Below are 72089 nucleotides of genomic sequence, written 5' to 3' on the forward strand. Positions count from 1 at the left end.
TGTTGCAATTTCAATTATAATATAAATATTTATTTTTTACCTGAGACTAGCACTCATCTCTCTTAAGAGAGTTGTGTGTTACAGTTTCAATTTGTATAAAAATGTTTATTTGTAGGAACTCTTGGGCTGGCACTCATTTCTCTTAAGAGAGTTGTGTGTTGCAGTCCAAGCTTAGTGATGTTTTCATAGATGATTATTCTGACACTCATCTCTCCCTTGAGAGTTGTGTGTTACAGTCTAAGTCTAGAGATGTTTTCAAGCATTTAGTCTGACACTCAAATGTCCCTTGATAGTTGTGTGTTGCAGTCTAAGTTAGATATCATGCGACGTGCTCTTAGACACTTAGTCTGGCACTCAACTGTCCCTCGATAGTTGTGTGTTGCAGTCTAAGATATCATGCGATGTGCTCTTAGACACTTAGTCTGACACTCAACTGTCCCTTAATAGTTGTGTGTTACAGTCTAAGTTAGATATCATGCAATGTGCTCTTAGACACTTAGTCTTGCATTCAATTGTCCCTTGATAGTTATGTGTTTCAATTAAAGCCTAGTGTTAGATGATGAAGTCCACGATTATGTTATACCTATGTCATTTTTTGTACAAGTTACACGCTTATTTTTTGTGTTTTGATTTTCTGTAATCTGTTACATGATGTGAGCTTGAGTTAAGAGATTATATCTAGGTAATTTCTTAGACTGCTTGCATTGTTAATTGTTATGGCTTAATGAGTTTCTTATTGCACCTAGCATTGAATTCTTTTTTGAATTCTGTGTTGCAGCTTACTGCATATGAGATGACTCACATAAGTGAGAAGAGGAAGTATCAGCAACCTAATCTCATTAAGATTCAAAGGAAGATGCTGAAAAATGAGAATGTACACTTCTTAATAAATGTTGATCAGGACATCATTGAGATAACTTTCCAAAATGGTTAAAGCGATGTACATGATTTGGTGTAGAGCATGGAGGGAGGACCTTGCGTGACCGATTTCTAAATATTTTCACAGTAGAGTCTATAGACCAATATTTACACCACTTAGCGATGGAGGGTCGATGATTTCTCGATTAAATAGATCAAGACATAAACTCATGTGACACAAAGTGAGTCCTATAGATGCCAGGTCACGTACATCAAGAATGCGTAGCAAGGCTACAAAGGCAAAGGAGCTGCCTCGACCTCCCTTCCATCAATGCACCCACATCCCCAAGCACAACCATAACCACAAGCACCAATGCACCCACGCTCCCAATCACATGCCGCATTGCATCCACTGCAACCACAAGCACCAATGCACCCATGTCTCGAGCCACACATGGCCGCATTCCACTCAATGCTACCAGGAGTTTACTTTACAACAAGTTTTTTTGTAGCGAGTTTATGAGGGCAACCTCATCATCTCTGGTCGGTGCAATGAAATAAGCTCTCACCAATATATGCATGCCCTTGACAGACAAAAAATTCTCATCAAACTCTTTTTTCCAACCCACCACTCTATGGTTTCCATCCCAACAGATAAACATTTTTCCAATCATGTCATTCCACTCCTCACTGTTCTCTATATCATTCTCAAATTCATCATTTATTTCCATCCAAATGGAATCCCATGAAGCCTTCTCCTCATCTATCACTAATAATGAGCTACCCTCCATAGTATTCAAAGCCACAATGAAACTCCCTTTCTCCTCAATATATCCATCTCTCCGCAAAGTGAATCCTAGCTCCCTTGATTGCTTTCCAATTGTTCTGATACGTAGATTTGTAATGATTCTGCATAGAGGAACCTTAGGAGGACTATTTCTTACCACTCGAATCTTCTCCAACGTGCTCTGTAAAATCTCTTGTGAAAACTCTATTGGAAGTGCTACATCATCATCATCTTTATTCTCTAAAGTCAAGCCAGGCTTTGTAGTTTCAACACCTTTTGTAGTTTCTGACGAAGTTGAGACAACCTCATCATGCTCGCCCTCTAAGGCACGCTCCTCAACATCCATTTCAAAGTCAACCACCCCACAATGATAATTGATGTTTGTCCTTCGAGAGAGAGGTGTGTAAGGGCCAGACAACCCAGCTGATGATTTTGTTATCAAGGACCTCGTCAATGCCATTATCTGTGTTCATAATAAAAGACAACAAAAGTTGAAACTTTAGAGAGATTCAAATCCAATAAAAAGAAGATTGAAACCCCATTCCTTTGCTTGCATTTCTACAATAGTAGCTTGTCGCATTCCCCTTTATGCACCTGGTTTTCAGCCCGAGCTATGCTTCGAAAATCTCCCTTTCTTTCAAGAGAGTCCTTCCAAAGTGGCACTGGATTGCAAGCAGATGATCTCCATCTGCCAAAAAAATCCATGAGTTAGGAATAAAATAAAAGACTTGTTTGCCGAAAGGGGGGAACGGGTTGACACAATCAGTGCACCTGATGCTTCAAATCTTGTAGCTCTACAGAGAAACATCATATGATTGTGGATATAATTTGGATGTGGAATTGCTTCACTTCATCAGAGCCAGCAGGTTAAAATCGTTAAAGGACTTGAAGGTCTCTTAGTTAACCTTTTGTATTGGAGTGGAGGCGAATATTGCTGAATGAAGTTGCAAACAAAAATTCCCACCATTTTGGAAGAGATTACAAGAATGCTAGATGCTTGTGTAATAGAAGGTAAAGGGTCTCATATGAAATTGGCGTTCAATTGAAACACCGACTAGAATTGCGAATCACTCCCTTGAGACGATCAAACGGAATGGATGTACCAGCAAGGAACTTTTTAGACCAAATTGGACTCCAAGCGATGCAATGAAACACCTGTGAATTCCAAGCAAGTGAATGAAACGACAGAACTGTGAAACGCCCGTGGACTCCAAGCGAGAAGCAAACCAAGCAACGAACCTTTCTTTCGAGAGCAGCTCCTTTAAAGTAGCAAGCGCCCTAAAGTGTGATGGGAGATTGAAAGAGGCAAGGAGAAAAGACTTCTTGCATATTCGGAACGGCCAATGTGCGTTGTCCATCTCATACCTCAACGTCCTTCCATCCTTTGATCAAATGCATTAGCTTTACGCAGTTCTACAGCTTATACACCACAAGAAGCATTTCTGTAATTTTTCAAGGCAATAGTGGAGATTCCTAACATGAGCAGTGGCAGAGGGGCTGTAATTGAGCGAGATTGGAAGCAGAATAGCAAGCTTCCTACGGAATGCAAGCTTTCTACGACTCTTTCTACGGAATAGCAAGCTTTCTACAAACCAGACATTTTTTTAACATGTTCGGAATGCAAGCTTTCTACGACTCTGTCTAGCAGTAAAAATGATAGCTGCTGTGATTCCCTTTGTGTGAAGTGAATAGCAAATCAAAGGAGCGGTGAAGAATGGAAGGAGTGATAGAGATTCAAAACTGTTTGAAGGAAAAGCGACGAATGGAGAGAACTTGTTAGAAGAACCGAGAGGTTTCAATTCCTTCTTGCCTGGACTAACAACGTGTTAAGTGGAATGATAGTGCTTCTCAAAACTCACCACACAACAGTCCGTAAGAAACGAGCACCTTCAGAGCAAGCCTGTGCAACACCTTCAAAACAAGCAAGCACTCACGCCTTCAAAACAAACAAGCTTTAGAACTGTGTACGGCGCCGCACACACTTAAAAGGCACAGAAGCATCCTTAGATCAAGCGACCCTTAGGCTGTGTGCGGCGCCACACACAGTTCTAAAGGGATATAAAAAATACTTTTTTTTGCAGATTTTTCAAACTCTCCTTCGCCAAGGACTCTTTCCTCCTTAACTTTATCTCTCGTGCATACTGTGCGGGGCGCCGCACACAGTTAGAACGAACACATACAAAGTAATTTTCTTCATAGATTTTCCCAACCATGCGCTGCCAATACTCTTTCCTCTTGAACACTCTCCTGCAAACTGAATGCGGCGCCGCTCACAGTTGAAAAGCACACAAAGAAAGTATTCTCGAACCTCAATAAAGCCAGGCGTGTACCTATCTGCAGGAAGAATCCAATTGCCGTCGTGGTAGAGCTGAAAGAGGAAATGAGATTGTGCCTTAATGGGAGGTTGCAGGCAAAAGGGGACGAGCTGAAGGCTGGAAGGAGCAAACCAAAAGGGGTTGCGGGCAAAATTAGTGTGGCATTGATACTATGCAAACTCGACATTACCTCCAAATAATGCAAACTCGACGTCTTTACTCGCCTTTACTCGTGAGAATGCAAAATCGGTTCCTTTACTCACGAATCCAGACTCGGCGTTACCTCCGAATTATGGCCCCTCCATGTCACCCAAACTCGGTGTTGGTATTTACACGGAGTGGCGCCACGCACAGTTTAACTTCCTACTATTCACTCAGACATGGACTCCATTCTACTCACGAAATGTATACTTTCGGCATTTTGACACGCAAACTCTTCTTGGAGAATCGGCGTTCTTATCTTTAACGATTGAGAGACACTCCAAGGGAGCCTCCTCTATTCCAAGCAGTGCCACACACAGTTTAATAGGTTGCTATTTGTGCTCAATATGGCCTTTAGTTCACCTATGTCTTCGAGCTTCATCACATTCTTTGGTAAAAGCTTCGAGAAGAGATTGCAACTACAAGTTCATGACGGACATTGCATTGTCCCAGAGGCAAAATTGTGTCGTCACTTTGGCCTTTCTCATGGTGGATTTGAGATTTTCCAAATGATTATTGAAGGCCAAACGTGCATAGAGATAGAAAAGTGCAGATGGCAGTGACAATTGATGGTGAGTGGATTTTCAATCTTGATGCAAACTATGGCTCCTTTGTACAAATTGTCTAGTTCAATGAAAAGGGAAATAGAAGCATGTTTAGAGCTAATCAAATGCAAAAGGAAAAGAAGCAAAAGAACATGGAAAGGGACCAAAACCTTCCTACGAAAGTTGAGGAGAGTTAGAAACAAAGGTTTACAGACAACAAGGAGAATAGTTTAAGGGAGGAAGTTCTAAAACTTGCACTTGTTTCTATTATTGCCAAGTACATTGCTAAAGCAGAAGAACATCATTGTGTAGATGAGTTGCCTAATTATTATAATGGAAATATTGTATTTGAATTGCCACCAGTCGATGTTAACATGAGTGGGATGGATGGTATGCAACAAATGTATGATCCCCATACATGGTCTAGAACAAATCCTACTTCAATTGCGGCACTGAAGAGAATTGCAAGGGTTGGATTAAGTCACTGTGGTGGATACTTTGTATGCACAAATCCACTATGTGGCTACTATTTGAGACATGATACAACAAATGATAAAGCATGGAGAGGTAGAATTCTAAACGTTCCAAAAATTGGTGAGCTTCAAGCTCAAGATGGGAGCTTGGAATGCTTGCATTGCAGAGAACAGCCTTCTTGTGTAGGTCGATGTTAACAAAGATATATTATTGTGAGCCAACAGATATTGGATTCACAAGGTTGGCCATTCATGTTGGCTACCATGAACATCCAATTGGTATTGTGGAGAGTAGACAAGAATTGGCAAATGCAAGAAAATTGGTAAATGAAAAGGTGTTGGAAATGCCTACTCTTGGAGCAAGAAAATTAGAGAAGGAGTTGGCCAAGGAAATTACTACACACGGATCCATTGCGACGTTTACGTACCGACGTTTAGCGCTCGCTTAGCGCTAATCGTCGGTATAAAAAGCGGGTATCGTAAATCGTCGCTAAGGTCGCTATATAGCGACTTTTTAAGGTCGCTATATAGAGACTCTGAGACAAAATACTATAGCGACGTGTTTACAGAAAGGTTTTTTTTTTTTTATAGGGCTTAAAAGTAAGTTTTTTCCAATGAATTTTTTTTTTAATTTTTCATACATGTTTGAACTCATAGAGAATAAAAAAATGAGAGCATGTATATCAAGCCTTTGAAGCTCGTATATTCATGTCCAAATTTGAGATGAGAAAAATCAAATAAGAGCATTTACATCAACTGTTTCATCTTGAGCCAAGTCTAAGGCGCCAAGCAAGTCTATCTCCAACTCTATACTGAGTTGATCTCCTATATCATCATCGTACTCTAGCATCGTACGTTCACCTAAAGGTATTTGATCATCTTCTTCAATAAAGCTGAAGTGTGGTGATTGATCTTGATGATTGTTGTCTTCTTCGTCAATATCGTGATCTCTATCCTCCTCCCGTGCGATGTTATTATGCGCATCTTCCTCTTGGCTCATATGGTGATCTACATCTTCTTCGCTAGATTCATTAATTGGATCCGGCATTGGTAGTGGCATCTCCATATCCACATCTCGATCTTCAAAAATTTGCTTACTTCGTGGTGTAACTTGGATCACGTACCACCATCTTGGATCAGAACGATCCGGATGAAAAACCACCTATATTGAAGATGGGTGCCAAATGTCGTCAATTATATATATATCAATGGACTTTAAAAACGATAGCTTCGAATAATTAAATCATTAGTATGTACCTGCTCACAGTGCTCGGGAAGAACAAAAGTATCACTTTCATTGGTCCAATGTTTGGTGGAGTCTATTGCAAAGAGACCGCTACTATCTTTTCTCACTGTCGCATGGGGACCGTTGTAAGTAGTTCTAGACCATTTTACATCAAGAATGAAAATAGTAAATCGTCTGAAATCAATTTCATAGATGTCGCGTATGGTTCCACAATAATCCAACTGTGAGGAGAAAAGATTGGTATCCGAAGCACTTGCTCGGCTATCTTGTGTGAAGTTAGCCATGACTCCACAATCATACGTGACTCTCTTTGAATCGATGCATTCCACGTAAAAATGTCGTCCATATGACCATAATGCACTATACTTTTTGTACTGTAAAAGAGCATCATTAAAACAATGAAGATGCGCACCTATTTTATAGCATATATTGCCACAAATAATTACTTAATTACGTCAAGAGATAAGAAACTTACATGCACCATACATCCAGATGATAACTCTCGCTCGCGCTCGCTTATTGTCTCTCCATCACGTTCGACTTTACGTAGAGCCAGTTGTATCCAATCAAGTGACATGTGAGTAGAGAGAAGAGCCAAATCTCGTGGATATGGTTGTGATCGCCTGTATATTACTTTGAATCTCGTCCTTGCATTTATTCTTTCTGCTTTGGCCACTTCATATCTCTCAATCCACTTCTGCATCTCAGGGCTATTGAGGATACAAAACTTATTGAATTTCTCCATTTGCTCTTCGCTCATCTTTCTTTCAATCCCTTTTCCTTGGGGAACCTCGCCAACGATGCGATCATCATCCTTGTTGTGCCAAGCTTGCGGCATATCAGGATCCGTGGATGCAAGAAACTCTGTGATATATACTAATGACTCTTGCACAATCCATCCCTCTGCCATGCTGGCTTTCGGTCTTGCTCTTTGTCTTACAAACCCCTTTAAAGTTTTCATAAACCGCTCGAGAAAAAACATCCATCGACTATGAACGGTACCTGCTATAGCCACCTCATCAACTATGTGCACAAGCAAGTGGACTTGAGTTGTCATAATGCTCGAGGGAAAGTGCTTCTCAAGCAAGCATACGGCTTCGATGGATTCCACCCTAGCCTTCTCGATGCTCGATATAGAGATCTCTTTTTGAGATATCCACCTATTTCACATGTCCATGCATATGTAAGATATTTGAGATATCCACCTATTTCACATGTCCATGAAGAAAATACATAATGCGATTTGATAGTAATCATACCTCACAATACCACAGATCTTGAATATAGCATTTCTAACATCTTCTTGTAAGCACCCTTTTATTGTAATTGGGAGGATGAACTATCAAAGCAACAATGAAGTCATGTCAACAATATAACATAATAATAATTACGCTAACGCATCACTATTATCGGTACACTAATTCTACTTAGAATACCTGTAAGACCTTGTGCCAATCATGGGACTTGAGGCCACTAAGCTTATTGTCCTTTGAAAATGCTCCTTTCAAGCAACGCATGTACCCTGTCGGTGTTTGAAAAGAGGCAATGTTTGCCTTGACCGCTGCCTCCTCCCTCATAGAGAGGATCCACGTTGCTTTCGGGAGGACAAATTTTTCCGAAGCATGCACTTGGGGCCACAAATGAGACATCCTATTCATAGCACGCAAGTCTTCTCGCACTCCTCTCGAGTCCTTGGAACCAACCAAGTGTGCCCAAATAGTAGCCCCCACATTCTTGAAGATATGCATGGGATCCAAGAGATGATTGATTTGTAACTGACCCCAATAAGGAAGCTCGTGAAAGATCGATAGCCTCTTCATACTAGGAGAAGGTTCCTCTCCATTCACCCTCCAAGCTTGAATCCAATCACTTGCCTTCAAATATGATGGTGGTGGATCAAGCTGACCTCCACGTGCGAGATGGTCGAGCGGAAGGTATCGAGCATGACCTTCATAAACATTTTTCTTCATATGTTTGGAGTAGCGTGCAAGCGATTTCAGAGCCGGTCCACAAAAGCATGGTACCCACTTGTAACAAGTCCTGCACGCGTGCGTGAATGTGTTAGTACAAGACATGCGTGCAAAAGAGAGTAAAAAAAGCATAATCCCTCATTGTACATGTAAAGACACAACCACATACCTGTGCACTCTCCATATCCTGGGTAGTCATGCATGGTCCACATCAAGATACCCCTGACCAAAATATCATTGGTATGTCTAGGAGCTCTGGAAATATCAAAGACCTGCACTCCTCTCCATAATATCTGTAACTCCTCTATCAAAGGTGCCATGTACACATCCATGTTTTTTGCCTTGTACTTTCTTGGCACAAGTAGTGCAAGCATGAGGTGTCCCTTTTTTATTGTTAGCCATGGTGGGATATTGTAATTCACCACGACTATGGGCCATGTCGACCAAGATGTCGAGCGTAACCCGAAAGGATTCACGCCGTCCATGGCTAGCCCAAGATGTAAGTTGCGTGGCTCCCTCGCAAAGTCCGGCCACTGATTATCTATGTGCTTCGAAGCTGCACAATCTGCGGGAATCCTCAATGTGTCATCAGTGGACCGATGAGATGCATGCCATGTCATCAACTCCGCTATGGATTTGCATCGAAACATGTGTTGTATTCTTGCAATGATGGGAAAGTGTCTCAAGACCTTTACCGGTATCCGCTCACCCTGCAAGTCATCTCTATATCGTTGTTCCCCACACTTTGGACAACTAGCCAAATCTCCATGCTCACGACGAAAGAGAATACAATCATTACGGCAAGCATGGATGGTATCATAATCCATACCCACCATTGTTAGCATCTTTTTCGCTTCATCTCTTGATGCGGGCATGGTATTTGGTGCAGGCAACATCTTCTGGAGCAACCTATGACAAAGACAATATCCAAATGATGATTCTCAAAACAAACAATATACAAATAATGAGTCAAATTAATGCAAGGGCTAACCTCATTAAGGGCGAGACACTTGTATTCGACCACCCATACTGTACTTGTAGATTCAAGATTGAGAGACAAGCACGTAGTTTAGACATCCTAGCACCCTCGTACAATTGTGTTGATTGCAACTCTCGCATTTTGACCTTAGACTCTGACATCACGTGTACGTGGGATGTAGTGCCCCTAAAAATGGAATCCATCATGTCGACCATACCCTCGTCGTCATCTGAGAGACTATGGTCTTGCTGAAAGTGAGAAGGTATATGTGTACCCTCGTCACCCTCCTCATTCTGTTTTAAGATTTCGTGTAAATATAAGATCTTCCATTTCTTGGTATACAATAAGATTGCGAACTTAAATAGCTTTGACTTACCGATGAGCCATCAACATGTGCAACACCAACGGGGGGTACTGGTTCCGGTTCCTCCGCATGATGATACGACGTTGATGTCGTACTTCTCGCTTGCAATGAGTGCAATGATAGTATAACCTTTCCGTAAGCCACTTCGTGCTCCCGGGCGTTGGCGCATCATCGGACAAGCTTCCACTCATCCCTTCCATCTACACTTATAAAATCACAACATAAGCATGAGGAGGACATATTGACAATTATAAAAAAGCATGTTTGAGCTTCTCTTGATGCCATATAAATCCCTTCCATCTACACTTATAAAATCACCACATAAGCATGAGGAGGACATATTGACAATTACAAAAAAGCATGTTAGAGCTTCTCTTGATGCCATATAAAAAAAATGACAGTAAGCGTCACTATATAGCGACGCTTTCCTCTATTCCATCGCTATATAGCGACGCTGTGGGTTAAAACCCGAAACGCCGAAACGTGCGGCGTTTTGCTCAATCCATTCCCTAATCTCTCAAATAAGCAACCCAAAATCTCCTCCCACCTATTTTTGACGACCTCCCATCTATTCCAAGCAACCTCCCACTCTATTTTCCACTCCTCACCCTTCTCCTACCTCTTGTACTCCCTCTCTATCCTTTTTCCCTGTTTGGTTTCTTCAACGAAAGCTCTTCAAGAGGTGAGTTTGTTTCAACAATGTAGGTTGTTTGTTTGTTAGCTTTAGTTTTGTGAGTGTTTCTTCTTGTATTGCTAAACCTGTAAACTAGTTTTCATGCTTATTTTGAAAGGATTGAAACAAAAAACGAGATTTCAAGAAAGAAAGAAAACTCACCTCTTTTTTCTGTATTTCTCTTCCTTCTCTTTCTCCTTGTCTCCTCAATCTTCTCCTTTCCTTGTCTCCTTAATCTCCTCCCTTCAAGAAGTTGCTTTTGTAATCTCCTCCTTCCACTAACATCTTGTTTGAAAAAATGGGTTGTTTTCTCTCTTTTGTAGGTCCAGTCCACTACACCGAGCGGGACATACTATTTCAGGTAAGTGCTTCCTCTTTTTTCCATTTATTATTTTTGTTATTCTCTCTTTCCCCCTTCTCTATTTCCCCCTCATCTCTTTTCCCTTCTCTCTTTCCTTTCCCTCTTATTCTCTATTTCCTTTCCCTCTTATTCTCTTATGCTTATGCTTCTCTCATTCCCCCTTCTCTCTTTCCCCCTTCTCTATTTTCCCCTTCTCTCATTCGCATAAGCTCATGCTCACGCATAAGCTCCTTCTCTACTTCCGCATGAGCATAAGCATGAGCTTATGCTTATGCTTATGCTTTCCCCCTTCTCTATTTTCCCCTTCTCTCATTCGCATAAGCTCATGCTCACGCATAAGCTCCTTCTCTACTTCCGCATGAGCATAAGCATGAGCTTATGCTTATGCTCATGCATGTTTATGCATAAGCATAAGCATAAGCTCCTTCTCTACTTCCGCATGAGCATAAGCATGAGCTTATGCTCATGCATGCGCATGAGCTTATGCTTAAGTTTTCGCATAAGCTCTTTCTCTATTTCCGCATGAGCATAAGCATGAGCTTATGCGGAAACTCATTCTCTATTTTTGCACAAGCTCCTTCTCTATTTCCGCATGCGCATGAGCTTATGCTTAAGTTTCCGCATAAGCTCCTTCTGTACTTCCGGAAATAGAGAACAAGAGAAGCTTATGCGGAAACTCATTCTCTATTTCCGCACAAGCTCCTTTTCTATTTCTGCATGAGCATAAGCATGAGCTTATGCGGAAACTCCTTCTCTATTTCCGCTATTTCCGCATGAGCATAAGCATGAGCTTGTGCGGAAACTCATTCTCTATTTCTGCACAAGCTCCTTCTCTACTTCCGCATGAGCATAAACATGAGCTTATGCGGAAACTCATTCTCTATTTCCGCACAAGCTCCTTCTCTATTTCCGCATGAGCATAAGCATGAGCTTATGCGGAAACTCCTTCTCTATTTCCGCACAAGCTCCTTCTCTATTTCCGCATGAGCATAAGCATGAGCTTATGCGGAAACTCATTCTCTATTTCCGCATAAGCTCCTTCTCTACTTCCGCATGAGCATAAGCATGAGCTTATGTGGAAACTCATTCTCTATTTCCGCACAAGCTCCTTCTCTATTTCCGCACAAGCTCCTTCTCTATTTCCGCATGAGCATAAGCATGAGCTTATGCGGAAACTCCTTCTCTATTTCCACACAAGCTCCTTCTCTATTTCCGCATGAGCATAAGCATGAGCTTATGCGGAAACTCATTCTCTATTTCCGCACAAGCTCCTTCTCTATTTCCGCATGCGCATGAGCTTATGCTTAAGTTTCCGCATAAGCTCATGCTTTTGCATGAGCTTATGCAGAAATAGAGAATGAGAGAAGCTTATGCGGAAACTCATTCTCTATTTCCGCATAAGCTCCTTCTCTATTTCCGCATGAGCATAAGCATGAGGTTAAGTTTCCGCATAAGCTCCTTCTCTATTTCCGCATGAGCATGAGCTTATGCTTAAGTTTTCGTATAAGCTCATGCTTATGCATGAGCTTATGCGAAAATAGAGAATGAGAGAAGCTTATGCGGAAACTCATTCTCTATTTCCGCATAAGCTCCTTCTCTTATGCATGAGCTTATGCGGAAATAGAGAATGAGAGAAGCTTATGCGGAAACTCATTCTATTTCCGCATAAGCTCCTTCTCTTATGCTCATCCATGGGCATGAGCTTATGCTTAAGTTTCTGCATAAGCTTATGCTTATGCATGAGCTTATGCGGAAATAAAGAATGAGAGAAGCTTATGTGGATCTCATTCTCTATTTCCGCATAAGCTCATGCGGAAATAGAGAATGAGAGAAGCTTATGCGGATCTCATTCTTTATTTCTCTATTTCCGCACAAGCTTTCTCTTATGCATGAGCTTATGCTTAAGTTTCCGCATAAGCCTTTCCCGCTTATCATTCCCCCTCATCTCTTTCCCCCTTCTTTCCCTCATTCGCATAAGCTTTCCCCCTTCTCTCTATTTCCGTATAAGCTCATTCTCTATTTTCGCATAAGCTTATGGTTATGCTTCTCTCATTCCCCCTCATCTCTTTTCCCTTCTCTATTTCCCCCTTCTCTCATTCTCTATTTAAGCTCATGCATAAGCATGAGCTTATTCTCTCTATCTCTTATTCTCTATTTCCCTTTTCTTCCTCTTCTCTTTCCTTTCCCTCTTTCCTTTTTTGCCTATGCTTATGTTTGTTTTTTTGTTTTCTGTTTTTGTGTTTGTGTATATGTTAGACATGGGATCACGCCGCTCATCCGACGAGTACGGACAGCCTCGCAGGAGGAGAGCTCATGAGCTATATGCTCCAGAGGACTTTGATTCCTCTCATGCGGCTACCCCGAGGACTACCCCGGGTCCAACTCCTCTCGGACCTAGCACTACGACTACCCCTGGTCCGACTCCTCTTCCACGTAGCACTGCGACTACCCCTTGGGGAACTCCTTTGCTAGCCGCGCATGGCTTTGTCGGGAGTCCCGACGAGTTTGTAGCGCAGATGAGCGATGAGGAGGCAGCGAGATTCTTCTCTCTGCTCTCTCAGAGGACCTCAGCAATTCCTTCCCCTACACCGACGGGTGGACGTACTGCCCAGCCATCCCCTCGCGCCCCTTCGACCGCGGGATCATCACCTGCGCATGCCTCTCGCAAGGGAAGGAAGAGTAGGATGGGCGGCTCATGTTGTGCTGACTCCAGAGATGTAGACGAGTCAGCACACTCACGCTCCTTTAGGTCTCCACTTGGTCCGGAGACACAGTATCAGTCAGGTCCCTTTCCCTCTCCTAGTCCCACTGCTACTCCTCGCTCTGGAAGCGCTCCCGCATGTTCCACTCCTTCAGACTCTGCTACCGTCAGTGCCCCTTACTCATCAGGGGATCTCTTCTATCAAATCACATCTGCCGGAGAGATAATAGAAGATAAAAAGGGCAAAGAAGTGATGGCTGCCATGAGGAGGTTGATGAGTCATCACTTCAAGAGTGGCATAAATACCGATTGGCGGTATCAAGATGCCCAAAAGAAGCAGGCGGTGATCGATGAGTTGAAACAAAGATACCCTAATCTGCCAAATGTGGAGTTTAATGACAATTATATGCGAGAGCGCATGGGTTTGGTCCTGAAGCATCGTAGATCAACCTTGCATACTTCCATCACAAAGGGGTTGGCTAAACCCAGTTGGGCAGACAAAGCTGATTGGAAGTACTTCAAGAAGCAACATAGGGACCATCCCGAAATGTTCGAGGGTCAGAGGAGGGCTGCGAAGAGACGGCTGGATGTCATAGGTACTTCGCACTTTGGAGCAGGCGGACATTATGCATTCGAGGCAATCGTGGTAAGTCTACTTCTTCTCATTTAATGTATTGTTCTATTTGTTTTACTTACATATTACATGCACTTTAGCTAACTCTAACTCTCGTAAATTGGATCCACAGCAAGCTACGATGGGCCGTATTCCTACAGATGCAGAGACGCGACGCGCATTTCGGATAGGAACAAAGCCGTGGTTCATTGAGCAAGAGGCAATGGGAGCCACGGTCGATTGGGCTGAGGTGGCTGCTCACACGGTATAAGTTTACTCCTACTTGTAATCTCACTTTTTAATTTAAGTTCCAATCTAATTTTTGATTTATATGGTTCACTCTTAGGGTCAAAGCTCAAGCGTCCCATCATCGGAGGCGAGCGATCAACAGGGCCAAGGATCAGACGCAGGTGCCGACGACGAGGGAGAAGACGCAGGTGTCGAGGACCAAGGAACAGGCCAACAAGCTCAAGATGATTCGGATTCGGATTCGGATGAGTAGTAGTGGTAGTAGCATCTTATATATCCGCTCGTTTGAGCAATTTTGTATCGCCCTTTCGAAAGGGTAATTTTGTTACAAATTGTATATGTCCGACTTGTATATGCATTTGTTACTCATCATTTCACAAGAACAATTTTGTATCACCCTGCAAGCAAGGGAAATTTTGTTATAAAAAACTTTCTTTTGTAACTACAAAAAAAAAAAAGGATTAGTGGGGCTAAAGAGGGCCAAAAGGAAGCCCTGTTTAGCCCCACTAATCCTTTTTTTTTGCTTCTGTTAATCGTCGCTATATAGCAACGTTTACCAGTGTCGCTATATAGCGACGATCAACAATGTCACTATATAGCGACGTTTTTAGTGTCGCTATATAGCGACGTTTTTATCGTCGCTATATAGCGACGATTGCCAATGTCGCTATATAGCGACGATTTATAGCGACGATCCTTTTCCGATGCTTTTAGCGACTTTTATAGCGACGTTTGCGCCCGTGAAAATTTTTTTAAAAAATGTAAAAAGCGTCGGTATTTTCGTCGAAAAATGACTTGTGCCTTGTAGTGAAATAATCTCCAAAAATTTATTGTCTAATTTGAGGATTGATGAAACATCTGATCCAATGTCTACAAAAATATGGGAGGATGTTTTGTGTCAACTTCAAGCATCAACTAATATTAGAAGGTACGTTTGCACCATGTGATTCTATGTTATATTAATGTTGTGCTAGTGAACAATGTTTATTGACTGGGTAAGACAATATTGTCAGGTTTAGGCGATGGATTCGTAAGGCATTAGAGTCATTACATTCAAGAAGGGAATCATTGGATGCCATAATTTACTTGAAAGAATATTTGCGCTATGATTTCTTCCAAGGGTGTTTATTCCCTGGTCAAGCACTTGATGACTCTAGACCATGTTATGAAAATGTCAACCAAGGGAAGGGGATCCAGCCTCGATCTTGTGAATAGAATGCATCTATGAAATGACTTGGAAAAGGCATGGGTACACTTTGACCATGTTCGAAGAGTGCGTGGATGGACTACAGTGGTAGCCCTTGTTTATGACCCAAGGTATGAGGCTGGACTATTAGAGAGTGTTGATATCTCTTGCCATGGCATTGGAAGTTTTTCTAATAATGTACATTTTGTTTGCAGTATGTCGAGAGTTACTAACAATTGCCACATGTGAGTTCAAGAAAGAGGACACAGAATCGCAGGTGTTTTTTTGGCATACCATCAATGATGTTGTTCAAAACCTTGGATGCAATCAGCCACAATTTTATGGGTTTATGGCAGATGAGGCCCAAGCAAATTGGCGGGCAGTACGTAGTGTGTATAATGGAGGGCCAAAAATAATCATTGAAGGAAAAGAGCAATCATGTGTTTTCCATTGGGAGCAAGGATCGCAAAGAGTGACAAGCAAATACATATACAAACGACATCGACAAACACACTTAGAACACTGCAGAGCTTGGAGGAATGCAAAAACAAGGGAAGAGGCAATGGAACATCACAAATTGTGAGAGCATGGTGGAGAAACAATCATGCCCAATCAAGTGACATTCCATTATTGGACCAGTGGATGTCTTGGTGGGAGGACAGGATAGCTCATTGGGGTAACTTCATGGTCCAGGCAAGTAACACATATTTGGATGTAAGATTTGTCTTCTTTTGGTATGCAATGCATTTAAGGTTCGCTTCTTTGTAGGTGATGGACTTCGAGGAACTTGCCAACACTCAAAAGACAAACTTGTCAGAGTCTAAACATGGAAGCTAGCTGGCATTAGAGGGTTACATAAGACAAATATCATTGTATGATGCTTGTGTAGGGGACTTGACTACTGCATTCTTGCAAATTGCACGGTGTGAGCAACATGAAAAAGGAATTCATATTGGATTGGGTCCCTCTTTGGAAAATCTTTTGCATCGGATTGGTCAAGTTGGCAATGACCCTACATATCTCCTTGGGGACCTTGAAAGTGTAGGAAAGAAAAAAAGAGTGGTTGAAGGATCTGGGATTAATGATAGCCATCGACATGACTATTAGTATGTGGTGCGTCCTAGAACACGAACTGTAGCATTTGCTACTAGAGTAGAATCATTTGGCACTAGAGAGAGGCCTCCATCTCCCTCTACCATTCAAGGTGAGCAAGATGCAACTACTATTGGAAATATGGTGCATGAATAGGATATAGGCGATGTCTTTTGGGCCATACGAAGGGCTGAGAGGGGACGCAAGGTGCGTTGTCAAGCATGGCTCTCACATATCGGTCACAAGTGTGGAAAGCTAATTAATGAGAATCAACATGTGCAAAATGTGGCACCATGCTTTAAAGTAAGAATGGAGCACAATTAGGGTCAAAAGGTGTAATTCTTTTGGTTTTGTGGAGATGATGTCTCCCATGCATGGTCACCAAGCAATAGAATCATTGGCGCACCATCTGCACCTCTGACATGGCCAGTGCAAAAGGGAGTAAACTTGACATCTTTGGAAGCAACAGCATGCATCGGGTTTCATTCTTCATGTCCATGATATTTCAAACATCAATAGAGGTAATGAGTCCACAACAAGTAGGGCAGGTACAACAAATGTACCTGAAACAAGTGCACCCTCTTCTGCTCGTTGCAAAATGAAGCAACACTCTTTCATTTCGAAGGCTTGTGTAGAACGCATCGATCGCTCATTCAAGTTGCCAGCTTCAGTGACTCCGGGATTGGTGCATCAACTGGATGTTGATGAAGAGTTCTTGGTCACAAGTTTTGCTTCCAACCCTGTAGGAGAAACATATACTCTGCGAATTTGTAGTGAACCAGCATGGCACAATTGTGAAGACTTCACACATCATATGTCACAAGGCTCATTTGTGCCTTGCAAGCATATGTACCTTGTCTACATTCGTGTGTTGGGACAAAATATGGACTACATGATGATACACCAACCAGAGCTCACACCAACAGAGGTCTTTCAGCTCTTGACCTCTTCAAGGGTGTATGTGAAATCCACAGTGGCTTAGCTTGATATCGTGGAGGTTTTTTGGTTATGCTTGCTATACCTTAGAAGTGATAGCTCACATATTTTGGAATATTTTTGACCCTTGACAGTAAATGCTATGTGGCTATGGTTTTTGGATTGTATCTTTCAGCTCACACCAACAGAGGTCTTTTATCTCTTGACCTCTTCAAGGGTGTATGTGACTTCCACAGTAGCTTAGCTTGATATTGTGGAGGTTTTTTGGTTATGCTAGCTATACCTTAAACGTGACAACTCACATATTTTGGAATCTTTTTTACCCTTGACGGTAAATGCTATGTGACTATGGTTTTTGGATTGTATCTTTCAAAAATTTTTGTTCCATGAAATTGTTATGCTTATGGATCAAAGAAATAGATGACAGGGTATGAAAAAGCATGGAATTTGTTTGAACATTTCATCCTAAACTTTGCTTGAACATTCCATTGCAATAGACTAAATGAATTGTAAGTTTGAAGGTTGTAATTGCTGCCACGAATGATGTTTGGACTCTTGAAATGCAAAAAAACTCTCAAAGTACTCGCTACATTAGGGAAAAAGGGAACTCATTTTGGGGCCCTGTAAGAAATTCACTATTTTTTGATTTATTTCTCTCCTAAAAGACCTAAAAAATAATAAAATATGGAAACGTGGCTCAGAACTGTCAGTAAGGACTACAGAACTGTCAATTCAGAAAGGAATAAGATAATCTTTTGTCTGACTAACACGATTTTGCATTAAATATCTCCTTAGATTTTTTTTTGTTTACCAAAGATTGCGCATCTCTTTTGCCGACATGTGTAGGCCTTTCATAAAGAATCCATCACTGAACTTGGTGATTGCAAGTTTTCAAAATATTCACATGGATACCACCACACTTCCACGATTCATGTTACAAAACGACTATGAGATTGATAAGCAAACTTCGCAACCTCAGAAGCACAAAAAATGGCCGATACTAGTGAGTCACTATCTCAGAAGAAGCGATTACACCATCTTCACATCGACTTAGAAGAACAATATGCTCTAGCACAAAAAAGACGAAAGGATACGGTGCTGAATGCTCAACAGTGGGCTCGGGGGGGTCACTCATCATATGTAACCCTATCACGTGAGTTCAACAGAAGGATTTTTTTTATTTTTAAAATTTACAGAAATAAATATACATAAGGGACTATTTAAAATATTTTTGGAAAAAATTTACAGATTTGTATAGAAAAGGGGTATATTTTATTAATAAAATTTTTTACAGATAAGGGACTTTAAATATAGGCCTTGAACGCACGTGATATAGAGGGTTTATACATAGTGACCCCCCCGAGACAGTGGGAAAATATGAGAAGAGAAGGGCTTCAACATATTGACTTATGGTGCGATGGAAGCATATATCCAAAATGTCAAGTAAAAAACTCTACACCTCCATTTGTCAATCCCACCACATTACTGAGGTTTGCCGGCGATGGACAAAATGGACTTCTTGGTTATATTTCAGCGTAGTCTGCATTTGCGGAAATGTATAAAATAATGTACCTACAAGAAAAGGGGCCCAAGATGCAGGAGATAGCCATTCATGCAAAATTGGAGTAGCAGTTGCAGAATGAAATTGAGGAGCATTCAAAGAGTAAAAAAGAGTTGACAAGAGCAAGAAAGAAGAGAACCATGCTTGGAGATAGACTATGTAGCAGGGAGATTAAAAACATTGCAAATTTGAAGGCTGGGACTGGTGGATGCAAGCGACAAATTCAGGAAACAAGGTTAGATTGAAATTTATCATTTTGTATACTCAAAAAGGCTCTCAAATGACTATATCTATTTCGTCCCTTACCACAAAACAAGAATGCAGGTGCTGAATGATATAGGCATATTGTGTTGTTACTATAGGAAATTATTGGAGCCTGCAAAAGAAAATATGGATCTGAACCTTCTTCCTATTAAACAAATGAAAGGATTGCTTTCTTGTGGTGTAGCAAAAGGTTTGATTGAGGAAAAAAAATACAAAACAGTCAAACGCAATGTTGTAGAGGACTTTGTATCCAATAATCAAGTTGATGGCACTACAATCCAAGAGGCTCTTGATGTTAGTGGAGTTAGCAGGAAGGGATATAGTTCGATTTTCCATGCGATACCCTCAACTTTGAAAGATCAAAGGATTAAACAAGTTTTACTGCCAAATCCAGCAACCGTGTGGAGGATAAGAGGTCATTTGAATGAAAGTATAGATGAATTTATTGGGCAATATATCCATATTGAAGAAATATTTCATGGTGGTAAAGGAACCACTGTGTATGATCCTTGGAACAATATATTTGTAGATCTACAACAACTTCGAAGAAGAATGGTCGAGTTTTATGGAATAACATTTGAGGAGTGCAAAGGCATTTTGAAATTTGTTATCAAACTGGATGAGTGTGAGGTTGTATAGGAAAAGAAAATGGAAAGAGTTACTATTACATTGATGAATGGAGCAATTGATACATCATTGACTGAAGCGAGTTCGAGTATTTTAGTGTGCAGTCAGAGAAACACATATGGTGGTTAGGCTCGTTCCAGGTATGATCATTTTTTGTTTTGTTCTTGATTTTGGTCATTGTTTTCAAATCTGTTATAGTAAGACTTTTGTTTTCCTATAATCTGGCAGGTGAAGACAGAAGACCATGAAACACTAGATTGGGTGTTTCACCACACGAAAATACCAAGAATAATCAAAAGACAAGTGCAAGGTGAGAATCTCCATGTTGCAGGAAAAGGTGATTTTCAAGTAGAGTGGCACATGGCCGGGGATCTTAAAACACTTAAGTGCATGTATAACGTTAGTAAAGGAGGCAACTCAAAGTCTCCTTGTCTTTACTGCAAAGAATCAGCTCAAGTAATGGATTCAAAATGGTGGAAGAGAGCACCTAATAGAGATAAAGTTGACCCTAACTTCAAGGCCATTCTGGACATTCCACTATGTAATGTTCACATCTGCACATTGCATGGTCTATGTCGAATTATTGAGAAATTGGTATTTTTATATATTGGATTTGCTTGGAAACTCCGTCCCGAAAAAAATAGAAAGGATGCTCTTCAAGCATTGGAAAAAGTGTTATTCGATATAGGTCTGCATGGAGGAGATGTTCCAATCACAAAGGATTTTAAAAAGTCTACCAATGGCAAGGAGGTACCAATCAAGCCCTCTATTGGTGGTGTTAAGGCAAGAAGATTCTTGTCTCGACCCAAACAACAAAAAGCAAGTAAGGCAAGGTAGAACAGTTTCAAAGATTAATTATGGATTGTGGAAGCAAGTCCATAATGCTGTGAAAGATCATGAGGCAGATGGGGAAGCACGAAATAGGAAGGCAGAGGTGTGGAGGTCTCTTGATCAACTCTTCATGTTCTGTGACAAAGTAACATGGACAAAGAGTGATTACAAGAACTTTGAGGAGGCAATTAAACATTTTGGGAAGTCAATGAAAGACGTGTGGATAGCCTGCAATATAACTCACTACATGGTAAGGTTCTGTCTTCTTCTTTTACTTAAGTGTGATCCTCTTTTTTTTATTACTTACTATGCATTCTTATGTTTTACAGCATATCATCTACAACCACCTTCCCTATTTTATCAAAAAGTATGGATGCCCAGCAATTTGGTCTACCCAAGGCATGGAGAAGTCTCACTACATGGCACGTAATCCATTTTTTAGACACACACAACACTATGGAGGGAGTCAGAAGGCAAATAGTCTGAAGGAAGTCTTCCAATGGTTTTACTGAGGCATACTACAGAGGCTGCATGCTAAAAGAAAAGTTGCTAGCTCCAAAATCAAGCTTGCTTTTCTTCTAGCCCAAAAGCAAAGATGAAGACAAACTCTAGACAATTCAATGGCAGCAGAGAGACATAGACAATGGAGGGAATCAAAGATATTTAGAAACCATAAATGGACAAGTAAACATGAATAGGACTCATTTGTAACTTATTGGTGTTATGTCCACATGTTTTCAAACTCAATCAATAGAATTTTTTTTTGTGGAACAAGTGATCGACTCTCGGTGTTATGCATCAACAGTATTTCTTTTGTGAAACATATGATCTAAACGTAATACAATTTGTTCGTAATTTCAATATATTGTTTGTTTAATATTTAACGACACCACTCTATCTAAATGTACAAATCATTTCATCTTCAACTTATTGTTCATTTATACAAGATCATATCAGACATCAAAGACTTTGTACAAATCAGTTCAACTTCAATATAATGTTTGTGCTATATTTGATGACTAAATCCTATTTCTCCCAGGGCCTGTCGATCGGAACTCTCTTTTTGATCTTGATTGGTGGAGTCTTTTTCTTCTTTATTGGCTTGATGCCGACTGTCTGTTTATCAATGCTTGCCTCTGTTGCTTGTCTGGGAGGGGTATTCTTCTCTTCAGCTATCTCCACCATTCTTCTTCTTGGATTGTGTGGCCTAATGCAATCATGGGTGGCTCTCGAAACCTTATGAGCTTGTGTTTTCCATAGCCCTCCAGACATTTGGGCTCCTTAACACCACATGCTAATGCATAAGAAGTGTAAGACAAAAAGTAAGCGGCCCTAGAGGCCTGCTTATTCACATAATCTCCAACTATATCTATGGCAGAAAACCTCTCTATCAAAATGATCTTTTCCTTTTGCCATGAAAGATCATGTCCACCTAAAACCCTGGACAAACATTTTAAGAAGTAAACAATGGCTTCTCCATTGTTGCTCAACTGCCTATGGTAAATCAAGATCTTAGCACTACCTAGATCATGAATATAATGAGCTAGGCCTGACATTTTGTGAAACCCAACCGAGCTGCTTCCACTTGATCTCTACTCATACATAAGCATAAGCATAAGCATGAGCATGAGCATAAACATGAGCATATGTCTCCTTCTCTTATGCTTATGCTTATGCATATGCATAAGAGGAGTCTTATGCATATGCATAAGCATAAGCATAAGAGAAGGAGACATATGCTCATGCTTATGCTTATGCATGAGCATAAGAGAAGTAGACATATGCTCATGCATAAGCATGAGCATATGTCTCTTTTTCCCTCTTTACTTTCCCTCTTCTTCTCTCTTTCTTTCCCTCTTTCCCCCTTTCCAGTCTCTCTTTCCATTCCCTCTTCTTCTCTTCTCTTATGCATAAGCATAAGCATAAGCATAAGAGAAGGAGACATATGCCAATGCTTATGCTTATGCATGAGCATAAGAGAAGGAGACATATGCTCATGCATAAGCATGAGCATATGTCTCTTTTTCCCTCTTTACTTTTTGTAATAACAAACTTTCTTTTGTAATTAAAAAAAAAAAGCATTAGTGGGGCAAAACAGGGCTTGATATGGCCCTGTTAGGCCCCACTAATGCTTTTTTTTTTACTTCTGTTAATCGTTGCTATATAGCGACGTTTACCAGTGTCGCTATATAGCGACGATTAGTAGTGTCGCTATATAGCGACGTTTAACAACATCGCTATATAGCGACAGTTCTTTTCCGACACTTTTAGCGACTTTTATAACGATGTTTGCGCCCGTGAAAAAAAATTTTAATGTAAAAAGCGTCGGTATTTTCGTCGAAAAAGGGCCTATGCCTTGTAGTGCTTCTTCTTCAACCATCTCATCAACCTTAGTGCTCACATCTTGTTGATTTGAACAATTTCTTATTAGGGTCGGATTAACCACTTTCTTCACTTTCTCTAAATACGATTTGCATAACAGAAGAACATAAGATGGAGTGCATGTGAAAGCTCCAATGTCATTGCCTATTTTGAGAAAATGTTGCTTGATGCGAGTAGAACCGCCTGTGAGCTTGTATCCACAATATTTACACTGCAAGAAAGAAACCAAGGAATGTACTTTTCATATCTCCGTCACGTATGACCAAATCTTGCCGCGCACCATGCTTTTGAAGTTGCCAAAAATAAAATGCAAAAAAACTAATTTGAGTACACAAGACAAATCACCCATAGATGTGCACACAGATGCGTTTACTGAACTAAATAAAAAACTTACGGGCACGTCTATTTTTGTGTCTAGAGACCCACATCTACTAGTGCGTCTATATAGTAGATACATGCGCGTATAGATGCACATTTAGATGCTTAAATAGATGCTTTTATAAATGTGTTTATAGATGCAAAAATAAACGCTTGTCAAACAGACAAACATGTATATAGACGCATTTATAGACGCATTGATAGATGCGCTTTATTATTATTTCTTTTAAATTTACAGAATGCATTTTAATTACAATTCCAAATAAAACATTACAACTCCAAAACGCAATAAAATTAAAAGCTCAAAAAGTGCTTGTATATACATATAGCACGAAGCTAAGCCACATCATGTGGCTTCAAGTACAAAAAATAAGAGGAGTGTATATACCAGAGGCATGAAGCCAAGCCAGTGGCTTTAAGTACAAAAAAGAGTAGCTAGCACTACTTCTACGACTAATCTATGTTCTCCAGGTCCTCGCTCCCTTCCACGCTCCCTTCTGCACTCCCTTCTGTGCCTCCTTCCTCGTCTTCCTCGTCGTCTTGTGCACGGGCTTGTAAACAAGGGACAACATATATCAATGTATGAAAAATCAAATCTTTACTTATAATTTTAGCATTATTTAATTACTTTCAAATACCTCGGGGGTCGCTCCAGTAGCTCGGGTATACTGCTCCTCAGTAATCAACCCGTCATCATAGAAGTGCCTCCATGTATCTCCTCTGCGATGGTGACGGTGGTAGGCTGTCTCCACAGGAGTAGGGTATCTGCCCATGATCTCAAGCTGCAAGATGCCTTTTCTGCTGTCCATTATGGCCGTGGTATATTGCTTAATTTCTGATTTTTCATTTCCAGCAGTAGGCTTAGTTGAAGGGAGCCTTTACAAAGAGCAAGAAAAGAGGTGTAGAGCAACTATATGGCTTGAAATCTCATGATTGGCACAAGATGCTCCAAGTAAGTATTTTATGTGCATAATATTTTTTTCCTTCCAAATGTGTGAGTGAATACTTATCAGCAACTAATCAACCACCTCCTCGTGGGTTTAGTTCATACTACCTACTAGCATTTCACGTAGTGCATCGAAGGACATGAAAGATTGTATTTACAAGATGGGCGAGCTTCTGAGGTACTTTACATGATAAAAAATATGATGCGTATCAATGCTCCATGCAAGTTTGAATGCATATTAATGCTAATATGGTGTACTTTTTTATTTCTAGGTATGTGAGCTCAAAGGAAATAGATCCCACCACGCTTGAGAATGCTTGAGTTATGTCAGTGGAGGTGGTTTGTTTAGTGGAGGAGACATTTCCACGTTCTATTCTCACAAGCCAACTACATCTTATAGTGCATTTGGTGGATCATGAGATTGCTATATGCGGTACTATACATGCACAATGGTTGTTCTTCCTCGAGCGCTTCATGAAGACCTTGAAGGGCTTCGTGAGACAAAATGCAAGACCCGAAGGTAGCATGGCCGAGGGTTGGTTGGGACAAGAGTCACTTGTATATATTTCTGAGTTTCTTGTTGATGTGGATAGCTCTCTCCCACGACTATGGAGAGATGATGAAGACCTAAGGATGACCTCTATTGTGCCTCAAGGGAAAGGACACAACAAAGTAATAGACACGGAGTTGCATAATAGTATCAACCTCTTTTGCATGCTTAATAGTGATGTGATGAAAAGATGGGTGACAAGATACGAGGATGCAAAGGCAAGAAGACAAAAAGAAAGGGCCCTCTTTCGTACACAACACAGATCTCATGTGCCATACCCTCAGTATCTAAGAGCACTTCCAAAGGATATTCATGTGGATTGGCTACTTGATGAAATGGAGAAAGCAGAGAAAGACGAGAGGATGCATATCACAATGGAATAATGGGAGTATGCTAGGGGATGCATGAGCAAGGTCGGTATATAGAATGTTATGCATAAGTTAGGAGTTTTCAATAATTTAGATTGCTTATTTAATTCATTTTTTCTTGGTGTAGTGCACTATGTTCAATGCTATATGGTGTGAGGGCAAGCATTTTCGAACACAAGGGATTGATGATAAGAGAAACACACAAGATTGCGGCGTCATTGCTAGCTTTGAGGGAGCCAATGGAGCCATGGATGATTATTGTGGCATAATCCAAGATATTATTAAGCTTGACTTTCGATGCTTCTTTGTGTGTGTTTTGGATGTAAAGTGGTTTAAGGATGTGGTGGAAAGAGGCCCTAATGCAACAATCAAACGCCATGCAAGTGGCTTTGTAACTATTGACTCCACAAAGTTTTGGAAAAGTAGGAAGGACACACTAGTACTACCACAACAATGTGAACAGGTACTGTGCACACATATAAAAATACTTGCTTTTAAATATTTGATGAAAGAAAAATAACATGATTGTATTTGTGTTTGAATTAGGTTGTCTATCAACCAATGGTGGATAATAATAGATGGTGGCATGTCATACCTATTATGCCATGTTCCAAAGTGATGTATAGTACATTTACTAATATGAAGCGTATGGAGGATGATCATGGCCATGGACGTGATGATGACCGTGATATGAGAGAGGAGGATGATCATGAGATAGGAGATACAGATATTGAGGCCATTACCCGTGAGGACAAGCCTACCATTGGTGATGCTGATTTCGATGAGCACATGAGTAGCACAAGTAGTAGTGGGTTGAATGTATTTGTAGATCTAAACACTTGTTTGGATTTTGAAGTAGATAGTTTGGCAAGAGTTGATCTCATTGAGGATGAGATTGAACCGTAGCCCCATCATTGATATTGGCAAAACTATTTTACATATTGTCTCATTCTCCTCACCTCACTTAATTCTTGTATATGTGGGCTTGCAAAAAAGCATTGTTATTCTGTTAAAATTATGTGCTTTGGTAATCATGGGCAATGTTTGGAAAGTAATGATGTACACCAAAATCTCACTTTCTGTATTCTTTGGTTTGTGTCTATCTATGCGTCTAAATGCACGTCTAATTCTCGGTGTAAACGTGCAAATAAACGCGTTAATACATGCGCAAATAGATGCACGGGTAAATGCGATGTTAGACGGGTCCGTATTTTCTCAGATTTGGTGCACAATTAAACGTGTTAATAGACGCGCATATAGACGCGCTTGTAGATGCGCTTGTAATTTCTCTACTAAAGCAACGCCTATAGACGCACCCGCTATTTTGCACGTCTACCAAGCGCGTCTATAGTTGCTTTGTGTTGTTGTGGTATACAATAGAAACATACTGCAATACACATTTTATAAAACACAACACATATCCTTTAAAAAACATGTTCAAGCATGCAATATATTAATTGTCATTCAATCATGCTCTATTAAAACAATATAAAATATTCATTTAAAAGAAACTGTAAGAATAAGTAATAAAAATTAAGACATTGATTCATTTCTATTGAAAGAATATACTCAAATTGAAATCATTTATTCACATTCTATTGAAAGAATATTATATATTCAAACAAAAGAAAGTGAAAGAATTGAGTAATAAAAAGAGATATGGATTCATTTTTTTAAGAAGAATACACTTAAATTGAAAAATAGAAACATACTGCAATACACATTTTATAAAACACAACACATATCCTTTAAAAAACACGTTCAAGCATGCAATACATTAATTGTCATTCAATCACGCTCTATTAAAAGAATATAAAATATTCATTTAAAAGAAACTAAGAATAAGTAATAAAAGTTAAGACATTGATTCATTTCTATTGAAAGAATATACTCAAATTGAAATCATTTATTCACATTCTATTGAAAGAATATTATATATTCATTCAAAAGAAAGTGAAAGAATTGAGTAATAAAAAGAGATATGGATTCATTTTTTTAAAAAGAATACACTCAAATTGAAAGTCATTCATTCACATTCTATTGAAAGAATATTAAATATTCATCCAAAAGAAAGTGTAAGAATGAGACAACTCTTCTAATAACTTTTAAAACTTTCAATTCATACACTTCAAAACTCTTCGTATTCTTTCACATTCTATTGAAAGAATATTAAGTATTCATTCAAAGAAAGTGTCAGAATACAAACACAAAATAAAATCATATTTCTCACAAGAGATCTAGGGAACTCAACGAGGAGTTCTTAGAACTCCCACATATAAAAATTCTCACAAGAGATCTAAGGAACTCAACAAGGAGATCCTAGAACTCCCACAAACAAATTTCATAATTTCATATACATGAAAACAAGCCCATTTCTCACAAGAGATCTAAGGAACTCAACAAGGAGATCCTAGAACTCCCACGTACAAAAATCCTCACAAGAGATCTAAGGAACTCAATAAGGAGATCCTAGAACTCCCACAAACAAATTTCATAATTTTATAGACACAAAAATAAGCCCATTTCTCACAACAAGGAGATCCTAGAACTCCCACAAACAAATTTCAGACACATAAATATCTAAAACATTTTTATCACAAGGGATCGAAGGAACTCAATAAAGAGAACCTAGAACTCCCACAAACAAAAGAAGAAAGACCAAAATCAAAAACCTCACAAAAGATCTCAGGAACTCAAAATGAGATCCTAAAGCTCCCTAACAAAAAATCCATCTTATTTTGGACCTTTTAAATTGCTTTCACAACATTGAGGGCCTTTCTTCTTCTTTTCCTTGTTTGATCTCTTATGCTCGGCTAGGAAACGAAGCGTGAGATAAGAGACATTGGCAAATAGTGAGCTTATATACAGAAATGCAGTAACATATTCGTCCTAATACAGGTTATTCGTATGAATAAAATTTATTCGTACAAATATGTGGGGATGACGTGGCAATTTATCTAAAAAACGTGACATGTCACCGCTTTTTAAACCGATTTTTTCTTCCATTCGAACATTCGAGCGATTTTCTCGATTTTTTTGAATCATGAATTCGAATTTTTCTACTTAGCCATACATCTGTGTGAATCAAATCAAGAATACCTCATGCTCGAGAGGTGCTTCCATTAAAGTTGGTTTGCTTTTGTTTATCAAAGCAGCATGCTTTGCCAAATTTTCCAAGAAACTGTAGCTTAGGAATCCCAATTGCCATATTTTGATTCCTGAGATCTATCAAGCTATTGAAATTGACATGACCATATCTCTTGTGCCATTTTGTGGATAGTGGCATCTGTGGTGGTTGAGCTGACATGGCATGCAAATCTGGTATTGTTGCTAGCATTCTGTACAAGTGTCCTTCCTTGACTCCTTTTCCTACTAGCTAAAATCCTCTAGATTTGTCTCTAATAGTGCATTAATCTCTGTCAAAGATGACTTGATAGTTGTGTTCCGTCATTTGATCTACTGACAAGAGGTTCTTGCTGAGCTTCGTAACATACAGTACATCTTTCACCAATCCTTTTGTACCAATGAAATTGTTCATAGGGATAATGCTTGTCCCTTGAACTAGATTCGATGTATTATCTATTGTATAGATGACATTCTTTTGACCTTTTAATGGTTTCATCTCTATGAACCACTCTTGATGATTTGTCATATGAGACAATGCTCCGCTGTCGATGTACCAAGGATCCTGATTTGCTTGGTTGACTTGATAACTGAAATTCTCTTTTGAATTGCAATCAGTGTCTAGATAGACTGTATCAGTCTTTTGCATTTCCTCGTTTATAAGAAACATATTCCCATGTTCATTTGCATAATGACTGTGACTGGAATGTCCACCATGATGATTTCTTCTTCCATAGAAATTTCCCCAATTGCTGCTGGATTGACCTCCTTGGTCGTACTGCTTCTTATGGCAATCTCTTTCATAGTGTCCAAACTTGACAGTAGTTGCACTGAATGTTTGACATGTTGGTGGATGCATTCCCTCGTCCTTGGAATCTTCCTCGATTGGAATGATTCCTCTTTGCTGATTATAATGTTGCTGAGGATGATGCTAATGTTGATTCTCACTTTGATGATTTTGTTGTGCTAATGATGACCACTTTGCTTTAGACTAGCTATAATATACTTATAGGGTTGAAAACTCGCAAAACTCGCAAGAAAAAAACTTGCAAAGTTCCAAGGCCCCAATCAAGATGATTGCCCTATAATATAAACGAGTATTGAGCCCGTGCTTTGCACGGGCAAAGATGCATGACCATCCTCAACAACTCCCCATTTGAAAGTGGATCTTTGATTCTTAAATTGCTAATCAATTCACCTTGCATACTTGGATTGGATTTTGAAATTTTGGCTAATTCTTAACCCATGGCTCTAAGACCTTCCATCTCCTCCTTTCATTCCATTAACCTTCCATCTCCTCCTTCCTTCCGAAGGTGACCTTCCATCTCCTCCATTCCATTGACCTTCTATCTTCTCCTTGCCCCTAAAGCTGTCTCTTGTCTTTCAACCTCCTCCCCAAAGCCTGCCTCTTGTCTTTCCACCTTCTCCCCCCTCTAAGCCTCCATCTAAGAGCTCCTTCTTTGTGACATGTGGCAAGCTCTTCTCCTCCAAGCTGCCACGTATCCTCTCTTTTTTTTTTGGGTGTCCATGGTTAAAAGCTTAAATATATACAAGCTTGTTATTTATGTTAAATAGAGTAAATAACTTGGTTTGTTTTTCTTAAATGCTAATTTTTTAATTTACAGACTTTCCCTACCCAGATAGCACAATATTGTTTCTTGTTTCCTAGACAAACATTCCATTTCCTAGATAGATAATTACAATTACTATATCGAAAAAGAGATAGAGCTATACAAGAAACCTAGATTGGACTTCATTATCCACACAAAAGCTTACATTTCTTATCTGAGAAACTTCCCAAGTCATCCTCCATATAAAAACTCACATTTCTTAGGTAGCACTATCTGGCATATATCAGAAATAAAATTCTGTAGATAAAGACGATAAAATCGTTCCTTGTATTAATATGCATGAATTTCCTGTATTGGAGGCGCTTCTATATAGCATAGGGATGCACAGGCAAGCTGCTGCTATGGGTGTATTTGAGCACCTGCTGCTATATAGTATAGAGATGCGCAGGCAACCTGGCAGTTGCCCAGGCAAGCAGAGGTTTGGACATGGGAACCAATTGCCCACGCCCCTCCGACATGTCAATGCTATCTATATGTGACCACTCGAAAGCCTGCACCAGAATTCCCACCATCAGCTGCACGTTCATCAGCCCCAACATCCACCCTGGACACCCCCTTCTTCCTGAGCTAAACGGCAGCAGCTCAAAATGCTGGCCTCGAACTTCTATGTCGCTATCCAGGAATCTCTCCGGCCAGAATTCCAGTGGTTTCTCCCATACACTCGGGTCCCTGCCTATTGCCCATACGTTGACATACGCGAGTGTTTTTGCCGGTATATGATACCCATCTACCACACAAGGCCTTGTGGACTCATGGACTCCTGCTAACGGTGCAGGTGGGTGCAATCTCAGTGTCTCTTTCACCACTGCTCGCAGGTAAGGTAGTTGAGCAACGTCGGACTCTCGAAGGAGACGTGCATTTCCCACTGTAGATTCGATTTCATATCGGAGCTTCTTCATGATTGCTGGGTTTCGTAACACCTCGGCAAGTCCCCATTCAACTGTGACTATCGTTGTATCTGTTCCGCCCCCGAAAACACCCTGAAGAGACACGGCATGAGTTAGCAAGCGTTCATCTGCCTCTCATAATTAAGAAGAATACAACAAGAAGTTAGTATTTTAGTACCGTCACGACCCCCGTGATATTGTCGTCACTAATCGGCATGTCTAACTTGCTTTCCTGTGAGATAGACAATAGAACGTCTAATAAGCCCTTAGGATTATATGTAGGGTCCTTCATCGATCGACGGCGATCATCAATAATCCCTTGGAAGGCGGTCCTCAAGCGTTCCCCCGCTATCTTCATGCGTCTCACATGGCCTTGCAAATCCATCCATTGCAAGCATGGTATAAAGTCGCCAATATTGAACACGCCAGCAAAAGCAAATATTTTACTCAACAGATCGGCAACGTCAGCGTTTGTGGAGGAAATCTCGGAGAAGCTCTTCCCTATTACCATTGTGGAGATGACGTTATAAACTGCAGATCTTACTCTTGAACGTAGCGGTACTGCTTCTCCCTTGTTGCTATCTTTCCAGATGGCGTGTAGAAGAGCAGCCATTTCCCCTTCTCTTATGGGCCGGAAAGCTTCGAGCCTCTTTTTACTAAAGAAATCTGTAACAAGAAGTTGACGCATCAGGCGCCAGTACGAGCCGTTGGGAGCAACACCAATGCTCGAACGATCGAACAGAGTGTAGACAGCCGCCGACGTTCGCGGTCGGGAAGCGAACGCGTGGTCATGCGTTTGTAGTATTTCTCGGGCTAGGGCAGGTGTAGACGCGACAATGACAGGCACGGAACCCAAGTGGAGCGATATCAAGGGACCGTGCACTTTGGAGAGTCTGTGGAGCAAGAGGTGTGAGAATCCAGCTCGGAACAAGTGTAAGTGGCCAATGATGGGCAATGCGAGAGGCCCGGGGGGCAATCGACGACGGGACGTCCTGAACAGCAAGACGGAAACAATGAGGCAGACAATGAAGCTGAGGAGGGAAAGGAGCAAAAAAGCTGGGGTGGCAGAGATGTGGAAGCTCCCATACGACAAACTCATGATGATCACAGTGGGGATGGAAACAGGTGGTCTAAGAATCAAAATTACGAGGATGACAAGAATACAGCTGTGATAGAAACTAGACGAGAGGTGTCTTCTTATGCTCGTTCAGCACTCAGGGAGGCCACCATCGAAGCCGTAGAGAAGTTTGCAAGTGAGCTTCATGGAGATCCTTGTCACAAAGCTCATCTTGTTCTAAGCTTGCTTCGCCAACCCATAGGGTGTGACTATGGGCTTATGTCATGGAGGGGAAAAAGGAGGGAAATAAGGGGCTTATGAAAAAGGAGGAAAATAAGCGGAATAATTATAAGGAGGGAAATAAAAGTTGCTATCCTATTTCTTATGCATTTCCCACCCTAAGGGGCTTATGTCATGGAGGTGACTAAGGGGCTTATGTCATGGAGGTGACTAAGGGGCGAAAGAAATAGGATTGGAATGAGAAAAGGTGGTACCATGCATATTTCTATCCTATTCCCATCCCACCATGTGCTAACAGAAAAAGAACTGAGGTGGAAGAGGACACATGGCATCATTTCATGTGTTTAGGAGGTGGGGACCACATGGGGACAAGGACACTTGTCATCCTCCCATGTTTTGGAATCCCTAAAAAAGGGGAACCCATTCTGTCATGGAGGGGAAAATAGGCGACTATAACTAGAAAATAAAAAATAGTGGACCCATTACCTCACGTTGTTCTCCATGAGATTTCTTGTGTATGCCCCACATTGGAAAAGCCTCGTCTCAAAAGAGAACAAAACGTTGGAGATGGATATTATATTGGATTATTCCCTCCATGTAAGATAGGCCCATGTGGGGGGGTGTAGATAGTCAAAGAATGCAAAACACTATATTGGAAAATTTGAGAATCTCCCAAGTCCCACTTTCAAGTAAAGGGTTAAGATTTGACCATGTGGCGAAAACTTGAACCCTTATTTCAAAGTGGGACTTGGGAGGATTCACTAATATGGTGTTTAGGATAGATTCCACTTTCAAGTAATGGGTTCAGATTTGACCATGTGGCCAAATCTTAGCCACATTGGGAAGTCCCAAACTATTTGGAAATTCCCAAATTCCCTAATATAGTGTTGCAAGCTAAATAATGGGGAAAGTAGGATGAGGTAGCAAGACTTCTTGTGCCAACCCTCCACTTGTCCTTCTAGATGTTTGAACGAATTATAAAATTGGGAGGAGACCAAGGGAGTATCTTAGACTTGGGATATGGGGTTTGATTTATGTGAAAAAATGAGGCAAAGGGTTGTTGCACACAATTGAGAGTGCGTACCCACCTAGCCCACATGGGAGACTCTTCCACACACACCATGCATGTGGGAGGATGCATTTATTGGGAGAGACCCCTTCTCTTGGCTATAAAAGGAGGGGGCTATTCCTTGATTGGATAGGCTCATTCTTGTAAAGCCACCTAGCTAGTATTTTGATTTCCCCCCCCCCCATCCTTCCTTTCAAAAAAAGCATGATTCTCTTTCCTTGATGTCTCCATCTCTACGTTCCACCTCCCATCATGTACATGCTCCTCTTCCCCCTCTCCCTTCCACCTTGTGGCATAGTCCCTCTCTTCATTCCCACCCCTCTTAATCCTTTTTCCCCACCTATGTTAATGCTTCTTCCCTCACATTCCCTTTTCCATTATGGCTCTTGAGCGTCGCCATGCCTCACGTCTAGCATTATGCCTTAATTTCTTTTCTAGATAATAGCAGTGGTGTGGCTGCTGGGATCGAAGTCTCCACGGCTAGTGGCATAAAATTCATGACTCCTACGGTTGGGTGTAGTTCTGCAATATCTTTTATGTGCAGTTCTCCGCTTCAGTGCTTCCAATCTGCATCCGCGCCATCTTACGTGCGGCGCCGACCACAAAACTTCTCTGCTTCTGTGCCTCCAATCTATGTGTCTTTGGCTCATGGTTCTTTGTCTCTACGGCTACAAAACCTCTGTTTCTGTACCTCCAATCTATGTGTGGTTCCTGCGCATCTTTTGGATTCCAGCACACGCATGCACGCTATCTTTTGTGCAGCGCCATGCATCTTCTGGTTGACCGTGCCTGCAAAACCGCTCCTGCGCATCTTCTGTGCGGCGCCATGCAAAACTGCTCTTACGCATCTGCAACAGACCTCGCGTCCCTCCCTTTACCTTCTCCTTCTCTTCTCTTCTCTTCTCTTCTCCTCTCCTCCTCTCTTTTTATTAAGGAGTGGGAATGGAACCCAAGACCTCCCCATTCACAAAAGGAAGACTTACCAATGGACCAACAAATAGGAAGCGATGAAAGTGTAATGATATTTCTTATATGGTGAAATCTCATGAACTGTAACTCTCTAATTGTAGGGAGTTTCCTCTTGTTGTAAAAAGCAAAAGGACTTCATTTCATGTTCTATATTCATATCTCATACTAGATCGCAGATTCTGAACTTTTTCAAGTTCACTCCTTGGATGCACGCCACACGAGGAGGGTGGATATTTATGTCACTTCTCGATGAGTTCAAGGATTTGGTGCTTGGTCCTCCGCTCATTACGGCTACCAATTGGCGAGATCTATTTCTTGATCTTCATATCGATCTTCAACATCTGATTGTACAATCCATTGCTCAAGGAGACGATGGGTGGGATTATACACCGTGGATGATTCAAGGTGAAGAACTAGTGATACACTGGGAGGACTTTGATTTCAATTCTACTCATTGTGCAGTGATCGAGCTACTTGCTGCATCAGAGGTAATTAAAAGGGTGACATTCTTCGAAGGGTGGGATGTTTCCCAAGCTTGGGGGGAGATTTGGTGCATTTGCTTATTAATTCCTGTGGATAAGCTTATCTTGAATGATTTCTTCTTGATCTCACTACAAAGGTTTCTAGGGCTCGGCTATGGTTGGCAATGTTTCGACCAAGGAATCCCTTTGTACCTAATCAACCCTTTGTGCCTCATTTTGAGCTTCAAGTTGTAATTGTTTTTGGTCTAAAGATAAACTATTAACAAAGGATTGCAAGTTTATTTGGTGCTGAACGTCTTGCTCAAGTATTGAATTCTCCCCACCCTCTCCTTCTACCTATCTTGGAATACCGAGAAACTTGGGATGTCTAGATTTTAGTCTTGGTGTGATGACATCTTGGCTCCTCCAATTTGACGGCGCATACAAACCTTTGACCAAGGCTATTGGTGTGGGTGTGAAGCTCACTTCACCAGGGGGTGAGGTGTATTGTTATAGCAAGTTTGCACCAGCAAGTACTTGCAACCAAGCTAAGTACTCAGCACTCATTTTTTGGCTACAAAAGGCACAAGAACATCGCATTAAGTATTTTTATAGTGTTATGTAATGGCGTCTGATGCTCTTTCACAGATAATCACTGAAAAGCTTGACAAGAACAACTTCCAAGCATGGAAGTTTAGAATGACGAATTTCCTTAAGGGAAAAGGCTATTGGGAGCTCATTACCGGAGCTGAACAAGAACCGGTTATTCCTAATGTTCCCAATCAACAGGAGTTGCAGGCATTTAAAGGATGGCATGAGAGAGCCAGAAAAGTTATGTAATGGCTGTGTATTAGTATTTTAGATTCTATGATTGTGTATAAAGGGTAGAGGATGATGATCCCTCTTGGTGGCAGCATTGAGCTTCTTATAGTCGATGCAGACCCGCCACTTGTTGTTTTTCTTTGGGATGACTACCACTGGTGAAACCCATTCAGTATTGTGAACCGGAACAATAAACCCAGCCTCTACAAGCTTCTGCAACTCTGAGCGCAAAGCGTCGGTCTGCAGGGGCCCTAATCTCCGATACTTCTGAGCCACAGGCTTTGCATCAAGCTTCAGCTCTTTCTTGTGCTCTATGGCAGTCACATGGCGAAGGTGGTGGTAGCTAGTTGCAAAGAGGTCAGGGAAATCTTTGAACATGTCAAGAAACTCATCTTTCTCACCTGGAGTGAGGTCTGGAGAAAGCATTGATTCGAGCTGTTGAGGACTAGCTGTTATCTTTTTTGCAGGTGGCAGGGTCGGAGACATCCCCATCATGTAAACTTCCTCCTCTGAGAATTCCTCCCCCCCGTCTGATTCTTCCATGGACTCAGACACTGAAGATGAGATAGTATCACTGTCATGCTCCTTTTCTTCTTCTGGTTCCATGGCACCAGGTTGCACTGGGATCTTCTCCTTCAAAGCACCAAAAGACATGTGTCCTGTCTTCCAATAGCTGACTGCATCACTCTTTCTCAACCATGGTCTCCCGAGTATGGCTGGGTAACTTCTGCCTGTATCTTCAATGTCCACTACATAGAAATTGACAGTGGTGGTCAACCCATTGACAGTGATGGGCAAATCCTCAATGACTCCCATGGTGGCGAGTCGTCGACCATCTGCTACCTTGATTCGAGTGGAGGAACGCCTTGTACATTTCAAATTCAATTTCTTCATGATGCGGGGCACCATGATATTACATGCAGCTCCCCCATCAACACACACATTTTTGACACGGCAATTATCTATGATGACATCTACTGTGTGTGGGTGCCGATCAATTTCTTCAAAGATAGAAGATACCTCTCGTACCTTTCCCTTTTTCTTGCTCTTCCTTGTTGAGAGACCTTGCTGCAGCTCACGTCTCACCTTAGGGCTTAATGCTATTGGTTGAGGGAGTGTGATGCTCAAAGATCGATGAGCAAGGTCCTGAACTACCGAATAGTCCTCTTGCCCTAAGCCGATGGAAAAATCCGAGGGTGACCACTTACTCCTGCGAGATCTTTTAGTCTTCTCTGTTGGTGGGTCGGCCATCTCAGCATCTGAGGGCTCTGAGAAGGACACCTTCTTCCTGGGGCGGCCCGGTCCACGGTTTGGAGAGGGGTCCGAGGTAGCACGAGTTCTTTTCCCGAGATCAAGGATCTCCACATCAGAATCCTCCGTGCCCGACTCTCTTAGAAGATTCACCCTTGGAATATTGGGGCATTCTGTGCGATAATGACCCTTCTGGTGGCACTCGTAACATACAACATTAGCACGATCTCTTGGAGGGCGGTTGGCTTGATTTCTGATGCCCACCATCTCAAGCCTCAGGGCCTTGGCTAGGTCATTGACTCCAGGTTCTGTTGCAAGGGGGGGCCTCTTTAGTTGGAGGGGCCACGGGAGTAGAGAGGAGGGGAGCTCGTGGGCGAGGCTGGGGAAATCTTCGAGGCAGAGGGTGAGGATATCCACCTTGTTGAGGGTAAGCATCTAAGGGAGGACCATACATTTGAGGTGGAGGCGGTGGATACATCCCTAATGAGGGGTGGGGGTAGGCCCCTGAGTTAGACCCCCCAGGTTGTTGTTGCAGGAATGGAGGGGAATGCGGAGGGACAATCGTCTTCTTTGAAGCGGGGTCAGACTGAACTTTATCAAACTTTTGAGCAATCTCATGTGCTAGCACCATAGTTTCTGGATTCTCCCATTTAAGCTTGAGGCGGAATTCATCACTCGCTCCTGCTACAAGGTAGCCCAGCACATGCTGAGTCATTCCAGCTCGAAACCCGGCATTGTCCTCCTGTGTGGCAATCAAACGGTCCAGGAGCACGGCCGCTCGATCCACATATCGACGTGCCGTCTCACCTTCTGACTGCTTCAAATTTGCCACCTGCAGGTACACATTCTCCGGCTCCTCTTCTTTGCCGAAATACTTAATCATTGCTGCTGTCAACCTTGGCCAGCTTTGGCGAACATCTTCGGCTTGCTTCTCATACCACACTTGAGCCAAACCTTCTAGAAATGTGGGAAGAACCAATAGCCATCTGTCTTCAGTAAGAAAGTTGAGAGGAACACAACGGCGCTTGAAAGCCACAAGATACTCATTTGGATTTTCATCTACCCGTCCACAAAACACGGGAATGTCAGCCATGCTTGGAAGATGGAAAAGAGGGGCTTATCTATGGACGAACAATAGTAAGAGGAAGCTTGAACTGAAAATCGGGTGAAGATACATCCAAAAAGCACACATAGGCAGGGTAGGCTGTGACTGGAGTAGTGTGAAATATTACTCGAGAAGAATCTTCCGCATAGAATAGCACATAGACAATCTTAAAAGGACCAACCCTCATGATATCACATCGATCATTACAAGCGAGGGTTAGAGGCGCGGCGTTCCATGAGGTTGTTCATCAAGGCAAACAAGAATGCCATGACAAATGTCAACAGTTGGAGAGCTTGCACATCACCTTCAGCTTCTTCCAGTTCTTGTAGTCGCCATTCTATTTCTTCAAGGGGTGTGCGGTCTGGCATCCTTCTTTTGAGCAATGTCCTTGAGAACCCTCCTGATGATCTTCCGAAGTCGGTGAACTCGTATCAAGTATGCCCAACACTTAGTTTCATGATGACCACAACCTTTGCATTCCTTACAAATGATTACCCTCCTTCGTGGCTTGCGGCTTTGTTGGGGTGGTGCTTCCACTCGCGTCATGCGTGATTGAAGTACAAGCTTCACGTGCCAAGAAATCAGCAACAAGATTTCGAGCTCGAGGGATATGCTGAATTTTTACCTCATCAAATTGGTTGCAAAGTTCCAAGGCTTGTTGATGTCGTGGAACCAAGCCCTTGCTCCGCACCTTCCACCTTCCACTAACTTGTTCACACACTAGTTGAGAATCTCCTTGCACCTCCAATTGCTTGGCTTGATGTTCTTGTGCCTTTTGTAGCCCAAAAATGAGCGCCGAGTACTCAGCTTAATTGCACGTACTTGCAGGTGAAGACTTGCTGTAACAATACTCCTCACCACCCGGTGAAGTGAGCTTTACACCCAGGCCAGCCGCCTTGGTCGAAGGTTTGTAAGCTCCATCAAATTGAAGGATCCAAGATGTCATCACACCAGGACTAAAATTCGGACATCCCAAGTTTCTCGGTAGTCCAAGATAGGTAGGAGGAGAGGGTGGGGAGAATTCAACACTTGAGCCAAACGTTCAGCACCAAACAAACTTGCAATTCTTTGTTGATAGTTTATCTTAAGCCCAAAAAGAATTACAATTTGAAGCTCGAAATGAGACACAAAAGGCTGATTAGGTACAAATGGATTCCTTGGTCGAAACATTACCAACCATAGCCGAGGCCTAGAAACCTTTGTAATGAGATTGTAAATAAACCATTCAGGTCGAGCTTTTCCACAGGAATCAACAGGCAGATCCGCCAAATCTCTCCCCAAGCTTGGGGAACATCCCACCCTTCGATGAAGGACACCGTTTTAATTACCTCTGAAGCAGCAAGTAGTTCGATCACCGCACAATGAGTAGAAGCAAAGTCAAAATCCTCCCAGCGTATCAGTAGTTCTTCACCATGAATCATCCACGGTGTATCATTCCACCCGTCATCTCCATCAATGATGCACTGGACAATCAGCCGTTGAAGTTTGACATGAAGATCAAGGAAGACATCACGTGCATTGGTAGCCATAAGGTGCGGAGGAACAGGCACCAATTCCTTAAACGCGTCGAGAAGTGACATAAATGTCCACCCTTCTCGTAAGGCGTGCATCCGTGAAGTGAGCTTGGAGAAGTTCTGAATTGGCAAACTAGCAAGAGATGTGGATAGAGCACATAAAATGGAATATTTTTGCTTTTTACAGCAAGAGCAAACTCCTTACGGTTAGAGAGTTACAGCTCCCGCAATTTCAATATATGAACAAAAATCATTACATTTTTACCACTTCCAACTTGTTGGCCCAATGATAAGACTTTCTTTTGTGAAGAGGGAGGTCTTGGGTTCCAATCCTACTCTTTAATAAAAAGAGAGGAGAGGAGAGGAGAAGGAGAAGAGAAAGAGAAAGAGAAGAAGAACAAGAGAAGAGATAGGGGGGGCGCGGGATCTGCTGTTACTCTTTTGCAGGGGCTCAGAAAACAGACCGCGACCAGAGCAGCAGTCCAGAGAACTGTCGCGCAGAAAACAGTCCGCAACCAGAGAACTGTCGCGTAGAAAACAGTCCGCAACCAGAAACCGCGGCAGTCTGGGAGAAGAAGAAGAAGAGAAGAGATAGGGGGGGCGCGGGATCTGCTGTTACTCTTTTGCAGGGGCTCAGAAAATAGACCGCGACCAGAGCAGCAGTCCAGAGAACTGTCGCGCAGAAAACAGTCCGCAACCAGAGAACTGTCGCGCAAAAAACAGTCCGCAACCAGAAACCGCGGCAGTCCACAGAACTGTCGCGCAGAAAACTGTCTGCAACCAGAAGTCGCAGCAATCCACAGAACTGTCGCGCAGAAAACTGTCTGCAACCAGAAGTCGCAGCAGTCCACAGAACTGTCGCACAGGAGACGCACGAATCGAATGCACGCACAGTAGCTTAGAAAGAGCACGGATGGTATAGTTTTGTTAATGTAACCCGTACGAATAGAAGATTCACCACTAGCCGTGGAGATTCGAATCCCAGCAGCCACACCAAAAATTTTAGCCGGAAAAGTTTTTCGAGACCAGAGGCTAGAGGCTAAGTATGGCGACGCTCAAAGGCCATAGAGAAAAGGAGATCAAGAGGGCGAAGGGATGTCATAGGAGAGAGAAAGGAATTAGAAGTGGAGGGAAGGAAAGGGAGACTATGACACAAGGGGAAAGGGAGAGGGGGAAGAGAAGCATGTACATGATAGGAGGAGGAATGTTGAGATGTAGACATCAAGGGAAGAGAACCATACTTTATTTGAAAGAAGGGAAGAGAGGGAAATATCAAAATACTAGCTAGGTGGCTTTACAAGAATGAGCGTGTCTCATCAAGGAATAGCCCCTTCCTTTTATAGCCAAAAGAGGGGGTCTCTCCACATTAATGTATCCTCCCACATGCATGGTGTGTGTGGAAAAGTCTCCCATGTGGGCTAGGTGGTTACGCACTCTCAATTGTGTGCGACAACCCTTTGCCTCAATTTTCCACATAAATCAAGCCCCATATCTCAAGTCTATGATACTCCCTTGGTCTCTTTCCAATTTTATAATATGTTCAAACCTCTAGGAGGACAAGTGGAGGGTTGGCACAAGGAATCTTGCCACCTCATCCTACTTTCCCCATTATTTAACCAGCTCTCTTTGTCCTTCTATACCTCCCCCACATGGGCCTAACCCAAATGGAGGGAATAACTCAATATAATAGCCATTTCCACTTATTTTATATTGCTTCTCCCATGGACTTTGAGCCATATCTCACTAAATGCAGCCTAGGTGGAGGGGTGGCACATGGAGGAGCCATGCCACCTTGCATTTTATAATATTACTATTATGGATTATGTACAACACACCTTATGGGTCCTCTTACATGGAAGGGTGGCACATGGTCATGCCCTACCACCTCATCCTTGGGCCCTATGCACACCATATTTTATTATACTATTGCCACATATACAAACACACATACATATTAATGCCTTTTTCCTTAGACAATTTTATCCATAACAACACTGGTAGGGTGCCGCTTGGTATTGTTGAGGTCGAGGCGGGTTGTTGTGCATCTTGAAGATGTGACTATTTTCATCATGGCTGCCGACGATGTAGATATGGCACCACAACCTTGGCAGTGGATTTGCTTGTGCAGTGATCCTAGCTCTTAGGACTGGGCACTCATTTGCTATATGATTGGCCATGCAGTATGGACACCAGACATTTTCTCACCATGGATATGTCTGAGTTGGCGGTTGAGACAAGTGAAGTTTTTGTTCCATGGCTTGCATCATGTCTTCTTTCAGCTTCATGGTCATGGCCTCTAGGTGATCTTCATTTGATGTTTCGGTAGTGGACTTGGATTTTCCCTTTTTTGAGCACTTATCTCATGCACTAGATCTGCCATCATCACTACTAGTGTCAGAGTCGGTCATGCCATCCTCAATGTCAATGGCTGTCGCATGAGCAACACTGAACGTTTCATAGCTGTGCTAATCTTTTTCATATCCTTTCGGATTTTCTTTCTTAGTCCTGCAATGAACCAGGCCGTGAGGTACTTTGCATTGGGGTGTGGGTCACATTTGGTGATTGATCTTTTCATCTTACCCAGGTACATGCGTACATCTTCTCGACAGCCTTGTTCGATCTTGCTTAGTTGGAGAGCGGGATCATCTTGTAGCCTCTCCGTTTGAAAGCGCCTTTTAAATTTTGCTTGAAGTAGGTCCCATGTGGCTCACTCTTCCACTAGAAGGTTCAAGTACCATTCAGATGCTTCATCAGTTAAGGCCATGGGAAACCAAGCCACCTTGGTTTCATGGGGATTGATCGCCACCTGCTTGGCATGCGGCATCAAAATGCTGGAGGAATCGGGCTGGATCTCCCCTACCATTATATTTGGAAGTTCCATTTTTCCCAAGGGGCACCTGCCTTGAGTGTTATTATTTCTTCGATTAAAGAAATTGTCAAGCTCTGCATCGAGGTCGATATCCCCATCATTGTCACGACGACGTCCAGCCATGTTGTGGCGTCGAGGAGTTAAAGGGATTGATTGAATTTCAGGGGGAGATTTGGGGTAGAGGATTGTCGGGGGCGGTGGTTGCAGTGGAGTTGTATGTGGATTTGGTGAGCGTTGGAGTTGGACGCATTGGCTAAAGTGTAGCTGCATGCAAATTAGGCAGGAGTTGCAAAGGGTGCCTAAGATTGCCCTATGTGTGTAGGAAAATGTGCCGGTGCAAACGGATCGTCAATTGGAGATCACGACATAAAGATACAAGTGAATTTGGGCGAAACGAGGCCCGCACGGGGGTGCGAATGATCGAGTGCTAGGGATGCTAAAATGGTGTGCAATGAGCTGGAAAAATGCCCCATAGCGTGGTGTTTCCATGTGTAAATTTTGGTTCAAACGGGGTCCAGTTTGGGTCCCAAATGGGCGCAATACGAAGTGTTGAAGTAGGGGTAAAATTGGCCTTTGGGGGGGGTCTTCATCTTAAGGTTGGTGTGAATGGACTTTAAGTCCAACTGAGGGATTTGAACCAAGTTAATTCTAGTTAGTCTAACTAGTCTATAACCTCCTCAGTTACTATAATTCGGTAGTTAGTTTAACTAACCTAACTACTTTCATTAACTACAGTGAGTCACTAACTAAAGGTTAGTTAAACTAACCTAGCTATTAGTAACTAACCTAGGATAAACCTAACTAAGTTAAACTAACCTAACCTAAGTTAAACTAGCCTAACCTAAGTTAAACTAACTAGGGTTAGATATAGGGTTAGGTTAGGTTTTTTTTAATAAATAAATATATAATTTAAAATTTAAAAAAAATTCGAAGGGGGGGGGGCGTCACGCTGCGGTCAACGGGAGGGGGGTGGTGGCTGGAGGGCAATGGGGAGGGAGGTGTGGAGTGGAGGGGAGGGGAGGGGGGCTGGTGAGGGGAGGGTGGGAGGAGGTGGGTGGTGAGGGGTGGGGTGAGGCTGGCGCTACGGTGGCGAGGAGGAGGTGGCGTGGAAGCGGGGGCGAGCATCACCGCTGGCGGGGTGAGCGTTGCCTTACCGGTGGGCGCCGCTACCTTAGCCAGTAAGGGCTGAAGCCCTTGCTTAATAGGTTAGTTGTTAGGTATTTCGAGCGGTCGGCTAGGGGGGGTAGAGAGAGAGAGAGAGAGAGAGAGAGAAGAGGGAGGGGGAGGGAAAGAGAGAGAGAGAGGGGGAAAAGAGAGAGAGAGAGAGAGAGAGAGAGAGAGAGAGAGAGAGAGAGAGAGAGAAGAGGGAGGGGGAGGGAAAGAGAGAGAGAGGGGGGGAAAGAGAGAGAGAGAGAGAGAAGAGGGAGAGGGAGGGAAAGAGAGAGAGAGAGGGGGGGAAAAGAGAGAGAGAGAAGAGGGAGGGGGAGCGAAAGAGAGCGAGAGAGGGGGAAAAGAGAGAGAGAGAGAGAGAGAGAGAGAGAGAGAGAGAGAGAGAGAGAAGAGGGAGGGGGAGGGAAAGAGAGAGAGGGGGGGGAAGGGGTGGAGGAGATGGAAGGGGGGGTGTTGGAGGGTGGAGGGGGTGGTGGAGATGGAGGGGGGGAGGTGGAGATGGAGGAGGGAGGTGGGGGGGGGGAGGGGAGAAAGGGTGGTGGTGGAGGGAGAGGGGGGGGGGGGGAAGGGGTGGTGGAGATGGGAGGGGTGGAGGGAAGGGGGGGGGAACAATGGAGGGAGGGGGCGGGGGGGAAGGGGTGGTGGTGATGGAAGGGGGTGGTGGAGATGGAGGGGAGGGTGGTGGTGGAGATGGAGGAGGGGGGGGTGGGGGGGAATGGAGGGAGGGGGGGAAAAAAAAGGGGGGGGGGAGTGGAGGGGATGGTGGTGGAGGGGGGAATGGTGGAGGGGGAGGGGGAAAAAGAAAAAAGAAAAAACTTGACGGGTAGAAAACTTTGACGGAAATCCAAAGGGAGAAAGAGATCATCACCTGAACGCTCTCCAAATCTTTCCCGATATAATAGGATTGTTGAGGACCAATGGACGATGGGTGGATGGCTAGGTTATCACTGCGAGATGGGCTCGAAGTAACTCACCATGTGAGGATGGGAGTAGGGTGGTGGTCAATGGAGAGGGAGGAGTGTCTTGCATAGGGCTCAGAATGGGGAAGAGGATGGAGGCAAGATGTGAAAGAAAAAGTATGAGAGGGATGGGTGCTCTTTTATAGAGAAGGAGGGGGAGCTGTGGATTCAGTCAAACACATGTACACCTTTGAATTTGTCCAAGTTTGACTAGGGAGGTGGTTTTAATTTTTCTTTTGGGTTATGGCATTTAGAACCTTTAATCATTGATTGCCCATAACTTTTGGTGGTTGTGTCAGAATGTGCTTCCGTAAAGAGGAGAAATATTCAGAATTTCAAGCTCTACACTCTGACAACCATCACATGGTTTGATTTATTTCTTAAGGTGCTATTTTTCCAGAAAACATGCATTTTCCTAAACCGGTAACGAAGAGTTTCAGCTAGGATTTAAATTTAAAAAAACTTGAGTTGAAAAAATTTTAGCTCTCCTAACTCATGTTCGTGAAAGTTCGAAGTAGTTTGTTTTTTACACATACCTGTGTATGTTTACTCTTTACTTGAGACGCTAGTCTCCCCAGCAGCGGCACCAAATGTTCGCTCTTTCTCACGGCTTCCGTAGGAAGAGTAGGGTATTTTCAGTATGCAGGGTTTCAAGGCTTTTTGTCACCTACAGATATACCGGGGTTGTCATTTGTAGTATACACGTAGCTTAGGACCTCGAGTCGTATTCCGGTGAGAGACATAGGCTTAAGTGTGGTAAGCAAACATAGTGCATACATGTGTAAAAGGAACGTGTATCATCATGGTTGAGGTAATGAAGGCTTTCGTCTTCATTGGGGGTTGTAGGGTTTAGGAGCACTTTAAGGGTTAAAAGGAGGTTCCAGAGTTTAGAAGGAGGTTCCAAGGTTTAGAGAGAGATTTCAGGGTTTAGAAGAGATTCCAGGGTTAGAAGGAGGTCCAAGGTTTCGAGAGAGGTTCCAGAGTTTAGAAGGAGGTTCCAGAGTTTAGAAGAGGTTCCAAGGTTCAAGGTAGAGTACATGGTGGAGAACTCGTCTCCCTTGTAGATCATGGAGGTTAAGGTTTGAGGAACTAAGGGTTTGTTGGGGGAGCACAGGAGTGGGAGAGGAAGAAGGTAAGAGCATGGGGGAAAGAAGAGAGAGGAGGGAGGAGGAGGAGGAGGAGGAGGGAGGAGGAGAAGGGAGGGGGAGGGAGGAGGAGGGAGAAGGAGGAGGAAGAGGGAGGAGAAGGAGGGAGGAGGAGAGGGGAGGAGGAGGGAGGAGAAGGAGGAAGAGGGAGGAGGAGAAGGAAGGAGGAGGAGGGAGGAGGAGAGGGAGAGGATGGGTTACAAGGTTGGAGGAGAGGGGAGGAGGAGTTGCAAGGATAGGACATGCTTTTGGATGTGGAGTGCAAGGAAGCATGGAAACTTGAGACAATTGCTTGGAATACCAAAGTAGAACTCAACACAATGCCCCAAAGAGTTTGGGCTTCATTCCATTATGGGGTATTTATACAAGTTGGAGAGCTTCTCTCTCTACATGTAGGAATTGTAAGACATTCTCTCTCTACATATAGAACTCGTCTTTAAAAGGAGGTTCCAAGGTTTCAAGAGAGGTTCCAGAGTTTAGAAGGAGGTTCCAGAGTTTAGAAGAGGTTCCAAGGTTCAAGGTAGAGTACATGGTGGAGAACTCGTCTCCCTTGTAGATCATGGAGGTTAAGGTTTGAGGAACTAAGGGTTTGGGGGAGCACAGGAGTGGGAGAGGAAGAAGGTAAGAGCATGGGGGAAAGAAGAGAGAGGAGGGAGGAGGAGGAGGAGGAGGAGGGAGGAGGAGAAGGGAGGGGGAGGGAGGAGGAGGGAGAAGGAGGAGGAAGAGGGAGGAGAAGGAGGGAGGAGGAGGGAGGAGGAGGAGGAAGAGGGAGGAGGAGAAGGAAGGAGGAGGAGGGAGAGGAGAGGGAGAGGATGGGTTACAAGGTTGGAGGAGAGGGGAGGAGGAGTTGCAAGGTTAGGACATGCTTTTGAATGTGGAGTGCAAGGAAGCATGGAAACTTGAGACAATTGCTTGGAATACCAAAGTAGAACTCAACACAATGCCCCAAAGAGTTTGGGCTTCATTCTATTATGGGGTATTTATACAAGTTGGAGAGCTTCTCTCTCTACATGTAGGAATTGTAAGACATTCTCTCTCTACATATAGAACTTGTATATAGAAGTTGCATGTAGGAGTTGCAAGTTAAACTCGCATGTAGGAGTTGCATGTAGAACTCGCATGTAGGAGTTGCATGTAGGAGTTGCATGTAGAACTTGCATGTAGGAGTTGCATGTAAAACTCGCATGTAAGAGTTGCATGTAGGAATCGTATGTAGAACTTGCATCTAGAACATGCAAGTTGGATTTCTAAGAGGAATTATTTCTAGCCTTATGCAAGTACAAGCGGAGCTTTGCCACTACTCTACACACACATTCCGCACTACCTAAGTCCATGTTGGCACAGAGACAACATAAACTTTGGGTTGATTTTAGTACAAAAACTATCCATGGAAAACATACTAGATTTAGTGGGAAATAAAGGGATTTGAATCTTTGAGGAGTTAATGGAATCGCTTAGGTGATGTGCAAGAATACCTTTTAATCATAGATAATGGTATGTTATAGTCCTTGAAATTTACCTAAAATGGTAAAATGTTAGGCAAGCATCTAGAGAATTGCATGAACAATGCCAATTTTATCCCTCATGCAACGTTAAACAATATGATTAACTCGTGTAGGCCCTATATAGATTCTAGGTTGTGGATTTTGGCGTTTGTATAGATACTATTCATGACTTGGAGGAAAAAAAAGACAAATTCGAAATTTATTTTTATTATTTTATGTCTGGTTTTATGTCTAAAGTTTTTAGATAATATGTCACATTTGTTTTAGAGTCTATATTTATTGGTTTTGGGTAATATATAAAGGGGTGAAAGAGGCATTTTCACTTCCTTTTTGTTCTAGAAACGGTCATAGTTCTTTTCTTGCATCATATAAAGGTCAATTAACATTTGGAAGATAGGGAAATTTTAAGAGATAAATCATGATTAAAAGAGATTAATGCATAAAATAACACAATGCTATGATGGCAAGCAACCTACAAATTGATTTTTTTTTTTAGTCTTTTAATCTTACGTGTGTTGTTGGTCTTCTAATGTAATGAATGTTGAATTGTTGCGGGAAGAATATGAGATTTATGAGTTACTCCTTGGTGGGCCAATGTTCATAGCACATTTGGTTGAGATCACTCATTGGTGCACTACATTGCTCAAGCAAGTGGCCACATTGTGGCCTTCCACAAATTTTCACAAGGGCCTACTTAACTACTAAAGTGCATCAAAGTATTGACAAGATCCTTGTGATCCATTAAATGGATTCTCTTAATGCATTTGTGTTGAATTGGCAATGATGGGATAAACTCTATGTCTGGCTACAAAAAGGAGAGCCTTAGTGGTATTTGTTCTAGGAACCTACTTAGGGATTTCAAAAGAATCTATTTTTTATGTATTAGAGGTAGTACCGAAAAGATAAAATGTAGGAATAATCTTTGTGTTTTAATGGAGAAATTATAATACAAATATGTATTTTTTGTCACTTTCTCATGCTTGCAAGATACCACATGTCATAAGTGATTTTTTTCATTCATCTATGGTTAAATTTTGAATGTGTTGTTAATGCAATATAATGTAATGCCAATTTGAGTTGTAGAATATTAAATACACCACTTTCAAGTTTGTGGTGTACATAGGTGAACCTTTTGGTATGCAAGCCTATCCCTTTATCTTCATTTGTATCCAAAACAATAAATAATTAAAATAGCCATAACTTTTGCACTAGGTTTACATACAAAAAGGTTCACTATTTAGCCATAATAGAAAATTATAAAAAATAGATGTTTTTATTTCAAATCGTATTACAAAGAGACTTAATAGCCTATCTTTCTTCTTTTTAACTCTAATACATCGAGAATAGGGGTCTTTGTCCTCATGAACACTACTAAGGCTATGCTATATATAATTTGATCTCACATCTAATTTGTAATTTTAACCAATCTCATACTCAACATATTGGAATGGATCACATAGGCTCCCTTGGCTCAATAATGTGACTTCTCCATGCCTTCCTATTTCAAATGGATAGATTCTTCTATTTCTTTATAACAATGGTCCCTGTGCATAGATAATATGGTGTACACATGAAGAAACATAATTTTAGAAACATAATTCAAACAAATTTTAGAAACATAATTCAAACATATGATGTACACATGAAGAAACATAATTCAAACAAAAATTAAAATGGATTGCATGGACTCCCTTGGGTCACTAATGTGACTACTCCATGTCTTCCTATTTCAAATGGATATATTCCCCTATTTCTTTACAACAATGGTCCATGCGCATAGAGAATATGGTGTACACATGAAAAAACATAATGTTAGAAACAAAAATTCAAATAAATATTGTATTTCTCCCTTAAGTTTCATATTTCATCTAAGTGTAAAAGTATCTTCTACACTTGTATAATGCATCATGTGACTTATTCTTCTAGAATCAACTTCTAAGCATGAGCAAGTTGCTTTACAGAAAAATATGTTGGCAGTGGAACTAGAAATCTCTTATATTTTCCCAAAATATCAAACTATAGATTTGTTATACTATAAATTCACCTCGAGGGGTTCACCTCATAAAATTTTAGTGTACCACATGCATTCAAAAGGAGGGGTATTTTAATTTAACTTTTTGGAAAATTGTAACAGGTTTACAATAAGAGGAGGGGTTTTTTAATTCAACTTTAGAAAAAAAATCACTTAATTCATAAGTAAAGAGGGGTTTTTTTCTTGGGGGGAAAATTTTAGTTGAGGGGTTTTTTAAATACCCCTTGAATGCACATGATACATACGGTTTCTAGGTAGTGCACCCCTTGATAAATTCACATGGTAGGCAATAGAAATATCCTCAAATGGTGCCATAAATAGTCACAGAGTGTGGAGGGAATGTGGGAGGCCCTGATAGAAAGTGATGCCAGGATGAGGAAGGATGAGAAGGAGCATGTGTGAGAAGAAGGGAAGAGAAGCAAGAGGAGTAGCAGGCATGAGCATGATGTCAGAGAAGCAAGCATGAGAAGAAAGGTGGAGAAGCAAGAGGAAGAGAATGCATGAGGATGAGGGCAAAGGAGCATGCATGTGTAGGATGGAGGAGAAGGAAAACAAGGAGCAGGCATGAGCATGAGGGCAGAGGAGCACGCATGGTTATTAGGGAGGAGAAGGGAGGAGGAGCACCAAGAAATATCATCAAGGAGGGAGGAGATGTACATGTGGAAAGAGGGAGGAGCAGCAATGAGGAGCAAGCAAGAGGAAGAGAAAGCACACATGAGGGCAAGAGAGGAGGATGAGATACAGGAGACTATAGGAGGAGGAGGAGGCATGTGGAAAGAGGGAGGAGGAGGAGGCATGTGGGGTGAGGGAGGAGGAGGAGGATGAGGGGTAGGTGTGTGAAAGGGGGAGGAAGGTATTAGGAAAATTTTGGGCTCATTTTGGGGATTTGTAAGGGTATCACTTCATAATTCTCTCAAAAAGGTGGGCATGGATAATGTTTTGCAAATTAACTCAAAACTTGTCAAACTTGGCATATTTAGAACCTACTCTTTGAGATGTTTCCAATGGTATATACCATGATGGGGTTTGGACATGGGGATGGAGAGATAGAGGCAAGGTCACTTTCTTTTAAGAATCTTTCTATGTAACGTTGGAAGATTTCTAAAAGAAAGGAATCTTTCCTATATCTCTCATTGGACCATGTGACCAATTGGCAAAAAATTATCCATGTTCACCTTTTTGAGAGAATATTCTCAAGTGAAATTCTTACAAGGCTCTAAAATGAGCCCCAAATTTACAATGAGGGAGGAGGAGGATCATAGATGATTTTTTCATGTTAGTTTCATTAAGAAGAAAAAATTTTGTATTGGTGCTGAAAGTTTTTATGCCCTAATAAAAATAAAGGTTTGAAACATTCGCTAGGATTTGAAAGTTTTATGAGAAAAAAATTATAGTTTCACCAAGATTTACAAATTTTTCTTCAAATTTCAAATGAAAACATAACAAATTGTAATACATTCTATCAATGTTATGAAACTAAAAGAACTATCTTAAGAAAATTTCGCGAGGTATTTATATTAATATATAAGTAGAGCTTCGATAAAAACATCCCTGAGGATGAGCAATGTGTGAAGATAGAGAACGAGGAGAAATGGGATTTATAGAAGAGGAGGAGGAGGAAGGAGGGAGGGAGGGATGAGGGTGGTGGGAGGAGGGAGGGACAAGGGTCAAGGGAGGAGGGAGGGAGAGAGAGGGAATTCTAATTCAAATTGTGAAATTTTTGAATTTGGGAGAGGTGGCCTCCTCTTGAGTGTAAGAGGTGTCCGCCTCCTAGGTGTAAGAGGTGGGCGCAATTCTGTTTACCCACCTATGTAGGGGGGCTAGGACTCCCTTGGATCCCACAATAGGGCCCACATTAGATTTCTTAATCCATTCCTTATGAGGCTCTTTTGAGACCTCAATTCTGCACTCATTTGTTCATGCCTTATGGGTATACTTTGAAAATGCAAAAGAGAGTCTTACAAAAGGTTATAGAGTTGCATTCTTTGGCAAGAGTTAAATTTCTTTGGAGTTGCACTTCGTCTAAGTAAACTTGTATGAGTGAGGTTTTATGAGAGATTCAAGTTTAGCAATACACTGAAGGAGTGTTTAGTAGAGAAACTACCTTGGAAATTCATTCTATCTCTTCATTTTCATTCGGTAGTGTTTAATAGAATGCAATTTGTCAGCTATTTCTAGAGTGTTTAGGAGAATAAATTTAAATATTGTCTATTCAATTAAGTAAGAAAAATTAAAAAGCATGAAAAACCAAGGAAAAAACAATGACCCAAGAATTAAATACCGAGCTTCCATCAAACCATAGCCTATAATACCTCCTCTCCATAGAGTTTCCTTAGATTCACTTTTTGTGGCTCTCATCAAAGGTGTCGTCAATAAGAATCAATGATTCTTTCACTAAAAGGTAAAAAATCTACTAAGACTAAATATATATATTATCAGTAAATTTATACTTGTAAAAATTAAATTCAAAATTTAAGACTCTAAGTAATATAATTTATAACTTCTAACCTTGTATATGTGCTCAAATGGCCTTTTTTGTTTGATTGGGGTGGATAAATGATTATACTTCGACATTAGATGTGAAAGTTACATGACATATGTTGTCCAAGGCAGTTTCATCGGCGAAACTATCTTAGAAGTCTTCATACAAGTGGATTTCTTTGGAGAAACCCACTTGAAGAGGGATGATGAGAGTGTTTCTTCAAATTCCAAGGTGGTTTCACGATGAAACTACTTCCTTCAAACGAGTTTCTTTGGAGAAACCCCCCATGAAGAGGGGTTATGAGAGGTTTTCTTCCAGTATACTCCCCTATCAAATAGGATTTATGAGGGGATTTTTTATGAAAAAGCCACTCTACATGTGGGTTTTTTCAAAATCCTTTCCATCCCAATATCCACCATGCCTAACATCATTATCATTGTTTGATGAAGTTCTCCATCTTTGTTCCAAGAGCTATGGACACAATAAACATTCTCATTTGAAGTGAAAATGTTCTTTTTTTTGTAATTAACTATAAACATATAGTTTCTCTAAGAACCATGGTTTTAGTAACATACCCGTAACCATAATATGCCTTTTGTCGAAGTAGAAATGTGGAATTTATATCCTTCACTAGGATGCTTGGAGGTTTCTTCTCTGAAAAGGGCCACCCCCAATTTTTTGGATATGATATATGTGATGATTTTTTCTCTAACACTCAAGTCTCAATCATTTAAAGTTATTCTCGAAGGAATGTGAGCATTTGTAGATGCAGAATCAGCTAAGGCGATAGCTCCGGAGGCAATCCTTAATACTTCCATCCCTACTACATAAGTTGTAGGGCATAGCTTCAAAACTAGTCTTGTCTGACACTAAAGCAGTGCAATGCAGAGTTCTAAAAGACAAGTGTGGTGCACGTTCTCCATCACCTATATGTTTGTTGAGGGAAGGGTATACTAATCAACAAAATAGGAAAGGTCATCAAAAAAACATCACTCAAAGGCTTCACATGTTTCTAGTTTGTTGTGGTCCCAAATGAAGAAGCAAAGATCCAGTTCACACTTATTGGAGGCTCAAAGGAAGGCTCAAATGACGAATCAAAATAAAAACGTTAAACTCTACCAAATTTTTGCCAAATTTTCCACAGCCCTATGCCTCTTTCTAGACTTCCTTTGAGCCACCTTTCAAGGTAAAATATAACTATATTTCATGTACTCAATATGTTTATTTCGTGTACTCAATATGTTTATTTCGTGTGCTCTTTTTTCATTATATGAAGTGTCTCATGCTGATGTTGTTTTGTAATTATATTAAATGTCTCACGAGAAGCATGTACTACTCATGATGCTTATCTTAGTATGATTTGTAATCGAGCAAAATGTCTAAAATGCATCAACAGTATGCATCAATATTGTTTATTTCATGACATTTTCAAATTACAATAAATATCTCAATAATGTTTATATAAGTCCTATCTCAAAGAACTTTATTTCATATCTTCAACTCCACAAAAAAAATTTTCTCTCATTCGGTTCTTCCTTCTACTCTTCCATCTTCCATCTCACCCTCATCTCACCTTATATAGTTGTGTACCTTCATTTCTTATCTCTTAACCTTGTGAAAGTGCTTGCTTTCTTCTCTCATCATTGTTTCAAAAGCACTTCCTTTCTCTCACCCTCACTTTCTCTTTCCTAAATTGTCTCACTTATTTCTTGGACTTTCTTGTTTTTTTCATCTCACTCATTTCTCGTGTCATTGAGTGAAATCCTATTATAGTTGTAATACATTTTCTCTGTATTATTTCTCATCTTTTTTGGTAAAAAATGGATCTTTTAGCCATAACATCTCAAGTGGAGCAAGCAATAAGCTCTAATTTTGATTGGATTTCTGAGCACCAAAGACATTGAGAGGAGCCAAAGGGAGAATGAGAACCATTGACACAAGATGAGAAAGGAGATTTTTCTCTGCATAAGTGACAACGAAGGAGGAGCTCAAGATAGTAAGATCAGAAAGCAAACTAGAACTACAAAGTTATTTTCAACTAGAAAGAGCTTATAAAGTTAGATGTCCTATAGAAGCATTTGTTATGGGCTCTATCTTGCAAAAAAAGCACAAGTCATTAAGAATAGAAAAAATTCTTTGCAAGAAATAAACTCCAATTCCTTGGTCCTCTTATATCATTATAAAAATATTGAAGAACAAGAGAATCAAGAAGCAAAGTAGTCCATCACTGCTTCTCAGTTAGAGAGTACTAATAGGCATGTGTTTTAAAACTATTGAAAGGTGTTTGTTAATTCCATAAGTACTTGAGATTTCAATGTTTCTTTTGAAGTAATGAAAAAATATGTTTTTAGAAATTTACCTGCAATTTTTGTAATGTAACTTGCAATTCCATCTTTGTATTATAAGTAGTTTAATAATTTAACTTGAAGATTTTGTAATGCCATAACTCTTTCTATATTTTTCCCTGAAATTCTTAAAGAAATGTCATTAACTCTTTTTATAATCTCACTTGTAATTTTGAAAACAAACCTTTAAAATTTTATTTAAAATCAATTTTTTTGTTTTTAGAGGAGTTTTTTCGATTAATTGGACTAGTTATTTCACTGTGATTTGTTTTTGGAGACCAAACCAGTTCAGAGTTAATAAAATGAGATATTTTTAATTATACTAGTCACATAGCACACTAATACTCTTGAAGAATGTCACCTTATGTCATTCATACATACCCACACATACATCACTTATGACTTAGTCATATTTTGCTCACCTTTATGATATGAAAGCTAAAGGCTCATTGATTTTTTGCATATGATGTAAACTCCCAAGAATGTGGATAAATGAATTCGTATGCCTAGTTAGGACTTTGTCATAGAAGATGTAGGCCCTCTAGAAACTATGACAAAAGACACCCTAGTAAGGAATTTGTCATGTAAGATGTAACTTCTCAAGAAAATGTGATAAATGGCATCCATCCAATGGCGAATACAAAAGGCACTACAAGGCACAGGCCGTTTTTCGACGGAAATACCGACCTTTTTTACACTAAAAAGTTTTTTTTTGACGAGCGGAAAGGTCAGTATTTACGTCGCTATTAGTGTCGAAAAAGAACGGTCACTATATAAGCATCACTATATAGCAACTCTGGTAAACGTCACTATATAGCAACACTGGTAAGGGTCGCTATATAGCGACGCTTAACAGAAACAAAAAAAAAACATTAGTGGGGCTAAACAGGGCCATAGCAAGCCCTGTTTTGCCCCACTAATGTTTTTTTTATTGTGTAGTAGTGAGGAAAAGGTGCATAGTTCAAGAAAGGATCATGGATGGAACTAGGATAGGTTTTTACTAGGATGGGAGGCTATTTTCTCGCTATTTTGAACTTGTTTTTCCTTTGTGGACCATAGCCTCAAGGTTAGAGGGGATCTATTCTAAGAACAGTCAAAGGATAGGAATACCATGGGAATGTGGTAATTGGTTTATAACCATAAGCTGATTTTTTTATAGTAGTGCAACCAAGAAAAGTGTGTGCCGATTGGAGCACTTTCTTGACTATCGAGGCTAGAACAGAGCAAGGTGGCCATGCATGTCAAGTAGTAGACCACACATGTGACAAAGCCATGTACGGTAGCGAGTGAAATAGTGTGGGTGGAACTAGATAGCGTAGGAGATGTGTCTATTATTGTGCATCAGGTACAGAACATGTATAGGACAACTACTTATTCGTATAAAATTTGTTGCTATGTAGGCATAATGAATTTGTTAAAAATTTTGCTAGATGATTGAATGTATGGATCTCAAGGGTTTCACATGGGAAAATCATATTTTTTATAGAACACATTTATAGAGGTGTATCATAAAAACACTTCAAAAAAAATTTACAAATTTCTTTAGAAAAAAAAGGCCTTTTAATCATGTAATATTCACAACATATGACATAAGAGAATTCTCACATCAATGGTTCTCCATGGTGTTGGGAAGAGCACTGGTCACCATCAAGTACCTCAAGAATTGAATGGCTAACCCTAGCCAATGTTTGTCCATATGTGACTCCTACATTAGATGCTAAGGATGTTATATCATGGAGGAGAAAAAGAGGAAAAATGAGAATGGCTTTTTGGTTGACATTTTCCTTGGACATTTTGCACGTTTTTCACTTCAGGTTCATGACATAACAATGTGGTAGAAAAAATGAGAGAAGACTAGAAATTAGTAGTAGACTAGAATTGTCACATCAATGGTGCCTTGGTGTATACGGAATAGCACTTTGAGGGCTAGAGCATGGAGTGCTATTTCTCGAGTATTTCCCATGGTTCTCCCATTTTCCCATGATGCATTTTGAGAACATTTTCAAAATACCTACTTCCCTCTTTTTTGTTCCATGACACTGCAAGAGCCATAACATATGACCATTAGTCTTACAATGTAGGGACACTTAATTTTGTAGAATGTGTGGTGACCCAGTAGCCATCATCAAGGGCCCCCATAACATAAGATATTAGTCCTAGTGTGTTGCTATGCCACATACATTTAATTTAATTGCTACAGATTTCAGTGTGTAAATGGATGGGTGACCATCGTCCATCATCAAGCACCTCAAGATAGGTAATCCTACTAGACATCTGACCTTATATGACTCCTACGTGGGTTGCTAAGCAAGTAACTAGGTCATCGGTCATAGATGTTCCATAATCACACTAATTCTCGATAATGGGCTAATTGGATGGCTAATCCTAGCATACATTTTATCTTACACGTGAGGAGCTAAGCCACGTTTTGTTCTCTTTTAAGACGAGGCTTTTCCAATGTGGGGCGCACACAAGAAATCTCATGGAGAACAATGTGAGGTAATGGGTCCGCTTTTTTTTATTTTCTAGTTATAGTCGCCTATTTTCCCTCCATGACAGAATGGGTTCCCCTTTTTTAGGGATTCCAAAACATGGGAGGATGAAATGATGCCATGTGTCCTCTTCCACCTTAGTTCTTTTTTTGTTAGCACATGGTGGGATGGGAATAGGATAGAAATATGCATGGTACCACCTTTTCTCATTCCAATCCTATTTCTTTCGCCCCTTAGTCACCTCCATGACATAAGCCCCTTAGTCACCTCCATGACATAAGCCCCTTAGGGTGGGAAATGCATAAGAAATAGGATAGCAACATTTATTTCCCTCCTTATTCCGCTTATTTTCCTCTTTTTTCATAAGCCCCTTATTTCCCTCCTTTTTCCCCTCCATGACATAAGCCCATAGTCACACCCTATGGGTTGGCGAAGCAAGCTTAGAACAAGATGAGCTTTGTGAAGGATCTCCATGAAGCTCACTTGCAAACTTCTCTACGGCTTCGATGGTGGCCCCCCCGAGTCCTGAACGAGCATAAGAAGACACCTCTCGTCTAGTTTCTATCACAGCTGTATTCTTGTCATCCTCGTAATTTTGATTCTTAGAGCACCTGTTTCCATGCCCACTATGATCATCATGAGTTTGTCGTATGGGAGCTTCCACATCTCTGCCACCCCAGCTTCTTTTCTCCTTTCCCTCCTCAGCTTCATTGTCTGCCTCATTGTTTCCGTCTTGCTGTTCAGGACGTCGCGTCGTCGATTGCCCCCCGGGCCTCTCGCATTGCCCATCATTGGCCACTTACACTTGTTCCGAGCTGGATTCTCACACCTCTTGCTCCACAGACTCTCCAAAGTGCACGGTCCCTTGATATCGCTCCACTTGGGTTCCGTGCCTGTCATTGTCGCGTCTACACCTGCCCTAGCCCGAGAAATACTACAAACGCATGACCACGCGTTCGCTTCTCGACCGCGAACGTCGGCGGCTGTCTACACTCTGTTCGATCGTTCGAGCATTGGTGTTGCTCCCAACGGCTCGTACTGGCGCCTGATGCGCCAACTTCTTGTTACGGATTTCTTTAGTAAAAAGAGGCTTGAAGCTTTCCGGCCCATAAGAGAAGGGGAAATGGCTGCTCTTCTACACGCCATCTGGAAAGATAGCAACAAGGGAGAAGCAGTACCGCTACGTTCAAGAGTAAGATCTGCAGTTTATAACGTCATCTCCACAATGGTAATAGGGAAGAGCTTCTCCGAGATTTCCTCCACAAACGCTGACGTTGCCGATCTGTTGAGTAAAATATTTGCTTTTGCTGGCGTGTTCAATATTGGCGACTTTATACCATGCTTGCAATGGATGGATTTGCAAGGCCATGTGAGACGCATGAAGATAGCGGGGGAACGCTTGAGGACCGCCTTCCAAGGGATTATTGATGATCGCCGTCGATCGATGAAGGACCCTACATATAATCCTAAGGGCTTATTAGACGTTCTATTGTCTATCTCACAGGAAAGCAAGTTAGACATGCCGATTAGTGACGACAATATCACGGGGGTCGTGACGGTACTAAAATACTAACTTCTCGTTGTATTCTTCTTAATTAGGAGAGGCAGATGAACGCTTGCTAACTCATGCCGTGTCTCTTCAGGGTGTTTTCGGGGGCGGAACAGATACAACGATAGTCACAGTTGAATGGGGACTTGCCGAGGTGTTACGAAACCCAGCAATCATGAAGAAGCTCCGATATGAAATCGAATCTACAGTGGGAAATGCACGTCTCCTTCGAGAGTCCGACGTTGCTCAACTACCTTACCTGCGAGCAGTGGTGAAAGAGACACTGAGATTGCACCCACCTGCACCGTTAGCAGGAGTCCATGAGTCCACAAGGCCTTGTGTGGTAGATGGGTATCATATACCGGCAAAAACACTCGCGTATGTCAACGTATGGGCAATAGGCAGGGACCCGAGTGTATGGGAGAAACCACTGGAATTCTGGCCGGAGAGATTCCTGGATAGCGACATAGAAGTTCGAGGCCAGCATTTTGAGCTGCTGCCTTTTAGCTCAGGAAGAAGGGGGTGTCCAGGGTGGATGTTGGGGCTGATGAACGTGCAGCTGATGGTGGGAATTCTGGTGCAGGCTTTCGAGTGGTCGCATATAGATAGCATTGACATGTCGGAGGGGCGTGGGCAATTGGTTCCCATGTCCAAACCTCTGCTTGCCTGGGCAACTGCCAGGTTGCCTGCGCATCTCTACACTATATAGCAGCAGGTGCTCAAATACACCCATAGCAGCAGCTTGCCTCTGCATCCCTATGCTATATAGAAGCGCCTCCAATACAGGAAATTCATGCATATTAATACAAGGAACGATTTTATCGTCTTTATCTACAGAATTTTATTTCTGATATACGCCAGATAGTGCTACCTAAGATATGTGAGTTTTTATATGGAGGATGACTTGGGAAGTTTCTCAGATAAGAAATGTGAGCTTTTGTGTGGATAATGAAGTCCAATCTAGGTTTCTTGTATAGCGCAATCTCTTTTTCGATATAGTAATTGTAATTATCTATCTAGGAAATGGAATGTTTGTCTAGGAAACAAGAAATAATATTGTGCTATCTGGGTAGGGAAAGTCTGTAAATTAAAAAATTAGCATTTAAGAAAAACAAACCAAGTTATTTACTCTCTTTAACATAAATAACAAGCTTGTATATATTTAATCTTTTAACCACGGACACCCAAAAAAAAAAGAGAGGACATGTGGCAGCAAATGGGTCTGCATTTATTTTGAAAAATGTGGGACATGTGCCTAAGCTAACTAAGAGTGTTATTTCAACGGGTCAGCTAGATGATGCTGGTTTTTAGACCAACTTTGGTTTTGGGACTTGGAAAATTCAGAAGGGCTCTATGCTTTGTGGCCAAGGGTGCCAAGTGTGGGACTTTATATCCCTTACATGTATCAGGGGTGTTTGATCATGTTGTTGCAATAACCGAGCAGTCAAGCACTTCTGGCACATGAGCCAAAATGGAATGAAACTCTTATGCCATTTGGGTTATGTACTGCATTTGAGTTTCTCTGATTTTGAATTTTGTGAGCACTGTCTCTATGAGAAGCAGACTAAATCAGCCCATAAAAGAAGGGGAAAGAAAGAGTTTGAAAAGCTTGATTTGGTACATTCAGACATATGTGGTCCCATGCCTACATGGTCATTAGGCGGGGCTGAATACTATGTGACATTCATTGATGATGCAACTAGGAAAGTGTGGATTATGCCATAGCTCAGAAGAGTGATGTGTTCCAGGTATTTTAGAAATGGCTGGCCTTGGTTGAGAATCAGTCAGGTAGAACGCTTAAATGCCTACGGACTGACAATGGTGGAGAGTATCTCTCTCATGACTTTCATCATTTCTATGATACATGTGGGATTAAGAGGGAGCTCACATTCCCTCGTACTCTAGAGAAAAATCCAGTTGCAAAAAAGATGAACCATACCATTTAAGAAAGGTTACAATGCGTGATTTCCAATGCAAGTCTTTCTAGTGGTTTTTGGGCTGAGGCAATGAAGACTACAATGCATGTGATCAATAGATCAACTAGTAAGAGTTTGGATGGTGGTATTCCTGAAGAGGCATGGAGTGGCAAGAAGCCCTGTTACTCTCATTTGCATATATTTGGGTGTGAGGCATATGCACATGTGCCAAAAGAGCTTCGAAAGAAGCTAGATCATAAGTCTAGGTAGTGCATTTTTCTGGGTTATGGTGAAAGTGGAGAGATGGGCTATCGTCTGTGGGATCCAAAAGCAAAGAAGATCATACGCAGCCATGATGTAGTCTTCAATGAGAAGAAGATGCATAAGGCACCCATGAGGGATGTGGAAATGAGGAGAATCCCTTTCCAAGATGTGAATCCATCTGCATATGTTGATAAACAGCAAGCTATCCATGCACCAAATGTGCAAGAAATGGTACCACCAAGTACTCCCATAGGTATACAATCAAGGGTAAATGATGGATCATCTATTGGTGGAAATAATGAGCCAAATGTGGCTGATATGTAGGTGGGACAGCAAGCTAAAATGCCCTTGAGAAGATCATCTAGAGTGTCTAGACCGCCTAATAGGTTTGTTCCAGGGGTAGACTATGTAATGCTTACTGACTACAAGGAGCTTTCTTGCTACAAAGAGGCTATGATGCGCGAGGATCAATGCAAGTGGGAGTATGCTATGCAATCAGAGATGAGTTCACTTATGAAGAATAAGACTTGGGATTTGGTTTCTTTGCCACATGGAAAGAAAGCATTGCCATGTAAATGGGTCTACAAGATGAAGGTCACAGGTGATGATGTGCCTAGGTACCACGAACTTACCGTGGAAGATCAGCCGTGTGTCGACGTTGCAATGGAGGGAGTCGTTCGCTGTTTGGAGACGGAGGAGAGTTGCTGCCTTCTGCGTCAAGTTGCCTTGTTTGCTGGTTGAAGGGCTTTTGGAGGCTTGGGTGTGCTTGCAGCTGAAGCTTGGAGCTGAGAAGCTGAGTGAGCAGCTCACATGTGGGGTCGTAGGCTCTATTGGCATGAGCCATGGTGCACTACTTGCTGGAGGTCGTGCTGCTTCAAATTTGCTACTCATGTAGCTTGTGGCATCGCTAACCGCACTGCACTATGGCGGTGGCCTGTGTTGAAGCTTTGGAGCTTCATTTGCATATGGAAGCGTCACCAGTGTCGTTGGAGTAGGCACTATGAGAGCTTCCTTCAACATGGAGCTGCTCTATGGGGAAGATTTCTCATCGATGCTACTATTGCAAGAGGTGCTGAGGTTTACAGTATTGCATGAGGTCATTTTGTTGTTGCTGCTGGCCTTGTAGGAGTGTTGTTGGAGAAGGCCACCTTCAAGTTTGGCAAGCTGCTATGTTGGGGTCGCCTTGGAGCTTCGTGCAACCTCGCATGCAAGGCTTTGAGTAGTCTCCCTATAGATCTCTCTCTCTCAAACCTTTCAAATCTCTCCTCACATGGATCCTCACAAAGAAACTACTCAAGGGACTCTCTTGCTCTCACAGAATAAGGAACACTCAAGCTTAGAAATGAATCTCTCATGAAATGGATGGACTAAAAATCGAAAAATTTCTCTCTCAATGGACAGAAATTTGTTCTTAATCTAAAACTAAAACTAACCTAGGAGAAAAAACATGAGCTCCTAAGACATGCCTACAACTAATCTAGGAATGGAAGCAATCCTAGTGAACTACTAATGAGCTAAACTAGGAGAGCTAAACCTATGCTCTGATACCATGACAAAACATGTGTGCCTTAGCATCTATAGAGCACTCTAAGGTGGATGGAACCTATGTGAAGACATGATGAAGAGAGTGCTCATGACATGTACCTCAAGTCAATTAGGTTCCAAGATAAATTAGCTTGGACTCATAAAGAGAATCTTGAGATAGTGCAAAGTGCTTGATTGATATTAGCTACTCAAATGCCTTCTCCTCATATGGGGGGCTTACAAGTAGAGTTACCTAGTTCCCGCGTAGTTACATGAGAGTGGAGCATTGATATATAACAACCCCCCTCAATGTCCACCCGCAAGTGAACTTACTTTTTCGGCCCAATGCTAAGTCGATGAAGATGCATCTCTAGCAAGTCTCTTCCAAGAGCCTTCGTGAAGATGTCCGCAGCATTCTCTGTAGTCGGACAATACACCAAGTCCACCTCTCCATCCATGATGAGCTTGCATACAAAGTGATGTTGAATCTCAATGTGTTTTGTGCGAGCGTGGAACACCGGGTTCTTTGCAATTGCCATGCAACTCGGATTGTCACATGATAACTGCATAGGCTCGTTCTGCACTGCACCCATGTCCCCCAAAATCCTCCTCAACCACACTGCCTCGCAAGAAGCAAAGCATGCAGATTTGTACTAGGCCTCGGTAGAAGAAAGAGCAACTGTAGGTTGCTTCTTGCTGACCCATGACACAGCTCCAGATCCGAGTGAGAAATAGTAACCTGTCACTGACCTCCTGCTGTCCACATCTCCTGCCCAATCCGAGTCATAGAATCTGGTCAAGATGTTGCCCTTGGTATAGGTGATGCCATAATCAAGTGTGCCTTTGATGTATTTCAACACCCACATCCCTGCCCTCCAATGGTTCTCTCGGGGCTTATTGGAAAACCTGCTAAGTACACCAATCACAAAGCTGATGTCCAGCCGTGTGTTGCACAGGTAAATCAAGCTGCCTACAAGTCTTCTGTACTTCGCTTCGTCCACCAGTGGTGATGAATCCTCGTTTGAGAGCTTCGCATCAACCTCCATAGGGGTACCAACTGTCTTGCACTCAGCCATGCCAAATGCCTTAAGTATCTCTCCAGCATTCTTCAGCTGTGAAATGAAGATCTGTTTCGGCTCCTGCCAAACTTCAATCCCCAAACAGAAATGCATCAATCATTTTAAACTCTCTTCCTAGCAAATGCTTCGTCTGCGAGATCTTCTCTTCATGGTTTCCTGTTATGACAAGGTCATCCACATAAAGGACCACGATCATACACCTGCCTCCTTCTCTGAAGATATACAAATTTGCATCAGATGGGCTCCTCCTAAACCCGTTTTGCAGAAAGTAGGCATCAATTCATTGGTACCATGCTCGTGGGGCCTGTTTCAGCTCATAAAGTGCCTTCTTTAGTTTGCAGACTTTACCTTCTGAATCAAGGATCTCAAAACCTGGTGGTTGTTCCATGTATACCTCCTCCTTGAGATCTCCATTCAGAAAGGTGGATTTCACATCCATCTGAAACACGAGCCAACTTCCCTGGGTAGCTAAAGCCAAAACACTGCAAATTGTGGTTAGTCGAGTTGTGGGAGCAAAAGTATCTTGATAATCAAAACCATGTACCTGTGCAAATCCTTTTGCCATGAGTCGAGCCTTGTACTTATCCAACGTGCCGTCGGACTTGTACTTGGTCTTGTACACCCACTTGGTTCCGATTACCTTGCGTTTTGGTGGTCGATCCACAAGGTCTCAAGTGTTGTTCTTCATTATGGAGCCATACTCCGACTGCATAGGCTCCATCCACCTATCATCGCCCTGTGCCTCTTCAAGACTCTTGGGTTCATTAGCACGGATCACTTCTGTCATCAAAGCATAGTTGACTAAGTGTTCCTGTGCCCTTCTTTGCTCCTCTAATCTCTTGGACCGATGGTGTTCGGATGGTTCCTCCTCAATGGCTGGAGGTTCTCTACCGTCCAAAAGCTGCTTTACCCACTTCGGGAATGGCCATTGCTGTTGTGGTTCTGTAGGCTCTTCTTCATCTTCTTTGTCTCGAATCCTCCCAAGCACTATTGGGGGAGTTCGGTCTGCTATTGGTGGCGGTACTGGATGGATATCTTGGTCCTAGTTGTCTGGGAAGGAAGCATCCTCCTCCAATTGATGCGGCTGTTCTGAGAAGACCACATCGCGACTTACAATTACCTTCTTGGTAACAGGGTTATAGAGACGGTAACCCTTCGCCTCTTCACTGTAGCCCAAGAAAATACACTTCCGGCTCTTTGGTTCCCATTTGGTCCTGGTAGCATCAGGGACATGCACAAAACAGTCACATCCAAAAACTTTGAAATGTGCAGCTGAAGGTTTCTTACTAGAAAAGGCTTGTAGTGGAGTCATCCCATTCACAGCCTTCGTGTAGCTACAATTTAGGATGTAAAATGCAGTGTTACATGCTTCAACCCAGAAAGTCTTTGGCAAATCTTTCCCTTTCATCATACTCCGGCCCATTTCGCAGATGATGTGCATCTTGCGTTCTACTACTCCATTTTGCTATGATATATGTGGCAGGGGTTTTTGCCTCTTGATCCCGTGACTTTTGCAGTAACTTTTGAATTCAGTCGATGTGAACTCTCCACCTCCATCTGATCTCAACTTCTTCACCTTCCTCCCCGATTCTTTCTTGACCATTACATCCCATTCCTTGAACCTACTGAAAGCCTCATCTTTAGTCTTCAGGAAGTATATCCATATCCTTCTACTGTAGTCGTCAATCAGCGTCATGAAGTAGTAAGAACCACCCAAAGCTTCCGTCTCCATCTTTCTGCAGAGGTCCGTGTGAACGAGCTCTAGAGAAGCCTTTGCCCTGCTGGCCTCTTTAGGAAAGGGATGCCGATGCTGCTTGCCCATCATGCAAGCTTCACATACATTGGGCAGATCTGAAATTTCTGGTAGGTCTGCAATCATTCCACTTTTATGCATTTCCTTCAAAGAACTAAGGTTTAGATGACCAAACCTCTCATGCCACAGCTTAGTGTTCTTCACATCCGCTCGAGCACTGAAAGCTAAGAGTTCGTAAATGTTGTTGCGCCGTGTACCTTTACCAATGACCTTCCCTTGAAGATTCAGAATCTGTGCGCCATTCTTATCGAATTTAACTTTGAGGTCCTGATCCATGATCGCAGAAATGGACAACAAGTTCCTCTTGATATCTGGCACATAAAGAACATCAGACAACTGTTTTACAAGTCCATCTGACTTGAGAGCAATTGTACCTTTTCCTTTTGCTAGACATTTTGCATCATTGCCGACTGCTACCATGATGTCATTCCCTACCGGCTGTAGAGAGGTATACCAATGCTTCTGACTGGTCATGTGGCATGATGCACCACTATCAATGATCCAAGGTTCATCCGCAGGTACATGAACTGCCTCCGTGCAAATCTCTTCAATTGCGACAAACAGCTCTATTGGTACTGCTTGCGCGCTGTTGTTGGACTCTTTCTTTACTCCATTCTTCTCATCTGTAATCTTCTTTCGGCACTCATTCTGCTTGTGCCCTGCCTTGTTGCAATAGAAGCACTTGATCTTCTTCTTTCTCTTTTTATCATAAGAAGAAGATGGGTTACCAGAGTCCTTACCCTTACCTTTCTTTGATCCGATCCAGAAAGTCGAATCTTCTCCAGTCCTCATCTTTTGACGCATCTCCTCCTCCAAAAGCATCGCGCTGAAATCCTCAAAGTTGAGGGGCGGATTTCTATTCTGTGTATTCAACATCGTAACAAGACCATCGTACTTTGGTGGGAGAATCCGTATGCACCTTCATGCTAGATTCTTGCTGGTGATGGTGATGCCAATTGCAGTCATCTGATCGCGCAGATTCTTCACCCTGGTGATGAACTTCTCTGCCGCTTCAGACTTCGACAACTTCTCGTTCGTGAGTTGAGTCTCCAGATTTTGAATCTGCGTCTGATTCGTGGTCTCGTACTGATTTTTCAAGACCATCCATGCCTCCTCCGCTGTGGTGACGTGTGGAATTAATGCCATGATGGAATCACTAACACTGTAGACAATAGAACACAGTGCATATGCATTTCTTCTTGTCCACGTGAGAATCTCATCCGCAGTTGGTACTATCTGTTGTCCTGCATTGGCTGGATTCGGTCTCGCAACCGGCCTCACGTCCACCCCTATAGTAGTGTCCCAAAGATCGTATGCGCTTAGGATGGTCTTCATCTTGAACTTCCAGAGTGGATAGTTAGAGCCGTCCAACTTTTCTCTTTCACCGAACGGTGGGATTCGCAGTCTTGCGGGCTCGGCCATCTCTCACAATCTGCTTGCAAATAGAAACACACTACCAAATCTTCTTGCTAGAGTCCAGGCTCTGATACCATGTAAGAAAATAATACAATGTCTGTGCTCAACAGATAACAGGATCTCGTACGCAAGAGAGAAAACAAGATAGTATGGAGAATCAAAAATTTCATTACTGTAGAACTGATACAATAGATGGCGCTGCCTCCCAACCGTGCGCTCCTACGAAAGAAGCTTCGATGGCATGCTGGAAACAATAGAAGACGGAGGCTGAATGCTAAGGAATCAGGGTTGCTGTAGCCAATGATAAAATGGGCTTCACGGGCTTGCTCTTATATAGCCACCAGTCGTAGTCGGTTAGGCTCAATTGGGTGACTGACCCAGTCCGCCCAAAATGGTCGACTAGGGGTTGGTCCCAAAATAGGCCACCGACCATACGAAAGAACTGGTGCACAAAACAGAGCAACTAACCTACAGACTCCATTCTGCCCAGAGCCATCCGAGATCATCTGAGGCTCCAAACGGACCCCGCAACCCGAGAGTGGGCTACCTCGAGAAATGCTCCATCTACCCTCAGTGCAGTCAGTCAAGGGATGCCTTCCCGCACTTGCATGTAGCCTAGTTGGCAGTGTGCCAACTCTATCTGAAGCCATCCAGCCATCAGGCCACACGTGGCCCCCATCTGGTGTCCAAACTAGGACCTACTGGATAACCGAACTACTCAAATGCCTTCTCCTCATATGGGGGGATTACAAGTAGAGTTAGATGGTTCCTGCGTAGTTACATGAGAGTGGAGCATTGATATCTAACAAAAACCACGTGCCACAAGCTTTTCAACTTCTTATTTGGTAATCTATGTACCCTTGTCCACAATCCAAATCCGTGAAAGCTCTATAGCATGTGTGATATTGCAATCAAGATGCTAATTGTGAGTGATGTCATCGTTGCAAAACCACATCATCTATGCCTTTTGACCTCTAGGACCTAGATGCCTTCTCTCCAAGTATAATAAGGGAGACACAGAACCTATGGAAGAACTTTGAATGTGACGATTACAATTCATTTTTCCTTCTATCCAACCAAGGCATTTGATTCTTAAGTTCCTAGGAGTTTTGCGTATGGCCCAAAGAGTCTTGTGCACATGTTCCTCATGTATATACACTTGAGATTGCATCATTGTTTGCTATTGTGTACTTTCTCCAATATTACTTCCTTCTCCCATAGGTCCATAACTAGTAGATCGCAACTTCGTTGGTCGGCCTCTTTGCTTTCTCTCTCTATTTTCCATGACAAATTCTGGTCGATGCAAGCTGTTCTTCTCAACGTCAACATTGACACTGCAATGCCTCTTTCTCTATGCGTGGATCTAGGGTGTTCCTATCCCCAGCTCTATTTATCAATGCTTACCCAATCTAGTATGCATATTGCTTTCACTTTACAACAAGGCATTTGCCATATCTATCACACATGCATCATACAAGTTGATCTTTGACTTGTAGCCTTTCCTACCAACCAACTACCATGCATACTTTTAGCAAAATTTGTTCTTGGAGTGCAATCATCCTCAGTTGGACTTTATTGCACCTGCATATAGAGGAAGGATATTGGTTATTACCCAAGTCCAATTGTTATTTATTGATGCTAACCACATCTAATGCTTACTGAGACCATTAGATGTCCCCCATGTGCTATTCGAACCTCCCACCAACAAAACCAGCTATCCAAGGATACAATATCCTTTTCTTCTTTGGCCGCACCACTTGCTTGCCACCAATTCCATATCTTATGACTTTCAATTATAGTATCTCCCCTTGTCTTGCATGTTCTCCAGTACTACCACATGAAAACATGCTCATCATGCAAACCCTTCTTGATGTGTTTCCTAGTATGTTGTTGCAAGCTTTGATCCCAACGAAATATGCATGACCTTTCTCAATCGACCATTCTATTTTTGAGTCCCCCATTGTAAACAAATCTCATGCCTCTCCAATTTGCTTGTGCTTCATCTTCCATGAACCCATAGAAATTTGCATTTTTAAATTCACTTTGTGGCATTGCACTATTTGGCAGAAAAGAACCTGGCTTCTTTCATCTCACTTATTGCAATAGTCACGATCTCTTGCACACCATGAAAGGTAAGGGAATAGAAAATTTGGTTCTTAGCAAAATTGGCCTTCACCCAAGGTGAAACTATTAATCAACCCTGGAGGATGTACATCTGAAGGACTTACCTTGGATCATATACATGACAGCCATTGTGCTCCATTATAATACCCTGTGAGTATGGTCGAATTAGGCCCATGACCATTTCAAATTCCCCATTAAAATCCCTTCTCATTCTATTTACTAGATCCACACCTAAAGCATGCCCCTTTGTGGACATCTTCAACATAAAACATAGGTCCTTAGGTGTACCTTGCCCTAGAAAAAGCAACCCATGAAAGAAGCAAAACATGGATCTTCTTTTGAGTAACAAAAAGCTATCATAGCCTTCACCCATTGGCATCATTTCTTTTTTTTCCTCTATGACGATTCTTCTAAACCTTTAATAGCTGAGCAATAGTTCAGCATATTGTATTCAACAAAACTTAGAAGTTATTTTACATATCAAACACTATTGTACCTTTGATTCTCAACAAGTGGGAAAAGCTCCTCAAGGAAATTTGAAAGCTCAATTTTCCCAATTGCAGAATCATTCTCTTTTGTATCCTCTTTAACATCAGGTTTGAATAGAGAGGCAGCCAATAGGTCCTTTGCAACACACATTTGCACCTTTCTTGGTCCAAGATTCCTATCAACCTTGAGAACATTTGCAACTAGTTGTCTGGTCCTCTCTATCTGACTCTTGGAAGTTCCAGGTTGCACTTCATTTTTATGGTCACCAACGTGAACCATTAATCTTGCCATGGCTTGGATGTGAGGCATGACATAGTACACTTGACAGTTACAAGTGGCAACACTAAAGGCACGCTTTCTAGGTAATGACATATAATCTTATTCTTATCCTCTTTAGTCATTAGGCCAATAGCACATTTCTTTTGTAGATATCCCTTAAAAAAAGATGTGTTGTACATCTTCTTATTATCATAATATGTACAAGTGACTCTTCGACACTCAATCAAACTAAAAAAGTAGCTCATTCTCACTTTAGCATTGATAGACATGTTTGTCATTGTAGATCTAGTCCACAAATTGTAAGAAAACAATACAACATCTGTGCTCAACAGATAACAGGATCTCGTATGCAAGAGAGAAAAGCAGATAGTATGGAGAATCAAAATTTTGATTACTGTAAAACTGATACAATAGATGGTGCTGCCTCCCAGCCGTGCGCTCCTGTGAGAGAAGCTTCGATGGCATGCTGGAACTAGTAGAGGACGGAGGCTGGATGCTAAGGAATCAAGGTTGCTATAACTAGTGATGATGATGGGCTTCACGGGCTTGCTCTTATATAGCCACCAGTCGTAGTCGGTTAGACCCAATTGGGTGACCGCCGACCCAGTCCGTCCAAAACGGTCGACTAGTCGGATCCCGAAATAGGCATCGACCACACAATAGAACCATGGCGCAAAATAGAGCAACTAACCTTCGGGCCAGATCCATTCGAGATCATCTAGGGCTCCAAACAGGCCCCGCAACCCGAGAGTGGGGGCTGCCCCGAGAAATGCTCCATCTACCCTAAGTGCGGTCAGCCATGGGATGCCTTCCCACACTTGCATGTAGCCTAGTTGGTAGTGTGCCAACTCTATCTGAAGCCATCCAGCCATCAGGCCACACATGGTCCCCATCTGCTGGTGTCCACCAAACCAGGACCTACCGGATAACCGAGCTACTCAAATGCCTTCTCCTCATATGGGGGGCTTACAAGTAGAGTTAGCTGGTTCCCGCGTAGTTACATGAGAGTGGAGCATTGATATCTAACACAAATGCTCCATGCCATCTGTGGCCTTTAGTTTGCTTTGTGGGGGTTAAAGGTCACTGTGCCTTTACCCCGGTTATGTACAATACTCAAACACATATATAAATGAATGAAAACGAAGATTAGGGGGTTCTACACCCACCAAAACTTGTGTGGCTCTCTATCTCTCTCTCTCCCTCTTTCGTTCTTGCTTCCGTTGTGAGCACTCTCAACTGGTATCAGAGCCCGGGTGATCTAGCTGAGTGTGCGTGAATGCCTAGAAGCTCAGCAGCTCTGTGGGAGGAAGGAGAAGCTCTGTGGGAAGCTTTGTGGGTGATTTTACTTGCATCCGAGTGTGCACAGACCTTGGAGGAACCTTTGGAAAAGTCACTTTGGTTTTGCGAAGTGGTTTTGAGAGCCTGTTAAGTGTTTTCAAAGAAAAAGTCATTTTTTGAGCTTTTCCCTATTCCGTTTGATGACAGAGACTCCGTATTGACTTGTAGAGGCAACTATTGCTTGCTTTTGGTGTCCACTTCACTTCAAGAGCTTAGAAAAACCTTCATTCTTGAATCTGGGATCATTTCATTGGATTTCTGGCTCACTATGTCAGTTTCTACGTTTTTCTGCCCGGGTGTTGGAACTCAAGTTTGGAACAACCATTTGCACATCTGTCAATTCGGTGGACTCAGGAGGTCCCAAAACTTCTATGTTGCTCATCATTCACACTCCGGTGGAGTTTACAAACAGCTCTGTTTCCAAAAACGTTTTTCAATCCGTGTGTTGGACCTAGTGATTGAGACCACGGTTTCCAAAACCGTCTGTCCCATTGTGTTTTGGACGCCCAAAAACCCCTACCTATCAGTTCTTACGTGATTCTGTGGTGGATTTTTAGAGTTATAGATCTCTGTGTATTCGATTTCGTCTCTTTGTTATGCATTTTTCATTAAGGTTTTGAAACCTTAGATTTATGCCACATGGCAATGGATAAGTGTTGACTCCCATTTCTCACTCATCGGTTGGGATTTTGGAGTTCCGACAGAAGAGAGATATTTGCAGATTTTCTTGCTGAGTCCGATTATGCAATGGCGCCCATTTTTTGAGGCATCTTAGGTTCTATTTTCAGTAGCGGTCATTACCGTCGGACTATGATTTCTTGAGCATACCTTATGCAGATCACTCTGGTTGCAGTTTGAGTAGTGTGCGCTCATTCGTGGTGTGCATTGGGTTGCAATTGATGAATTATAGGCCATTTAGATGCATTGCGGTCCTTATTGGATGCACTGATAGGCCCAAATTTCCTTGTGGGATGCTATTTTTATTTACACTTTGCACATGGATGCTATTTTATGCTGAGGGACAGCTTTGACACATTGCAGGTGATGCACTGATAGTGCTATGCTCTCTTGGATGAGATATTATTAATGCATATGCCAGTGGACGGTGTTTATGCTTGAGTCATTTGGCACTTATTGGCATTTTGGATTGCCATTGCAGTTGGCATTTTCTTTTGGGCCAGATTTGCTCATATGGATGCATAGTATATGCACATGAGTCAGATGCTTTGAGACATGAGTTTTGGTGATATTTCACTCTATTGTGGCATTTGGTGTGATTCTCTCTTGTAGGCACTAGCATTTGGGATTTTTGCTTCATTTGCATCATGGCATCCTCTTCCATGTCTGAAAAGGAGATTTTTAGCATTAAAAATTTTGATGGGACAAACTTTTCCTTATGGAAAGAACAAATAAGGGATGTGCTTATTCAAAAGAAGCAGATTAAACCCTTAGCAGGGATTGAAGCTAAGCCTGCAAATATGTATAAGGATGATTGGAATGAGTTGGATGCATTAGCAAAATCTACTATTAGACTTCATCTTGTAGAGTCAGTTTATTTCACAGAAGTAAATGAGCAGACTACGGAAGATTTGTGGAAAAAACTATGTGCCAATTATGAAAAGGAAACTACCTTTAATAAAGTTTACCTCATGAAGAGGTTGTTTGAGCTGCACATGAAGGAAGGGGTCTCCATTGTTTCTCACTTGAATGAATT

The 72089-nt window shown here is 41.9% G+C and overlaps 2 protein-coding genes across 2 annotated transcripts; one reads left to right on the forward strand and one right to left on the reverse strand.

Annotated features, from left to right (window-relative positions):
- Positions 1-30575: 30575 nt before the first annotated feature.
- LOC147889733 (3,9-dihydroxypterocarpan 6A-monooxygenase-like) lies at positions 30576-31785 on the reverse strand. The gene is made up of 2 exons (XM_087391305.1): positions 31276-31785; positions 30576-31190 (listed from the first exon to the last, which is right to left on the reverse strand). The coding sequence occupies exons 1-2, from the start codon at positions 31783-31785 to the stop codon at positions 30576-30578; spliced, it is 1125 nt and encodes a 374-aa protein (XP_087247431.1).
- Positions 31786-31933: 148 nt separating this feature from the next.
- LOC147889734 (3,9-dihydroxypterocarpan 6A-monooxygenase-like) lies at positions 31934-58842 on the forward strand. Its single transcript, XM_087391307.1, has 4 exons — positions 31934-32004; positions 32223-32417; positions 57329-58142; positions 58228-58842. Exons 1-4 carry the CDS (start codon positions 31934-31936, stop codon positions 58840-58842), a joined length of 1695 nt encoding a protein of 564 aa, XP_087247433.1.
- Positions 58843-72089: the final 13247 nt, after the last annotated feature.

The sequence above is a fragment of the Dipteris shenzhenensis genome, chromosome 20 (assembly GCF_047967505.1).
Source record: "Dipteris shenzhenensis isolate YYH24624 ecotype China chromosome 20, Dip_SZ_1.0, whole genome shotgun sequence".
Taxonomy (NCBI): domain Eukaryota; kingdom Viridiplantae; phylum Streptophyta; class Polypodiopsida; order Gleicheniales; family Dipteridaceae; genus Dipteris; species Dipteris shenzhenensis.

Coding starts and splice junctions, on each gene's coding strand:
- LOC147889733 (XM_087391305.1), bottom strand. CDS start 31,785: ATGCGTCAACTTCTTGTTACAGATTTCTTTAGTAAAAAGAGGCTCGAA. Junction 31,191..31,275: donor ATATCACGGGGGTCGTGACG/GTACTAAAATAC, acceptor GTGTCTCTTCAG/GGTGTTTTCGGGGGCGGAAC.
- LOC147889734 (XM_087391307.1), top strand. CDS start 31,934: ATGACAGGCACGGAACCCAAGTGGAGCGATATCAAGGGACCGTGCACT. Junction 32,418..57,328: donor TTGCTTCGCCAACCCATAGG/GTGTGACTATGG, acceptor CTTGCTGTTCAG/GACGTCGCGTCGTCGATTGC. Junction 58,143..58,227: donor ATATCACGGGGGTCGTGACG/GTACTAAAATAC, acceptor GTGTCTCTTCAG/GGTGTTTTCGGGGGCGGAAC.